This window comes from Hyperoodon ampullatus (genome assembly GCF_949752795.1).
Source record: "Hyperoodon ampullatus genome assembly, chromosome: 5".
NCBI classification, from domain to species: domain Eukaryota; kingdom Metazoa; phylum Chordata; class Mammalia; order Artiodactyla; family Ziphiidae; genus Hyperoodon; species Hyperoodon ampullatus.
Genome location: NC_136918.1, coordinates 145,033,181 through 145,103,292, shown reverse-complemented (window position 1 = coordinate 145,103,292; position 70,112 = coordinate 145,033,181). Strand labels below are relative to the sequence as shown.

The 70,112-nt window shown below is 56.6% G+C and overlaps 1 protein-coding gene across 2 annotated transcripts; it reads right to left on the bottom strand.

The window, feature by feature from the left end:
• Nucleotides 1–18,089: 18,089 nt before the first annotated feature.
• Nucleotides 18,090–46,163, bottom strand: SLX9 (SLX9 ribosome biogenesis factor). Of its 2 annotated transcripts, none has more exons than XM_079705394.1 (6): nucleotides 45,987–46,163; nucleotides 40,804–40,912; nucleotides 31,231–31,299; nucleotides 24,337–24,472; nucleotides 19,527–19,595; nucleotides 18,090–18,512 (listed from the first exon to the last, which is right to left on the bottom strand). In XM_079705394.1, the coding sequence occupies exons 1-6, from the start codon at nucleotides 46,122–46,124 to the stop codon at nucleotides 18,389–18,391; spliced, it is 645 nt and encodes a 214-aa protein (XP_079561520.1). In that variant the 5' UTR covers nucleotides 46,125–46,163; the 3' UTR covers nucleotides 18,090–18,388. The 2 variants fall into 2 exon arrangements, with proteins under 2 accessions (XP_079561520.1, XP_079561521.1); XM_079705395.1 differs by having other exon boundaries at nucleotides 19,527–19,592.
• Between the last annotated feature and the right edge of the window lie 23,949 nt (nucleotides 46,164–70,112).

Here is a 70,112-nt window from a genome sequence, read left to right as displayed (position 1 = left end):
AGGTGGGGTCTCAGGGAGCGCGCACCTCCCCCCCCCCCCCCCCCCCGCCGGTGGTCGCTTCCCACGCGAAGGATGCTTCTGACCGCTGAGCGGCAGGGGCCTGGTTGACTCAGGAGGAGCCCACGTGGCCAGGGCCAGCCCAGAACTGGAACCCGGCCCCCGGGGCTGCGCTCCCAACCCAATCCACCCTCCTTCATGAAAGTCCTCCATGATGACCTTCTGTGGGTGTCACGTGTGGGGAGTACATGCAACCAACACGCAGCTCTGCAGGTACCCGCCAATCACAGGGCCCGCTGCCAGCTGCAAAGTGTAACCGTGAATGAAAAAGAGAGAGAGAGTTGCCGAAATTCCAACAAGTCCATGGGAAGTTAATTTATCAACGTGCAATTTAGCTGCAGCTTTGCAGAAACACAGCTCAGAACTCACTGGACTGTTACTTCCTGGTTACGTTTCTTCAGTCACCCGAAAACTCCTCACGGCACCTCCCGGCCAGCACAGCGCCAGGCGCAGACCCCCCACCTCCAGGCTCCTGATGGGCACAAGGGCCACAGGCCAGGAGACAGGGCGTTGCCATTCGCCCCGGGGTCCCCCTCCTCCGACCACTGTCCTGGCCTCACCCCGCCCCCTGCACGGTGGGGCATCTTGAGGTCAGCCTGGACCGGAGCAACGGGGCTGCCCTCTCTGCCCGTCCTTTACCTCTCACTGTCCCCAGCTTCAAGGGCAAATGGAGACAAGCCCCCCACCGGGGGGGCAAGCACAGTGGCGCCTGTCAGAGGGCTTCCCCTGGGGCTGAGGTCAGCATCGCCTCTCATCAGCTGCCTCGGCACGGCCGAGCCTTGAAGCTGGCACTGGCCGGCAACCCAGAGACCCTCCCGGTCCACCAGCCTGCAGGGGCCCCCACAGTGAGTCCGTCAGTGGGTGTCGGGAAGCCCCAGGATGTGAAGACAGAATCAGAAAGCCACGCACAGTGAGGGTCGAGGGGACGGGGTCTCTGCCGTGCAGCTGGGGACGCGCACGAGCTCCCATCACCCGCCTGGATCACGCAGGAGAAAGTGGCTGGATGCTGCAGCATCCTCACACCCACATTCCAACATGTAAGGAAACTGGTTAAAATCCAACAATCCTGTACTTGTAACAATTTAAAAGAAAAGAGCATTTGGGGTGCTTGAAGTCAAGGGAACAACGAGGGTGTCCTCAGGGACTAAGTAACCCAGTCTGATGAGAATCCAGCTGAAGCGAGGAGGCAACTAACCCGGGACCTGTGCGCCAGGGAGCCGTCTCCTCCTGGGCGGGAGGGGGCCCTGCCCAGAGGCCAGGTGAGAGCCAGGTGAGGCGGGAGGATGGACTGAGAAGGTCCTTCTCAGATGTTAAACAATAAGAAGAAAGTGAGGAAGAGTTAAGGTTTCGTTTTTTAAAAATCTCTGCCCTATATTTTCTGTTGTTGGCTGTTCTGAAGCAGCATTCTCAAAATATGTTCCTCAGACACTGACCCTGTGAGAATTTCCATGAAAATGAAAACACCAATTAGTTTGAGAATCCTGCTGCCCCCCACCCCATCCCCAGAGGGTTAGGGTTCACATTAGCCCGTTAAAGGCACTGGTAAGTCCTGCTGTAGGGCCTGTGTTCAAACTTGCCTGGCTCTGCGTCCCCCAAACAATTTTGGCCAAAGAACCCCTTTTTCATGTAGTAGCTGATACCAACCCAGAACTCCTAAACCTGACCTTGGGTAAAGTTGCATCAGAGTAACAGCAAGGAGGGTGAGTCAGGCAGGATCTGGCCTCCCGATGACAGCTCCCTTCTGAGCGGAAGGACTTTGAAACCGGGTGATGCCTCTCGGCTCCTCTAGGCTCCAGGCTGGACGGCACCCTTTCTCCCAGTGGACAGCAGCGAACACCGAGCCTGGAAACAGAAGCAGGAGGGACAGAGGTGGGGAGTCACCCAAACAGCATGAAGTGCAGCTGCAGAAGGGCAGGGCCGGCGGTGGACGGACGGGCGGAGGGGACAGGACGCATGGCCCTGCCCCAGGCTGAGGGGGCCTGGAACACCACAGCATGGGGACCACGGGGACAGGCCAGCCTCCGCTGGGCTCCGTCCTGGGCTGGTAAACTCAGCCCGCCCCCCTGTGTGTGAACCCTCCCTTGCCTGGGCTGGGCTCACTGAGCTGCCCGACAGTGGGCATGGCTCTCCTGACAGAGGGGAGGGCTGCGGGCACCGACAGGGGTGGGCCGTGTGGACCCAGCCCGGGACAGGCCCACAGTCAGGACTCCCCCTCTCCACAGCCCGGCCCCTCCTCTGATCAGATGCTCGGCCTCTGCGACCCCCAAACACCCCTGCAGCCCAGAGATGCCAGCGGCCAGATGGGTGGGTGAGCAGCCAGTGCACCCCAAACCCAAGACTGCCAGTGCCCCTATTATGGGTTGAGCTGTGTCCCTAAAAGCATATGTTGAAGCCATGACCCCCAAGGCCTCAGAATGGGACTGCATTTGGAAACAGAGCCTTAAAGAGGTAATTAGGTTAAAGTGAGGTCGCTAGGGTGGCACCTACTCGGATAGGGACTGGTGTCCTTGGAAGAAGCGGAGACGACACACAGACACACATAGAGGGATGACCACCTGGGGACATGGGGAGGGGACGGCGTCCACGCGCCCAGGAGAGAGACCTCGGGAGGGACAGCCCTGCGACCCCTGGGCCTCAGACCTCCAGCCTCCAGGATTGGGAGAAAATAATTTCAGTCGTTTAAGCTGCCTGAGCTGACTAATCCACACAGCCTTGAACCCTAACTGGCAAGAGATAAAAAGAGCCAAGGGACCTGATCTTCATCAGAATAAACACGAAGGACCCCCTGAGTTGCTGTTTCTTGCACGACTTAGCCATTTGGGGTTTCTGCGGGGCGGGGAGGGGTGGGGGCCGTGGACCCTGCGCCCGCTATGCGGCCCCCGCACCCTCAGCTGCTCCCCCAGCCACGTGCTAGTCGCTCCCCCGTTCTGTCTTGGGCAAAGCAAACGCTTTCTCCGAGATGCACCTGGCTCGGTACAAAACGGCTCACCAGCCACTCGCCCTGTTGCAGGGGTGTCCCTACCCGGCAGGAGGAGAGGAGGTGGCTGTCACCTCACCAGGCTCCTCACCGTGGTGTCAGTGACGGTGTGGAGACCACAAGGCCCCTGGGAACATCGTAGCCGGGGGTTGGGGGGGGAGGGTGCTGGGGAGGCTTCAGGGCTGTGTGGTCCAGCCCTGGCAGATCAGGGAAACTGAGGCCGAGGGGGGACATCGCCTTTGGGGTGAGCTCACCCCTCCTGAACCCCATCCGCCCCTACAGCCCCCACCCCAGGGAAGCTGAGCAGCACTTAGCGGGGCAGCAGTGGGGCTGGCAGCCCCACATCCCAGAGCCTCAGCACCAGGTCAGGACCAGCCCTGGGCCAGCGAGTCCCTGCACCACCACCAGCCTGCAGGCCTGTGCAGGGCAGCTCCGCCCGGGGGACAGGGGAAGGTGTGCATGAGGGTGGTCAGGTGTCTCCCACAGCTGCCACCACTGCCCAGAGGGACACCTCTCATGCACTGGCCACGCCCACAGGGGGCTGTAGTAGGGGAGAGCCAGGTGCTAGACCGGCCAGGTCTCTGGAGCTCACAGCCCTGGCTTCGGGAAAGCAGGGCCGTCGACCTCAGAGCAGCTGTGTGGGAACTGCCCAGGGGCCTGGCCTCCGTTCAAGGTGTTGGGACACAGGTGGCGGACCCATCGGGCAGACACGGACTCTGCCAGGCCAGCCGACCCTCGGGCACACGTGGGCCTGAGAGCTGGGTTCAGCCTCCACGGCTGGGCAGCCCCACGGCCGACCCAAGAACAAGGCAGGGTAGCCCTCCGGGTGAAGGGTCCTGTCTGCAGACCCTCGGGGGAGTGGGTCCGGGGCAGCTGCCTCTTCTGAAATCCTCCGGAACAGACCTGGGTGAAGATGCACTGACAGCTAAGCCAGCTAAGGGAGCCACTCAACCGTTCTTTCTGGAAACGTCCAGATTCACAGGCAAACTCCTGCCCACGGGGTGTGTGCAGGGGAAGAGTGGGGTGACCCTAGAACGTGGGCCCGGGAGCCGGGGGAGCTGCCCCAAGAGCATGGGACCGTGGGGTGGGGGGCACCGCAGAGAGGTCCTGCTTGGAGTCCAGACAGCGTTACCCGCTGCCCAGGACTCACGTGGGTGGTCAGGGCTGGGCACCGCCCGGGGTGGGCAGGAGGCAGACACAGCCTCACCTGCGGGGGCTGCAGGGCCTATATCGGCACATGGAGCCGCGCTTCCTTCTGGTGCGCCGGCAGCACCCAGAGCGCCCGATGCTGGGGGCTTCCAGCAGCCAGGCGAGGCCAGGGCCCTGCTGCCCACCCAGAGCCGTGGCTTCTGTTGCCTTGGTCTGCCCCTCCTCCCCAGCTTCCAGGGCTTGGCTGGCCTCAGCCCCTCCCCTGCAGGCCCCAGGGGGACCATGGGTTCGGGGCACCGGGAGGGATGTGCCCAAGGCTGGCAGAGGCCGGCAGACCCACTGCTGCAATTCCCTGGTGTCCCCGCCCCAGGCAGGGAATGAGGGGCTCTGGTGTGTCCTGGGGAATCTCCCCACGCGCTCCAGACACAGCTGCTGAGCCAGGGGCCGCAGGACCAGGCCCGCAGGGGTTTTGTCTGTTTGTGGTCACACTGCTCACCCAGGGCTCACGGCACGTCCCTCGAGCAGATGATTCCGGGCGGGGAGGCAGGTGCAAGGGAGGACGCCCCAGCTTCCCGCTCGGAGGCAAGACGCACAGTTACAGCAGCACCTCGTCCAGAATCAAAGGTGTTTCTCCTGCAGGTGCCAGTGCTGAGCCTGTGAGGATGCCCTCACCGCAGCGAGCTCCCGAGCTCCTTCCCGGGTCTCAGAGGGGCCGACGGAGAGAACTCACCGCCAGCCCCTCTGCACTGGAGGCTGTGAACCTCGGCCTCCGACAGCCCAGCAGCTCCTGGCCTCACCCCACACCCCTGGAGCCCACAGTCCAGCCTCTCCGGGAGCACCACTGGGTGGGGGGCTTTCCCTCCCCTGCATCCCAGCCAAGGGGTCTCACACCCACATGCATGTGAGAATCACCCGGGAAGAGTGGCTGGGATCTGGATTTCTGTCCCCACCGCAGCCCTGAGGAATCTAGACCTCAGGGCTGGGGCAGCCCGCACGCACGCAGCTGGGAGCCTGAAATCCCCTCCTTCCCCGTGAGTGTGGACTCAGCAGACAGCGAGGGACCGACGCCCAGTGATCACCCGCCCCCAGGCACGGCAGCCCGTCGCTCACGCCCTCCCCTGCCCGGAGACCCTCTCAGAGACCTGGCCCTGGGAGTTCAGTGTGTGCAAAGCACCTCCGGGTTTGCAGGCCTGCCTGGCCCCTCGCTCACCCCGCCCCATCTCTGTGTGGAGGGCGGAGCCGACGGTGCCACCTGAGTCCCCTCTCGGGCGCTGTCCCCTGGCTGCTTCAACCTGCCGAGGGCTGCGGCCTCAGCAGATGGCCTGGAGCTGACGGGGGGGCGGTCTGTCAGACCAGTGGCTCACATGCAAAATGCGAAAAGATGCAATTCCAATAAGCAGAGAGTGCTGCGTGGGCACGGGCCTCCTCTTGGCTCTCCAGCAGGACTGAGGTTTAGAAGGAAAACTGTGGTTTTCTGAAGAATGTCCTATGTGAGTCCTACAGGGCTGAGGTCAGGACCCCCTGCCGCCTGCAGGACATCGTCTTCCTCCGAGCGCCCACCCGCCCTCCTCCCTGCAGGGCGGGGTCCAGGGAGGAGGCCACAGACCCACCTCTGAGGGCAAGGCCCCTCAGCCCGCATCAGGGCCTGGAGGGATGATGGAGATGGAGGCACCTCTAATGAGCTGGTCTGGGGAGCAGGTAGGTACCTGAGGCAGAGGCCGTGGCCTCTGGGCAGGGGGGGCTCCGTCCCCACCAGAGCCTCCAGGCCCCCGTGCTTCAGCAGCCCCGGCCCCGCCCAGAAGGCCCCAGGACACAGAAGCAGCGCCCCGTGAAGCCCTCTCTTCCCAACTGGCAGAGCCCCCATCCCTGCTGCTCTGGGCCTGGCTGTGGGGTTGCGCCCCCAGCGCCCAGACAGCAGCCCCAAGTCTGCAGGCTGCCATGTGCAGGCTCTGGCCGCCGTCCCGGGTGTGGCCACCAGCAGGTTCTTGTTTTCCTTCCTCTCCTGGGAGATGGGCTATTCCTGCTGCTTCCAGAAAGTGTGTTTGTTATCCGGTTCCTGGAAACACCGTCTGATTAAACAGGCTCCGTCCAGGCCTGCCAGTCAGAGGCTGTGTTGCCCATGGCCCACCATGAGGCTGAGGGAGGTCTGCCCTCCAGGCTGGGACCAGGCTCTAAATGGGGGGATCCCCCCTCAGAGCAGATAACGGCGTGGCTCCTCGGGCATCAGCTGGCTGCAGAATCTTCCTCTGCAGGCCATCACCTCCCAAGCACATGGACGCCTGGGCCCAGGAGTTCAAGTTCAAGAACAAGCACGTGCACAGGCACACGGGCATGCACACATGCAAGGTGCACACACGTGAGCCCACACACACGTGAACACACCATGCACCCATGTTTGGACACACACACATACAAATAAACATATGCACGGGTGCACACAGACACACACATGGAGGCCCCAGTCTCAGCACCAGGGTGCTGTTGTAGGGATACTGGCTTAACACCTAATAAATAATTGAGCAGAAATGTAAATCATTAATAAAGTCTCATAAACAAAAGTCAAGTGGGAATTCTGTTTACAACATGCAGGAATGCAGAATTACTGACAAAACGCCTCCTCCAGCACCCAGCGCCCCCGGGACGGACAGCTGTCCCCGATCAAGCCCTTCCTCTCCCCAGATGCCGAGCCTTCACACCCCAAAGCCCGCAGCCTTGGGGACACACGCCAAGACCAGGCCCCTGCACTCGGGCAGACAGGGACACTTAGGGAGGGGCCGGGTTTCCCCTGGGTCAGTCACTGGCCGGCCAAGGCTCCCGCCAGATGGTGCCTCAGGACCCCCAAGACTCTTCATCTAAGGCTGGGAAACCGCGTCCCAGCCCCGAGGTACTCTGGAGGCAGGGCGGTGGGGAGAGTCCAGTGCTCGGGCCTCATGACAACACGCCGCCTCACACCTCTTCAAAGGACATGGCCAACAGGGGCTGCACGCTTCACTCAATGCGCTTGGGTCCTGTTGCCCGTTGGCGTCCAGTGGAGGCTGATGATTGGGTTTTGTAACCTAAGTAGTAGCTGCCAGGGGTGGGGATTTGACACACTCACAGGGGCTGAGACAGGTGTGATGGATGGGACACATGTGGGGGACAGGACAGGTGTGAGGGAGGGGACACGTGTGAGGGACAAGACAGGTGTGGGGGATGGAACAGGTGTGAGGGATGGAAAAGGTGTGAGGGATGGAACAGGTGTGAGGGATGGAACAGGTGGGGGGACGGGACAGGTGTGGGTGGGACAATTGGGGGGACGGGACAGGAGGGGGTGGGACAGGTGCAGGATGACACAGGTGGGGGTGGGACAGGTGTGGTGGGACAGGTGTCCCTCCTGTCCTCTGGCCCCTGGCCAGCTCCCTCCCATCTCCTCCTTCCTGCCACAAGCCCACTGAGGGGCCCAGCCTGTTCAGGGCGTCATCCTCACGTGCGACCCCAGGCCCCTGTGCTTGCTGATGTCCCCTGGGGCTTCATCCTGGCCTCAAGCATCATGCTCCCCCCACCTTCCCCTGCCCTTTCCAGCACCTCTCCTGGGACCCAAGGAAGTTTTCCTGGAGCCCAGCCCTGCCCGGAGGGTCCAGAATCCAGGCAGGCTCTGCACCCCCTCCCCTCCTGCCCTCCCGACCCCCAAACCTGTCCCATCCCTCACCTGTCCCGTCCCCTCACCTGTCCCGTCCCCCACCTGTCCCGTCCCCACACCTGTCCCGTCCCCCACCTGTCCCGTCCCCACACCTGTCCCGTCCCCACACCTGTCCCGTCCCCCGCCTGTCCCGTCCCCCACCTGTCCCGTCCCCCACCTGTCCCATCCCCCACGTCCCGTCCCCCACCTGTCCCGTCCCCCACCTGTCCCGTCCCCACACCTGTCCCGTCCCACACCTGTCCCCCCCACACAGGTGGGACAGGTTTGGGGGTCGGGAGGGCAGGAGGGGAGGGGGTGCAGAGCCTGCCTGGATTCTGGACCCTCCGGGCAGGGCTGGGCTCCAGGAAAACTTCCTTGGGTCCCAGGAGAGGTGCTGGAAAGGGCAGGGGAAGGTGGGGGGAGCATGATGCTTGAGGCCAGGATGACGTCCCAGGGGACATCAGCAAGCACAGGGGCCTGGGGTCACGCGTGAGGGTGACACCCTCAACAGGCTGGGCCCCTCAGTGGGCTTGTGGCAGGAAGGAGATGGGAAGGGGCTAGCCAGGGGCCAGAGGGCTTGGGGCCGACAGGAGCAGGGTCCTGTGCGAACCGTCGGACGGGGCCTGGCAGGGCTGGGGCGTGCGGAGCCTGCAGGGCAGCAGGCTCGGGGGAGGGGCAGGTCGGCCTCCGCTGCCTGGGGTGGAGCGTCGGCTGTGGTGGGACGGGGTGGGAGATCTGATCGCCCAAGCAGAACCCCGGTGTATAAGTTACCTGTCACTGCCTCACAAATTACCCCAAACGCAGCGGCTTCACTCGGCCAGCTCGCCGGGTCTCCGCGGTTTCTGGCTGCACCCTCGGGCTGCACCGCCCGAAGGTTGGAAGCCGGAGGGTCCATTTCCAGGAGAGACATTGGCTGCAGCCTCATGGTGCGCCTGCCCGGGGCTGCCCATCTCCTCCCGTCGTGCGGGGGCCGCGCGGCCTACCAGACCCCGGGCGTGGACAGGGCTGCGTGGCTGTCAGTCCTGAGGACTTCCGTGCTGCGGGGCCACGCCAGCAGGCTCTGGTGAGCTGGTACCCGGGCCTCAGCCTCCACTCGGTGCACGAGGGGCCCCAGCCTCCCTGAGCCTCGGCACCCTCCCCCGTCACACAGGACAGCAGTGGCACCTACATCGTGGGGTTGGCAGGACTCCAGGAGACAACGTGTGGACGACACTCAGCCCAGAGCTGGCCGCCACTGAGGGTGGAGAATGCCCTGATGCCACTGAGGGTGGAGAATGCCCTGATGCCTCTTGTATTAACACCCATCGGCCGCGGCTCCAGGGACTGGCTGTGGAAAACGCTCGACGGTAGTTCGTCCCCTTTCAGCCACGGTGAGCGGGGGCGCCGCGGTGGCCTTTGGGCTTGGGGGCTGCGGAGTCTAACGGCAGCCGAAGTGCTCGCGAGGGCTCAAGTGTGACACCCCCAGGCTGAGGTCTCATTTTTCAGGATGCGCAAAGGGCCAACCAAACCAAAATATTATTACAAGGCTAAGTCCTGTTTTACAGCTGCCTTTAATATATGACCGTCTTGTTTTAGTTTCGTCCAAACAACTTTCCCTTCGCCCCGAGCAGCTGCGTGTCTTTCTGCTCGCAGCTCCGGAGCCAGGCGGAAGCAAAGGGCAGCGCTGTGACAGGAGCCACAGCAGGGACACGGGGTCCCTCGGCCGAGGTGTCGCACCACGACGCTCCAGGGCTCCAGAGAGACCCCTGCTTTCTCTGGAAGGGGGGTGGGGGGGATCAGCCAAGCGAGTTCGGTTCTGGGGGTCGGGGGGGAGGAGAGTGGTGCCTGGTTTCCTTCAGGACTGGGGGCCCTCTGTTTGGGGGCTGCTGTGTTGCCATGGACACCTGACGTCTGTGGTCGGCTGTCCTGGGCAGGATGGGGAAGCGGGGCCCGGGACTCGCCCTGGCGTGGCTATGGCGGGACCTCTTGGGCACCAGCCCTGGGCTCAGGGCCCCGGCCCAGCGGGCCCTGGACAAGGTGCAAGTGGCCCTTCCCGGCCCTCAGGCCCCGCTGTGGCTCCTCAGGCCTCCAGACACCCGGACACTGGGGTCTCTGGCTCTCTTCCCAAAGCGCTGGGGGATCACTTGGCCGTGGGAAACGACCGACCCCTTTGGGGCCGCCAGGGCCCGTGACCCCTGCTCCATCCTGGGAGCCCGGCTCCCTGCGCCTTGGTCGAATATTTCTCCTTCATAGAAAGGGCAGGACAAGCCAAGAACCCGCACCCCACTGTCTACCCCCCGACCCCAGCATCTGGGAGAGCTCCCCGCCGACGCAGCGGTCCCAGGGGAAGTGAGGGGGGAGCCACTTTCCTGACAGCCGCCCCGAGGGGGACCCCCAGGTCATCCAGACGCCTCCACAAGCAACTCCCAGGGGACATTTAAGGCTTATTGATTCTATTGTTTCTCTGTTTGCCAAACCAGCCACTTCTTTTCTCTTTTTTCACGTATTCCTGCAGCTTTCTTGGGCTTCGGGCTTTGTCTTATTTTTCTTCTCCACAGTCTGGAATTGAATGCTTAGTTCATGTATTTTTTATTCTCTCTTGTGTATAATGAAAACACAGTGGAAAGTTCTCCACCGAGTGCATTTCTGGCCGCCTTCTAGAAGCTGCACTGGGGAGCGTCTTCTGTGCTAGGCTTTTCCAGACCTCCCGTCGGGCCACATGGCTTCCTCTGAGGCCCGAGTCACTCTGGAGAACATGTGCTTCTTTTCCAGGTTGTTACACTCACCTCACTGTGACTTAGAGATTAATTTCAGCTCCACTGAGTGTGTCAGAGAACTCGTCACGTGTCCAGCAGAGTTTATTGAGTGTCCCACGTCCCAGGCAGCTCCAGAGGGGAAATGAAAAGGAACAGCTGGCACCATGTCAGTGTGCAAACCACCACGGGAGACCCTTCTTTTGTTGTTATTCCCTGGAAGCACATCTGATTTGCTGTTTCTTTCCTGCAGAAAATTCTTATTTCTCAGTATTTCTGGCCGACTTGCTGATGGCAGCCTGCCCTGACCTCAGCACAGGCAGGGCGACTTGTTTCTACTCCTCGGTCTCCCGGGGGTGGGGGTGGGGGGACGGGAAGAAGACGTATCAGTCACAAGGCGCCGGTTCTGCTGCTGTGACACACACTCTCAGAAGTCAGCGGCTCCACGATCACGGTTCATCTCTCGCTGGCACAGCAAGTCCACCTGAGTCAGCGGTCTCTGCTCCATGTCGTCCTCACGCAGGACCGGGCTGGGGGACAGGCCACCGTCCGCAGCACTGCTGGTCACCACGCAGCCCGGCGCATGGGGCGCACGGGGCCCTGACTCTGGAAGCTGCCCCCAAAGTGGTGCGTGTTACGTGCACTCACTGTTGTGTCCAGATCAGGCTGGGGGCTGTGCCCGACCCCCGAGAAGCGGAGGGCGCAGGCCCATGGCAAGCCAGGGGAGGACCAGGCTCTGTGCTCGGCCTTGGGACTGGCCACAGGGGTCTCCACCACAGAGACAAGGACAGGAAGGGGGCGGGGCGCCTTACCTGCACCCCGGTCACTAGGAGCTGCTTCTGGACGGTCCGCAGAGGCAGGGTTTGAGGCCCCATCGTGCTGGGAGGAGGTGGTGATTGATTAGTAATGTCTGTCCCAGTGGGGGCGGGGCACGGGTGCCCGCTTTGCACTGGACGTGGAAACATTCCTTGCGAAGCAGGTTTTGTCACATGATGACAAGGAGACACCAGCAGGCTCCAGAGGCCAGGCAGGAGGGGTGGGCCCATCTGGTCAGGGACCTCAGGGGACCCCAGAGCAGGTGGAGGTCCCAGCCCAGCTATCTGCTCCTTCTGGGGTGTTGGGACCAGGACGCCAGCCGGACAACAGGACATCCGAGGGGCAGGCCAGGGTGCAGTCCTGCTGGAGCCAATGTGTCCTGTGCAGGATCCCACCCCAGGAGGAGTCCAGGGTGTGGGCTGGACGGGACGAGGACCAGGACAAAGCCTCGCCTGGGATTCCAAGGGGTCCTGCAGCGGAAGGGGCCTGGGGCCCGGCCTCCTCCCTCTGGGGGGCATGGGAGCAGGGTGGGGTCCAGCCTTGGGGTTGGAAATACCCCCTCCCCCCTCCAGCAGGAGGAAGCTCATGGACACCGTGGACCTTCCTGGGGACCTGAAGGAAAGTCTCCAGGAAAAGCTGCAGGCCCCTCATTTGTGAGCAGAGTGGACACAGCACGGCCAGGGACCCCTGAGCCAGGCTGTGACCCCAGGAATGCAAAGCCGTGCAGCACGTGGAAAACTAATCGCACCATCTGCCCCCGCAGCAGGAAAAGTAATAACAAAACACATGACTCTGAAAGGAGCCAAGAAGGAATTCAAGAAAACTCAGCATCTCCCCTCAGTAGAGGCGCTCAAGGGTCAGGAACCATAGGTGTCCTTCCTACTCTGAGAGGGCCGTGCTGGAGAGCAAACACCTGCCTTGTACCTGCAGACTTCGTTCCTAAAAGCACACTCGCATGCACATACATGTACGTATGCGTGCACACACGCAGGCATGAGCACACGTGTACACACAGGCGTGCATGCACACACGCTCACACTCACACATTCACCCCACGGCCGGCAGGTCGGCATCACAGGGCCTGACGCCCCACCCCGTCGGAGCCGGTGGTCTCTGGGTGCAGGAGTCGGGGTGGGGGCTGCCAGCCTAGCCCCACGGGAGCTGCCCTTTCCAGGGTGCTGCCTTTCTTCCTCGCTCTCCTTCGTTTAATCCCAGTCGTAATAATAACCCCAATCATTCTTGTTCGGGATTCGGGCTGCACGGCCCAGGGCTCCAGGACTCCCACTGGGCTGGTATAAGGGGATGAGGTTGTCCTGTCCTGAACGTGGGGCCCCCAGGCACCGGGAGGGTGGGGACATGGCGCTGGACGTGGCAGGGTGTCCAGACGGCATCACTCACCCAAGTCTCGCATCCACTTGTGGGCTTATTTTTTCCCATCTACACAGACCGAGGACCCAGGGCCTGAGTGACAGCCGGGACGCCCAGCCCCTGGCCCCAGCCGTCCTGTCCAGTGTGCGTGTGGCCCCCAGTCTTTACGGACAAACTCAATCATCTGCTGTAGATGCAACACAGGTGCCTGCTTTTAAACACGTTCTCCGCCAGAATAGGAGCAAACCCACCCCCCCAATTGTCAAGCACTGTTAGAGAAAAGAGGATTAAATTTTACATTGCACACTTACAATGTAGCTTACGTTCACATATTATCAAACAAAATTAAATATTTAAGAAGCAGCCCCTAAAAACCAAAGGAAGCAGGTGAAGCTGGCTGTGTATCCAGCTGACAGCAGTCAGACCGAGGAGGTGTCCCAAGTGACTTCAGAACCCAGTGAAGCGACTCCAGCAAACCACGGAGGAAACGGGACATTCGGGGGACCCGGGAGGCGGGACCCCCGAGGGATGACGGCTAATGACACTCAGACATGCGGCCCCAGAGCAGGGAGAGCTGAGGGGTGGGCAGGGATCCGCTGGGTCAAGTCTCTAAGCTTCTCCGGGAAGAGCCCGGAAACAGGGGCAGGTGGGCCCCGAAAGGACCTCTGACCTGGCTCTGGAAAAGGGGCCCCAGAGCCCACCCAGGGGACAGGAGGAGGCAGGTCCGCCCGGGGGGCAGCGGGCGGTCTCCACAGAAGGGGTGGCCTTGCAGGGGCTCGGGAGGCCAGCCCAGCAGGCAGACGTTCCTGTAGCCGGGCAGGAAAGCCCAATGGCACCGTCGCAGTGACCAGTGCCCAGAGGGCCTGTGGGTGAGCAGAGGCCTGGGCCACGGGCTGGGGTTGGGACAGGGCCTTTGGGAAGACAGCCGGGCTGCCGAGTGGGGCTGGGCAAGGACAGGGCAGTGCCCGGCTCTTCCCCAGGACATGGCCCCGGCCAGCAGCAGCAGGGGTGTCTGCAGGCCCCCATCAGAATGTCCCAGACCTGCCCCGTGTCCAAACCTGAACTCACCTCTCAGCGCAAAACTGAGCAGGGAGTTTGGGGCACGTGGCCCTGGAGCAGGAACAGCCAAGGGTCACAGCAGTTATTGCCCCACACTCCCCGCCAACATCACCCACCAGTCGGGACCTTGTCCAAGCAGGGCTGGGGGCCCGCGGGGCCCAGCTGCCCACCTGGCCTGCAGCGTCCTCCGGCTGCCTGTGGCCGAGCAGCACACGACGTCTAAACTCAGGAGCCCTGTGGCAGAGCAGCCCCCTAAGTGGGGCCCCCTGAGCAGCCCCCTGAGAGCCTCCATCACCCCCCAAGGGCCCCCCGTCACCCCCCCGCTCTTTTCCGGAAAATGGGGACCCCGCCTACTCCCAGGGCTGGGTCCGCCCACGACAAGGGGCTCTTGCCCAGCCCCGGCGCCTGGGGTCTCCCCACTGCTGCCCGGCATCCCGCACCCTCGCCGCACACCCTCCGCCGCCTGCTCATCCCCGAGCATCTCGTCCTTGGACATCTGACCTTCACCTGGTCCAGGGGTCAGGCTATCCTAGCGGGAAGCCCTCCTGCCCGCCCAGCTGACAGCCGCCGCCCTGCTGACCACTTCCCCCAGCCGCTTCCACGCGCTCAGCACAGGTATAAAGCAAGCACCTGCTGCCCCTGCTGGGCCTGCGGGCAGCTCGCAGACACCCTGGCAACAAGGGCCTGGCGAGGGGACACAGGCTGCTCCCTGATGTCCAGAGAGAGGCACCAGCCACCTGCCCAACGCACCCCGACAGGAAGACGTGCCCGAACGGCGTGGAGGACTCCGATGTGGACGGCCCTGCTTCCCCGAGGCCTCCGGGCGGGTGTGGGACGTGCAGGGGCTGGCCTGGCCCCCAACCCGCCATGTGCCCCCAGAGCAGACTGGGCCACAGCCCTGGGACGGCCCCCTCCTGAGAGCTGCTTCTTGGTGGGACGCCACCTCCGCTCTGAGGACCCCTCCCGGGCCTGGAGGGGACACCATGGGCACCCTGCCTTGTCCAGCCTGGGCTGTGGAACGGGCACTTCCACACAAGTGCTCCCGTGCAGTCCCGTGCCTGGCCATCACCGCCCCTAGGATGGGCAACTTCCCTCCCGGACGCTGGTGACAAATCCCCCAGAGAGACTGCAGGGTTTGGCGCTGAGGCCAAAGGCAGGGGCACGTGGGCAGGGACTGGCGGCCTCCCCAAGGGCCAGAGGGCAGGAGGCCCGCTCTCCACAGCAGAGGCTGTCCCTGCCTGCCCAGCCTCCCTGGAACCTGGGGAGGGGACGTAACCCAGCCCTGGCCAATGAGATGGGACCGGACATCCCCGGGTGGGCCTCTGAGGAGGACTTAAAACGGGAGCAGGGAAGGTTTCCCGTCCCTCTTGCTGTTTGCCCTCTGCCCCTCCCCCTTTCCCTGGCTGGAATGTGATGGTTGGGGCGCTGGCAGTTGTTTTAGCACAAAGATGAGGAGACATAGTGGAGCCTGGGCTGCTGACGGCACCCTGAAGACCTGGACTGCCTGTTCCCAGATCCTCGCCATGCAAGGGACAACTCTTCCCCCATTTTAAGCACAATCGGCCACGATGACTTGGGCTTCCTGTTACGAGCAGCCTGTGGTAGAGACTAGCAGATGACCACGGCACCCCTCTCCTCCTCCCAGGCCTCAGCTAGACAGCATCCCCAGCCTGCTCTGCAGTCATCCGGGGGCCAGTGCAAACCGCCCTTGCGGGCTGCCGCCCAGCCTGACGCCTCCAGGACCCCATCCATGCAGATGCAGAGCCAGGAGGGGCCCGCCTGCCCTTGGGGTGTGAGTTCAGCTGGCACGGAGCTGATGCCCCGTCGCTCACACCTGCCACCGTGCCCCTGCCTCCTCCTCCGGTGGGCCCCAGGCAAGCCCGGACTGGGCTTACGGGACAGTTGTTCCTGCCCTACTGGACACAGCTCCCCGTGTGGAGGGGTCTCCTCTCCCTCTGGTGGGGTGACTCGGGCCGGCCACAGATTAGGCCAGAAAGGGTTGGCTGAATGAGACGGAGCTGGAGGTGGGCCCTGCCAGGGGACGGGGACGAGGATGAGGGCACATCAGGGAGGCAGAGGGAGGGCTGGCCCGCTCGTCCCCGCAGGAGCCCTGTAGCCAGAGGGCCGAGCTGCGCCTGGTTCTCTAATTAAACATCGCCAGTGATTAGACTGCTCCCAACCCAGGAGAGACGCTGACGTGGGAATAACTACCGCTGTGCTAAAAACCAGATGCCGAGGCAGGAGGAGGACGCTGGCGGGGGGCAGCGTCCTGGGGCCCGTTCCTCCCGGGGCACCCGAGCCCTGTGCTGTGGCTCGCCTGGTGCTGACCTGAATTGAGGGCAAGGTCAAGGTGTAAGTGGGGGTCACAGGGCAACCAGAAGCTCTGGGTTCCCGAGAGCCCAGCGCCGGCTGTGGGGAGGCTCCCCATCTCCAGGCCTCAGTTTCCCTCTGGAGAGAAGGTCCCAGGACCTCCTCTTCAGGGGGCGGGACCAGGGGGACAGGAGGGACAGGGCTCCAGGCCCAGCAGGAGGCCCTACAACCCAGCAGCCTCTGTGGCACCAGAAGAAACATTTGGATTCAGAAACATCAATACAAGTAATCACAGACTTTCTCCCCAGAATCTTAAAATTAAGATTTCTTAACCTTAAGGAGGACTCAAGAAGCACAAGCCAACGTCAGGAATATGCCTGTCATCACCATTCAACCTACGTTATTTGAACAGCTTTAGAAGAGGCAGCACAGGGCGTGGACGCCGCTGCCATGCAGCCCCGCCTGCCCCCACTCTCCCTGGAACCCTGGGAACACTGAAGGCCTCTCAGCACCACGACCTCGGCCAGGATGCGTCACCAGTGTTATCGCTGCACGAGGAACATGCCAGAAGCAGCACGTCTGGAGTCTGGGCAAACCTGGCTGCGAGCGCCACAGGACCTGACTCCCCAGGAGCCGCGTCTGTGCCTTGTCCCCCTCCCTGCCCCACCCAGCGGATGCCCACTCAAGACAGATCTGGTGACACCCAACGCCAGGCACAAACAGGGTCGGGCCCGCCGACGACTCGGTGCGGGTGGGTGGCCACGGGGAACCCCACGCGGGACCCTCTGGACAAAGCCAGGAGCAGACGCGCAGGGTCCTCCGTCAATAACCCCGAGGTCCGAGGGCGTGGCCCCCACGCAGGCCACCCTCCAGTCCCCCGGGCTCCCAGGCCGTCCACCTCCCACCCGCTGGGCCCTTCCTCCCTCGCCCGCCCTGAACCCCGCCCAGCACGGCGGCAGAGGAGGGATTTGCTGGGGCCCCAGAGCGACCCTGACCCTCTACCCAGCACACCACCACCCGCCTCCTCCCCCCCCAGGGCTCTGCTGTCCCCAGCCTCAAGTCCCCTCTCCCAGCCGCTCCCATCCTACCCCCCAGCCTCCAGGCAAGCAGCAGGCACCCCCTGCTGCGTGTGGACCGATGTCACCTCTTCCCTGGGGACCGCGCCCCACCCGCTTCCCCAGAGGGCGGTGCTCGACCCTCCCCTGCCATCTCGACCCCCCCGCGCGCAGCCCCTGGCTTCCTGAGACTGGCACCTGCTGCTCCGGCCGCCCGGTGACACCCCTGCCCCGGACACTCTGCCTTCCCCACGGCCCCTCAGAGGGCTCCTCCTCCAGCCCCCCACTCCCTCCCGCAGGCCCAGCCCAGAGCCCCTCAAAGGCCCTGCCGGGCAGGCACCACAGCCCAGGCCCGCGAGCCCTGCGAGCCTTCTCCTGCTGTTTGCATTTAAAATGCACACAAAACCCATGGAACCGTTTGTCACTTAATTTTATTACCAGATAATCCAAGTTCATTCTGCAAAGATTAAAACCAGACAGGGCTGTGAACGTGGAAGTCCCTACGGCTCCGAGACCACAGCCAGCAGGCGCCCAGGCCGGCGGGGTCTCTCCCACCCGCCCTCCTGCTTTCACCACCCCACCTGCGCCGGCCTGATGTCAGGGCTCTCTGTTGAGGGGAGGGCGGCGTCTTCTCAGGCCACTTTCCGGGGCGAGGCCCGAGTCCGCCGCGGTGGACGGCGGCGCCAGGCTGGCACCGCGCCCCCGTCCTCCCTCCCCCCACCACCCCAGCGCAGCGGAGGGGAAAGCTCCTGGCGTCCGGGCAGAGGTCGGGGGCCCTGACCGAGGGCATCTGGAGAAGGGGGCAGAGCCATGCCCAGCCATGGTCAGCCTGGAGCCACTGGAGCACCAGGAAGCTAGAAGGTTTTTCTCTTAAAATAATACACAACGTGCAGTCACTGTTGACAAACTCAGACAAAAGAGAAAAGCGTGAAGAATGCCAGCCGAGTGGCCGCACCACCTCCTGGGTGGCCGGCACCGAGCTCCATGGACATCCTGGATTCTTCCAGCACCTTTTTTATTGCAAAAATAAATGGGTAGTCACAACACTACCATGTCAACTGCCTGTCTCACTTCGGTAGACCCGCCTGTGCCGAGGACAGCAGCCCCGTCGCTTAGGGGCTGGTGGTGCAGGGCGACAATGGCAGAGTTGGCCCCCTGGGCACCTCCTCGTGGGCATCCCCGGAGCCCAGGCACGCCCCGCGCCGTGTCAGGACTGCCCACCGCCCTCCAGCCGCATCTGCTGGGCCAGCTGCCGCCCGATGGCCTGCAGGGGGCTGGCTCTGTAGGCCGGGCTGGCCAGCAGCTCCCGAAACCGCGTCCTTTCCTCCTCGCTGAAAGAATGGAGAGCAGAGGTCAGCAAACCCCATGCCCTCGGTGGGGGGCTGGGGATGAGCCGTCAGCACCCCCAGGACCAGCCTCGGCTCGGCCAGCCTGCAGGGTCACCAGCAAAGGGTGGTCCAGAACCAGGATGAGGGGTGGGGAGTGAGGAAGGCTGTGCGCTGTGAAGTTCTGGAGCGTCTGGGGGGGGGGGGCAGGCCGAGGGGGGTCTGAGGCCCGACAGGGGCTTTGGGCAGGACAGGAGTGGCTGCCCAGGGGCCTCCTCGTGGTCACAAAGGCCTCTCATACCGGACTGTGACAGGGAGCGGCTATCAAAGGCAGCAGGTGGCAGGCGCCCTGCACACACGAGGCCTCACATAGGCGGCACCTCCAGCAGGAACCGGGCACAGGAGCTCCGGGCCCCACGGTGGCCATGGCGATGGGGATGCTACAGTGGGCCCGCCCCTCCGCAGCAGAGTCCACTGCGGGGCTGCCACTCTGTGCCTGTCCCTACAGCCAGCCGGCCCCCGTCTGGAGCCACACGGGCCCACAGCCCAGCATGGCCACGGGCGGCCTGGCCAGAACCTCAGGGCAGCAGCTCCAGCACAAGCCCACACGAGTCCATCATGGCACCATGGTGGGGACGGCCCTGGCCTTGGGCAGGAAAGATGCGGTGGAGGGCCCGGCCGTGCTCTGCCCCCACAGCTATGTGACCGAGGGCAAGGCCAAGCCACACTGGGCCCCAGCTGTCTTTGCTGCTAACGGGGAGGCTCTGGACCCCACTGGATGACTGACTGCTCAGCCACATGTCCACACACGCAAGACGCCTAGGATCTGGGCCCCGAGAGCCAGCAGCTGCTCCCCTCACTGCCCTGGGGGAAGGGGCTTCCTGGCCCCTGGAGACAGGCTGGGCCCAGAGCTGGCCCTGGCTGAGCTGTCCCCGGCACCCGAGGGACTGGGGTCGGGGGATGCGGCCCGACGCCTGACAGTCCCGGGGGTGGGCCGTGCAGAGGCGGGGCCGTACTCACAGGAGCTGGAACCTCTGCGCCGCGCTCATCCGGCTCAGCTGGGCTGCCCGGGGCCCGATGGCCGCCCTGCTGGGGACACGGAGAAGACAGTCAGGAGAGCACGTGCCCACCTGGACCTCCGCCAGAGCACCCGACTCAGGCCAGGGTCCACAGTGCACACAGGGCTCGCCTCCCGCGCGAGCCTGGGGGCACGTGCGGCCTCAAGGCGCCACACGGCGGGAGGGCCCCAGCAGGAGCGGGAGGGCCCAGAAAACCCGGAAATCCTGGGCCGACACCTAAATTTAGCCTCCAGACCGGGAGCCCTCACCATGTACTCAAGTTTCTTCGTAAGTTATGAATGAAAGGCGTTTCTCGTCTCCGCTCCCCGGGTCCCGGCCGCGCTGGGGGTGCTCCGTCCCACTCCAGGCCAGCCTCGGTCCCAGAACACTGCGGCCCTGTTCCTCCGACCACTGACACTGTGTCCACCCGGGAGCAGGTCCCCTGCCGACCACCCAGAGCTCCCGGGAGGCCCCACCCTTGCCGAACCGGTGGGCCCGGGCTCCCTTCCCCCAGCCAGCACCCCCAGGAGGCGGCCAGGCGCTGGGGGATCAGGAGGCCTTGGGCCTCCACCCCCGTCTAGCACAAGGTAAGAAGGCTTCCCACGGCCAAGGGCACCAAGGTGTGAACACATACCCAGGAGTCCCCTCGGGGCCCAGGGTCCAGGTGCGGCCAAGCACAGTGCAGTGGGGGCACGGTGGGGGGGGCGAGGAAGGGCAGGACGCTCGCCTGAGCCTCAGGGCACGTCCAGGGCCTGTCAGGCAACTCACAGGGGGAGGCAGGACCCTCCCCAGTGGTGTTTTCCACTGTGGACAGACGCAGGCGGGGTGGATTCCCCGAGGCCGCGGGCTTGAAGGGAACTGACTCCCAGCACTCACCCCAGCGGCCCGGGGCAGGGGCTTTCATACCCGACACCAGCCCAAGTCCTGCCCGCCCGCTCTGAAGTCCCGCCGGGGAGGGCCCCAGCTCACTTACGGCGGCCAGGCCTGGCTCTGGCCACACGGCCGAGTCGGGTGGACAGTGGGCAGAGACCTTCCTGCCAGGACCAACTGCAGCTCAGAGCACACTGCCCGCTGCCCAAGTGTCCGCAGAGGTGCCTGGGCTGGAAGAGGACCCCAGCCCTGGCTGCCCTGGGAGGAACCTCAGGGAAGCTGCTCCACCTCGAAGCCTGTTTCCCCAACTGTAAGACAGGCCAGTGAGTTCTTGACAGGCTCTCTTCAGCCGGCACTGAGCGCCCAGGTGCGCCCAGGTGCCTCCCAGTTTTGAGGCTCTTGTGCCACCCCCTGCCCCTCCCCCTCTGACGTGAATGAGCCCATGTATCACACCCAGCCCAAGGGGACGGGGGCCCAAAACCAAGCACCAGCGGGCGAACCCCGGAGGTCCCAGGGGCCGAGTGAGCCCTGCTGACGTCGGGTCCAGGCTCCATGCGTGAGGCCCTCCACCTTCGTCTGCTACAACCTTTGGGCCGCGGAGGATCGACTTCCTGGGGAGTCTAATCTTCCCTGATGAGCGCGGCCCATTGGCAGCGGCACTGCCCACTCACTGGCTCTGGCCTCAGGGGCCCCGCGGGCTCTCCAGGGGACCTTGGTGCCCGGTCAGTGCTGGGCGGCGCCCACCCGGAGTGTGAGGAACACCTGGACCCGCTGGGCCCACTCAGAGCCTCGGGCTCTCCCCGCACTGCCCTGCCAGGCCACCCAGGTTTGGGACAGGCTGGGAGCAGCCCAGGGCCTCAGTCAGGGTGTCCCAGATGGCGACTGGGGACGGAGGCTTTGCACTCGGGATCTGGGTTCCCAGGCACAAGGCTACCCCCCAACACATTCCACCCAACTCGGATGCCTGGGGGCATGTCCTGAAGTCACCTATCAGCTGGGCCATTCGTGCAACCTACTGCTTTTAACAGGCACCCCTGGCGTGAGGTGCCCTGAAGGGCACCGCCTTCTCCCAGCTCCAGGAAACCCTGCCCTTGTGAAGGCACAGAAGAGGCCAAACACCTTGTGTAGCAAACATCCCAGGGCTGGGTCTGCTCTAGGAGCTGAAAGACTGAGGGCTGATGACATGGGGACCCCAACCTTGTGAATGGGGCTGGGGGCTCCCAGCCAGGCGTCACTTGGCTAGAAGGCCACAGGAATCGAGTGAAGGGACCACAGGCAAAGCTTGCCGGCCTGCTCGCCCATGCCCCCCAGGGGTAGAGACTGGTAGGGGTCCCTGCACATCCTGGGCAAGACCTCTGTGCTGCCCCCACAGGGAGGGAAGACTGGAACACTCCCAGGCCCTCCCCATGGTCTCCTCCCCTGGCTGATTTTTTTTTTTTTTTTTTTGCAGTACGCGGGCCTCTCACTGTTGTGGCCTCTCCCGTTGCGGAGCACAGGCTCCGGATGCGCAGGCTCAGCGGCCATGGCCCACGGGCCCAGCCGCTCTGCGGCATGTGGGATCTTCCCGGACTGGGGCATGAACCCGTGTCCCCTGCATCGGAAGGCGGACTCTCAACCACTGCGCCACCAGGGAAGCCCTCCCCTGGCTGATTTTAATCTGTATTCTTCTCCGTAATGAACTGTAACTGAGTGTAATGGCCTTCTGTGCGAAGCATCAAACCTAAGAGTGGTCTTGGGGACCCCAGACTTGTCGGTCGGCATGAGAAGTGAGGATGGACTTGCAGACTGTTCCCCGAATTTCACAGGAACACACCTGGGTCAGGACACACACGTATGTCCCTGCTGTCAGCTGAGAGGACCTAGAAGCAACCACACCCCAGCCGCGGTCAGCACACCAGTGAGTGCCCAGATCTTGGTTTCTTACACCACTTCCAACGGAAGGGACCCGGGCTCCCTGGAGAAACGCCGACTCTCGGACAGGAGCAGGAAATGCCCGGGATGAGCCTGGAGCACCTTGTGCCAGAGAGGAAGGAAAGTGCTCGGAAACAAAACACAACAGCCTCCACAGATGGGTGCGTCGGGGGGACAGCGGAGCCAACTGAGGGAGCTGCCAGGGGCCAGAGCTGGAGCCGGTTCAGCAACAGAGCAAAGTCGTACTGGATCATGGTCCGAAGTATAAAATAAATACCCACGGGTCCAAATGGACGTAAATGAGTGATTGATACAGAAACGGGGGAAGAGGGAATCTGCTCTGCGGGAGAATCCACGTGGTTCTGCAGACACTCCGTCCTGGGGGAGCGTCCCCCCTCCTTGGGTGCGGGGTGTGCGCGGCGACCTCCTTCCAGAGGACGGTGGGGAAGGGGGGAGCAGCTGCACAGCGGAGAGACCTGACAGACACACCTGCGCCAGGTGACCAAGGTCAGCGTCCACGGTGCAGGTTACGTGACAGCACGCACCCCGGAGGGGACGTGATGAGAAGGGCCCTTCCCCTCTGTGGTCTTCACTGAGGGACGTCCTGAAAAACGCCCGACTGGTCCTCAGAACGGTCAAGGTCATTAAAGACAAGAGGTCTGAGAGACTGTCACAGCTCAAAGGAGCTCTGAGGGGACACAATGACTACGTGTCACGTGGGGTCCTGGATGCGGTCCTGGGACAGCAGAAGGACACCAAGGAAAACTGAGCAAGTCTGAATAAACTGTGAGCTTTTAGTCGATTATTATTTTAAGCTTATTACTTACAAATCAGTGTTGGTTCCTTAATTGTGACAAACGCACACGCTGACGTAAGACGTCACAAAGAGGAAGCCGCGTGTGAGTTACACTGGGACTGTTGGTATTATCTCCATCATTTTTCTATTTATATTCAAACACTGTTCTAAAATAATGTTTACTTAAACGAACAGCTCCCCAGTGCCAAGAGGCACTAGAGGGGGAATCGGTGACCCCGGTCGACCGGAGGCTGGGGCTGGGAGAGCAGCTGAGCCCCCGCAGCCCCACGCGGTCCTCCTCGGGCTGCTGGCTGCCGTGTTTACACGGCTCTCTCCCCTCGGGGAGCCCCGAGCACATTTTTCAGATGAGAAAACTAAAAGCAGGGAGAGGATGCTTGACCGGGTCACATTTTTGTTCAAGAACCAGGAATGGAATGTGCATTTGGGGTTCTGGTTCCGTCGCCAAATCTCAGCTCTGCTGGCCACTCCTCATCTGGACCTGATGTTCTGGGCGCTTCCATCCCAGAACCGGCCTGGACTAACCATCTGGCTCTGCAGCCAAGAGGCCCTGAGCGTGTCCCCTGCCAACCCTGGATCTTTCCTCCTCAGAGGGGAATTCAGTAGGAGAAAGAATTATTTCAAAAAGGCAAAATGAGAGACAACACAGTAAATGATGGCGGTCCGGCAACTGTGACAGAACAGAAAGGCCCTCCAATTGCTGCCCGTTCGTCCTAAAGCCGAGGTCGTGGTCACACCTGCGCTGGCGCCTCCCGGCCATGCCAGGCGGCCTCACCCTTGCTCGGAAACGGCGGCCCAGGCACAGCAGAGGGACGCGCTCTCCTAAAGCACACAGGACTCGGGGAGGCAGGAAGGGCCCCAGGAGGACGGCCAGTCCGGGGAGGGAGACGGCAAAGGCAGCAGCTGCGGCTCCCGGGAGACAAGCAGGAGAGCACGGAGCCCGGCGGCGGCCCGGCTGAGCCGCTCTGGCCACGCGGCGGGAGAGCAACAGTACTGCCCACGTGCCGCCGGGCACCCGCCCCCGAGGAGGCCCCAGGGCCCCTGGCTCACGGCTGGGCCTGGGACAAGGGTGTCCAAGTCAAGACGGGCCTCTGCGGGGTCAGTGCCCGGCCCGGCCACCCACCTGCTTGTCCTCCCGCCCTGGACAAGGCGGCGGCCTCGTGGCCAGGACACTCACCGCTGGCCACCTGTCTCCAGCTCCAGCAGCTCGGGCAGGGCGTCCCTCAGGGGCTGCAGGTCCCCTACCACCACCGTGGCCCTGCGCCTCCGCTCCGCCTTGCGATTCTGCTCCGCCAGCCTTGTGGCTTCGATCTCTGAGCAAGAGGGATAAGGGGTCAGCGAGAGGGGACCCAGGAGGACAAGCGCGCGGCCGCCACCCTCAGCGACAGAGGGTCCCGACTCCCAGTCCGCAGAGCCCGAGCTCGGCCGGGACCCCGGGGCCGGCTGACTCCCAGCGGTCTGCTCCCCTTAATCCCGGAGGTGGCTGTCGAATTACAGGCTGATGGGGAGACGGGCTGCAGACGGGGGAGCTGCCCCTGAGAAGGCCGGGCCGGCCGCGCGAGTGGGGTGGGAGGAGGGAGGGGCCGCACAGTCAGAGGAGCCGGCCCCTCCCGCTCTGCTTCCCTTGTGCCTCCTAGGGACACGCCCAGGAGGGAGAAAGAGGTCCCCACGGGATACGTCAGCAGGCGGGAGGGTCCCCAGCAAGGGAACAGGGTGAGAGTGGCCAGGTCCAAAGCGAGAGGAAACATGCACCGCAGGGTCTCGAGGGGGCTCCTGCACTGGTGGGGGGGCCTGGGAAGAGGGGTATGGGCACTGGGACGGACCCTGGGGAGGGGACGGTGGGGCCCGGGGGTCCAGGGTGCCAAGCAGAGGGCAGAGCACGGACGAGCCGCCGGGGTGAGGCTGTGCCGGCCGGCAGGGCTGTGGCCTCTACAGAGAAGGGGTTCGGCAGGGCCTAGACAGGGACGTGGCCTCAGGATCTGACTTTCATTTTAAAATACACGTATTTCAAAATTGCTAATAAAAAAACAAAAACAAAGCTTTCATTTGGGGCTTCCCTGGTGGCGCAGTGGTTGAGAGTCCGCCTGCCGATGCAGGAGACGCGGGTTCGTGCCCGGGTCCGGGAAGATCCCACATGCCGCGGAGCGGCTGGGCCCGTGAGCCATGGCCGCTGAGCCTGCGCGTCCGGAGCCTGTGCTCCGTGACGGGAGAGGCCACAGCAGTGAGAGGTCCGCGCACCACAAAAAAAAAAAAAAAAATGCTAATAAAACACGTACTCAAATGCATTATTTCCACAGTGTGGCTCGTGGAAAACGCCAGCTCACTAGCTCGTGTGCAGACCTTGCTCCAGGGAAACTGCCTGAATCTGTGACAATTGATTTGTTGATTGTTCTGCATTAGATTCCTTAAAAAAAAAAAAAGGCTCTGCTACTAAAGAGCTTGGAAATGAGGCTCTGATGTGATAGATTTGGGACAATCAGACTGGAGCCTGAGAGGCTCTCCTGCCTCCCAACTGCACGAGGTTTCTTGGGCTATAAATAACCAGGCTGCAGACTCTGAATCACATCTAAAAAGGGAACTGAGAGCACCTTCCTGACAAGCAGCCGACAGACTCACAGCCCAGCCGACAGAGGCCTGGAGATGCCAGCAGAGAAGCGTGAGCCAGCGGCCCAGGCGGGCCTGACGCGGGGCGTCTCCCTCCTGAGGGGCTGTGAGTCTGCAACCGGCCCTTCAGGCACTGTGGCCGCCCGGCCACCCCTCGGGGCAGGTGCAGGAGGCGATGGCGGTGGGCACGGCACCCAGAAGGGCGGTGATGACACCAGGCATGGGGCAGGTCAGGAGGACAGGGACCTGGACGGGGGCCCACGAGTGAGGACCCTCAGGACGGCCCACCGATTATCAGTACAAAGAACGTGCGTGCACTCGGCTTGGCCCGGTCCACCCAAGCCCCAGGAGGTGTATGTGAGAAGTGAGGGAGGTGTGGTGACCCTTAACAGGCATTTCCAAAAGAGAACACTTTCTGGAAACAGAAGCTGCTTGGGAGGCCTGGCAGCAGCAGCTCGTCCCCAAGCTCGCAGTCCAGCCTCGAAGGCCCACGCTGCCCAGAGAAGCTCGGAAAGGCCCACCCGGACAAGCCAAGTCAGGGACACACCCACCCCAGTTGCATCCAGACTGGGAAAGTACAGGGGACCCTCAACTCACCCCAAAGAGCTGAGCTCTGGGGACGAAGACCGCCCGTCCTCCCGGGTCCTCCTGCCCTGGGCCCTGGGCCACCCCTCCATGCCAGGGATGTCAGGATGTATAGGGTGACAAGTCAGTACTCTCCATGCTGACAGGATAGACAATCTACTCAGTACCTCATCAAGCCGGGTGACCCTGCCCAGAGAGCCCTGGCTCCCAGGAGGGCTGAGGCAGAAGCAGGGGTTCGGGGGGGGTTCAAAGCAGGCCCAGCTCATAGGAGAATGGAGGTGAATGCCAGCAAATCAAAGCCAGAGCATTTTAGGTTAAAGACGCGTGGGGCCCACCTAGGACGCATCGAAGCATGCAAGGACAGCACAACACAGGGACACGTGCCAGGTGGTCACTGCAGTTGCTGCTTCAAAGGGAAATACTACAGTCACCACAAGAAGTGCCCAAAGACTCTGACAGAATTCACTGTCCGCTCAGGATAAAGATTACAATGAAACCAAGAACAGAAGGAACTTCCTTAATTTGAGAGAGATTATCTACCAGAAATTCCGCATCTTGTGTACATCAGACAGACTCTCTGATGAAGCAGGCCACGGAAGGGATGGCGGAGGCCCCCGCCAACCTGGCCAGGCGGCTCCGCGCGTGGCTCCCACACCGGCCTCAAGTCTGACGCAGCTCCAACTCCAACAGGGCCTGTAACTGAACCTGGGATCTAATTCCAAACCTTATTTTTTAAAAACACTAAATGTGTAAGAATAGCCAAAACATTTTTGAAAAAGAACAAGAAACAGGAGAGCTGGCCTACTGGATATTGGAGCAAATTATGAAAACGAGGGAAATTCCGACAAGGAGGCGTCAGGGGGGTGGGAACTCGAACAGCAGGCTTTGCGACCAGCCATCCTGGGTAAAGCGGGGGTGGTCCCTCCCTCCCGCTACTCCTAAAAATTACCTGTGCAAGAACTGAACACTACAAATAAGACAATTTCACTGGCGTGTGGGATGCTGAACGTGGGAAATTTTTATGGGCTGAAACCTGTGTTTCTATGTGGTGCCCAGGAGGGCAGAGGCACCAGATCCCTGCAGGCCCATCCATCCTGGTCATTCTCTCCTTGCTTCCTTGCCCACATTTGCTAACCTGTAAGCAACTGAAGGGAAGTTCCTTATAAACAGGGCCTGAAACAGAGCTCGCGTGAGGATCACTAGCTTTATGCACCATCACGGCCTGGGGTTACTGACCCTGAGCAAAGCAGGCTCATGGGACAGTGACCATGGCCCAGTCCTCAGCCCGTGGAGACTGGGACCAATTCTTACCCCTTCTAGTAACACCGCAAAGGTTCCAGCCACTGCAGTAGGATGAGAAGACGACATAAAACAGAGTTTGGAAAGAAAAGTGGTAAAACTGTCTCTATTTTAGTAGCATGATCATTTATGCAGAAAATTCTAAGGAATCCACAGGATAACTACCAGAACTAACACAATTTGAGCAAGACCAGAGGATACAAAATTAATAATGATTCATAAATAAATAATTAATAATAATATAATAAATAGCAGAAAACTGGAAAATGAAGCTTTTGTGAATTTTATTTATAACAGCTTGTAAAACTGTAAAACAGCAATAAGCTTATGCAAAAAAAAAAAATCTAAGACTTCTACTCTGAAAACCACATAACACTGATGACAGAAATTAAGGAAAATGTAAATAAAAGGGGAGAGATACCACGTTCATGGATGAAGACCCAATATTGTTAAAACGGCAAAATTCTCCTGAACTGATCTACAGACTCAAAGCAGCCCCTGTCATTGCTGTAATAGGTTCTGTTGGTGGTGGTGACGTTCAAGAAATTGACAAGCCTGTGATAAAATTCATATGGAAATGCTATGAACCTGGACCATCCCAAGCAGTCTTGAAACAGACGACCTGGGACACGGGACTTCCCTTATCTGACCCCAAGACCTGCTTCACAGCTGCAGCAATTGAGACAGCCTGGTACTGAGAGGCTATCTGACTTTTCACAAAGACACAAAGACAACTGATGAGGAAAGAAAAGTCTTTACAACAAATTGTGCTGGAACTGGAAAAAAAAAAAAAGAAGAAAAACCTGAACCAGGACTTCACACCATAGACAAACATTAATTCAAGATGGATTACAAACCTAAACGAAAAAGCCAAAACCGTAAAGTTTTTAGAAGAGTGGGATTTATCCGCCTGACTTGGGACTGGGCCATTTTTTTAAACAAGACACACACGCACACTAACCCCGTAAGGAAAAAAGACAAATCAGCCTCCTCAAAATTAAACTTCTGTTCATAAAAAATTAAAAAAAAAAAAAAAAAACCTGTTAAGAAATTAAATAGGCAAGTCACAGTCTGTGAGAAAATTATTTGCGAAACACACCTGACAAGACTGGTCTCCAGGACAGAGGAACTCCTTGAGCTCAATAATAAAGAGCCCAGCAAGAGCCTCATGAAACAGACCCTGGGCCTCAGAGGGCGCCCCAATGGGCAGCAGCACGTGAAAACGCCCATTCACCATGACAACGGGCACCTCACGCTCAGCAGCTAGGACTGCAGGGACAGACGTGCCGGCACAGCCGTGGAGCAACCACAACTCTCCCACGTTGCTGGGGGCGGGGCGTAAACGTACAACCACAGTAGAGAAACGTCTGGCAGTTGCTTATAAAACTAAACATACACCTGCCCTATGACCCAGCATTCCATTCCAAGTATTTACCCCAGAGAAATGAAAACATATGTCCACAAAAAGACTTGTAGAGAATGTGCATAGCAGCCTTATACACAGCCGCTAAAAAGAGAAAACAGACCAGGTGTCCATCCATAGGAAAGTGGACACCAAACGGTACGTCCACATAAAGAAACACTTCTCAGCAACAGAAGGGTGCAGACTACGGCTACACGAAGCACGGATGAGCCCAATGCCAAGCTGAGCAGAAGAACCCAGACACAAAAAGAGCACATCCTACATGACTCCTTTAATACGATATCTAGAGCAGTAAAACCTAAACTCTGACCTGAAAAAGACCAGATGGTGGCTACCTCTGGGGGAGTCGGGACTGCGAAGGGGCACGGGGCACTTCTGGGTGATGGTGATGGTCTGCACCTTGAAAGGGATTCTGGTTGTACAGGTGTAGGCATTTGTCATAAATCACTGAACAGCACACTTAAGATTTGCATTTCACTGCATGTAAATTTTACCTCAAAATAAAAACTAAAAAGAACCATAAACAAATATTGAACTCCAGCGGAATTATTTGGGAGAAAGTGTGCTGAAGTCTGTAATTTACTTTGGAACACGTAGCTAAAACATGGGTTGGTGTTTGGACAGACAGATGGGATGGACAGATGAACAGGCATGTGATAAAGAAGTGAGGTGCTCACTGTAAAATGTGGATGGTGGGCATAAGGCCACCACTGTAAAATTCTTCCTACTTTTCCGTACAAAGCTTTTCATAATAAAATACTAAGTAAAATCAACTTCGGAGACGCAGCTAAAGCTATATTCAGAGGCTGACATACAGCCTTTCATTCCTAAACAAAACATACAAAAATAAATACGTCACTAAAACAAACCTAAAGAAACCAAGAATGGGGTACTAAAAAAACAGAAACTAACAATTTGGAAAAAAAAGAAGAGTAGAAGTGACAACTAAATACAAGAATTCTTGGCATGGAAGAGACAAAATTAACCAGAAATTAGAGAAGAGGATACAAATAAAGAATGATAACAGGATATTAAATAATGAGAAGCCAACAACTCTGCTAATAAATGTTGAAATCTGATTAGATTAGATGTTTTTATAGGAAAATGAGTGACCAAGATTAACTCAAGTAGTTAAAAAAAGACCAACCGTCATGGAAGAAAACTTAAACGTCATCAAAAAATTGTAGCCCAGGAACGTTCAGGGCCCCAGTGCTCCTGGCCTATTAACTTTTCCAAATCCATTTTACAAAGAATATTTTGCACAACTCCATGCTAGGGACTGTGAAAAAGAAGATGGATGAATGAATCATTTCCTTAAGAAACATCCACAAAGTGAAAGAAAACTTAAAATTAACAATTGTGGAAGAAACTGATAAATTTCTCTAAAAAATTAAAAGCATACAGTTTCTTTAAAACCTTCAAGGAAAAAATAACGCAGATCATGTTCTAACTGAGTGAGAACATAAAGAAAAAACCATTTCAAATAAATTTTAAAAGTCAGCAAAACACTAAAAAGACAACTGTAAGAAAAAAATTTCAAAACACTCTTCACAAGAAAATCTTTAGAAAAAAATCAGCAGATATTCAGCATCATGAAATGTAAGTATCTTTTCCAAGCAAAATTAATAAGAAGAAATCCACCCCACAGACAGGTGCTCAGAAAGGAGGGAGCCACCACCCCCCGCAGAGCGGAGGCCCGGGGTCCCCGACCCCACCAGGTGGGTGAAGAGCCGCCTATGCTAGGGACCCCGTACTGTCACACACCCGGAGGAGGGCCTGGAGGGACACACGCAGACCCAGAAAGTGGGAAATTTCGTAGGTATCATAAAACACCCAAGGGGGGTCAACCCACGCGCACTCCCTTTGCGATGCTTTCCACGGGAGAAGCAGCTTCCTGCGACGTTCCCGGTGGGGGAGGTCGGGGTTGAGGCAAGGCCTTGCGGACCCTTGCACGGGTGACAGGGCCAGCCCCTTCCCCGCGGGGCCGCCTGCTTGCCACATCGCAGGCCCCCTCCTCCAGGGCCCCAGACCACCCAAAGTGGGCTCCGAGCCAGCCCGGGACAAGGCCCCACCAGGGACAGGGCCCCACCAGGGACAAGGCTCCACCAGGGATAAAGCCCCACCAGGGACAAGGCCCCACCAGGGACAAGGGGAGCTTACTCTGCAGCCACCTCTCGCGCCTCAGCTTCAGCTTCTCCTTCTTGGGCAAAACAGCCTTGGCCTTGGCACCTGTGGACAGAGAACACGGGGTGAGCAGGACAAAGCCAGGAGCCCAAGGTGTGCACACAGGTGTAGCTATTCAGGGTGCCCGACCATCGCGCCTGGCCCCGGCTGCGGGACACCAGGCCCCCCAGGCAGGGCCGCAGCACACCAGGCAGAGCGACTCCAGACTGCCCCGCTCACTGGGCCTTAGCTGGTTTCTCCAGAGGTTAACGCGGCTTAAGCCCAGGCCACGTTCCACCCGGGGCGCATTCTGTTCAGGATCCGACTGTCCCGCAGGTTCCCGAGCTGGTACAACACACCCACGGCGTCTAAGGAGAAGCAGCGCAGAGACAGCTCCACCAGGGTGGCGCTCCTGGTCAGCTGGACTCGTCAGCTCAGGATCCCCTGTAAACGCCCGTACCCCGTGACTCCCACGGGGATCTAATAATCCCTTTCCCAAGGGTCAGATCCCACACGCTGCGGCCGTGCCTGGAGCTGGCCTGCTTTCCTCCCCACTCACCCCGACCTCCCAGCCCAGCAGGAAGGGGAGGCGCAGGGCCGCCAGTCACCCGGGGCCAGGTCGGCGGGCTGCTCGGGATGCCGGCGGGTGTGCAGGAGGGTGACGGGAGGGAGGGGCTGCATGGCAGGCACCCCGCAGGCATCAGCGCCGTGGGGCTGTGGGTGAGGGAGGGGATGTCCCCGGGCCGGCGCGGGGCCCAACCGCCATTGGGGTGAGGGCGGCACGTCTGGGGCGGGAGCCTGAGCAAGGGCAGCAGCGGCAGGAGACAGCAGAGGCGCCTCCCACGGGAGCCTCGGACCCACCCTCAAAGGTCCAGGGAGAAGCCTTCTCTGCCTTACTTCTGATGCTGAAATAATTTCAAAAGAAAAAAGAGTCTACGACCCGCAGAGACTGACAGAACCGTAAGCGCATGCGGCATGTGAACAAGGGGCAGGCTGGCACGCAGGCGGGACCCTCCCCGCGCCACCCAGGACCCCTGCCCAGCAGCCCAGGAAATGGGGCCCGGCACGCCGACCCTGTGAGGCCCAGGGGATTGGGGAAGCTTCAGTCCCGCAGAGGCTGCAAGCCCGAGGACGGGGGAGCCTCCGGCCCAGGGCGGCCAACAGACGCTGCCCCCAGGGGCACGGGAGGGAACAGGCACTGCGGGGCCAGGGCGCCTCAGGTCTGCTCACCTCAGCATCCCACCAGGGACCCCGAGGGCATCTGGAGGCTCCAAAAGCCCAACAAGCCCAACCCCCAAGGGCTGGCAAAGCCCTTCAATGGGACAGTGAGGGGCCAGCGGGCCAGGTGGGCCAGCCTTAAGAAGAAGGCGGTATCTGGGCAGGGCCGCCACGTCCCCAGAGCTGCAGTCGGGGCTGAGTGAGGGCGGCACGGCTGCCCGGGGCGGTGCTCTGTCGTGTCTCTGGACGTCTCCAGGGCTGTAGACGGACATGTATGTCCAGCCAAAGGAAGAGGGCCTGGCTCCATAGCGGCTTTAATGGAAGTTTTCAAACTCACAGGAGAGAGGGCCCTGCGAAGGACCCTTGAGTGTCCCTGACGGCATCCAGCCGACCCTGGTGCTTCAAGCCAATCCTAGACGGGCCAGCGCCCATCCTCCGACTCTGGGACAGCAGCCACATGTAGGTGCCCCAGGTGTCTGAGCCACAGCCCTGTGACAGGGTCCCGCCTGCGGACCTGCTGCCAAGCACCAAGTGCAAGTGCACGACACACAGCGAGGCCAAACAACGGAAACATCAGAGCCTGGAGCAGAGAAAAGTTTGTTGCAGGGCCAAGCAAGGAGACGGGGGGTTTGTGCTCAAAAAACCCCAAACTGCCCGAAAGCCTTCAGCAAAGCATTTTTAAAGGCCAGGGGACGGAGGCAGGTGGCAGGGAATGTGATCAGCTGGTGCACAGTTCTCTAACCGATTGATGGTGAGGTAACAGGGTGGTTAACATCAGGCACCAGAAGGGCTGGGGGCTACGCGCTCAGGATCATCAAGTGGTTAATTTCTTCCACTTAGTGGTGGTTTTTAGCACCTGAAAAACTCAGGAAATATGCTCAAGATACTATTATCTGGGCACTTCAGAAAGGAGCTACAGCAGAGGCTGTGCGCAAGGGGTCTGCCCCCCCCCACGAAGGCCCCAAGGGGTCCCGCTCAGTTACAGACACACCCCGTGAGAACGGGCCATCCACGCTGGATGGGGGACACTCAGGGGGACACCGGCCAGCACCAAGAAGGCAGCGGTACCACGTCGAGCCTGTCCCGTCTGCTCCCTCCTGAAGCCTGTGTACCACTTCTCTCCATCCCAGCACCAAGCCCCCTCGGACTCAGCCCTGGACAGGCCAAAGACCACAGTGTCCCCCCTCAGAGGAAGGTTCTGGAATGGCTGGAGAGGCGAGGACAGAGAAGGTGCTCAGGCCACCCCACCCGGTAACAGAGGAGGAGCACCTGCCGGTGACCAGGACTGGCTTCACTGACCTGAGAACACAATTCCAGAAATCGCCACCCCCATGCAGGTGGCTCGGAGGGGAGCACTTGTCCCTCCTTGTGGCCAGGAGGGTGTCCTGGTCAGTGTGTGGAGCACAGGACAGAGGCACTCCATGCACCTCGTGAGAGACAACCAGGGCTAATACCAGGCCAACATCCCCCCAGCGGGGCCCCAGCTTCACTGAGCTGCCCACATGAGGGTCCCCGTCTAGACAAAGAGCAGCCTGTGGCCCCTTCCCGGGTGGCATCAGCCCCACCCAGGTCAGGGAGCATCTGCGCGCCGGGATGGGTCACAGACACACAGTCCATGTGGGGACACAGGAACAGCTTTTACTTGTATTGTCACTTCTCTCTTTTCTACAATGTGCACATCCTGCCTTTTCAACTATGAAATGTTTTTTACAAAAGTAATTTTAGCAGGAGGCTGGTCCCTAATTTTCAAGTCTCTGCCAGGGGTGCGCTGCACTGCAAGGAGGGGCCCCGTGGCCATTCAGTGTGGACGACTCGGCATCCACCCAGGCGCTGGCTCAGCTGCCGTGGAGCCAGGAGCTCGGACAGGAGCCCAGAGCTATCGCGGAGCACAGGCCAGTAGAGCGCCTGCCCTGCCAGCGCCGCAAGCAAGCGCTCCCAGGGTCTGGACCCTGGCCCAGACCAAGATCTGGGGCCTCGGCCCACCTGAGGCCTCCTGCACCCATGACCCGAACGCCAGCAGCACAGCACAGCTGGGGCAGGGATACACAACACACCTATCATGTCACAGCTCCAAGGGTCAGTGTGAGCCACAGCAGGGTACAGGCCCCACCTGTCATGCTGTCACTGGCCAGTGCCCAGGGTAGACTCAGGTGCGTCAGTGTCCACCCGTGTCTGCCCTCAGAAGAATGAAGGGGGAACACCAGGGCGGGCCAGGCAGCTGCTCTGTGGGACTGAGGGCCCAAGGTCCCACCTGTCAGCGGGAGGAGGACCACACCCGACTCTACAGCCGGGCCACCGGGGTGCCACACAGAGGGGGGATGGTAACGCTGGGAGCAGAGGTCCAGGCTGAGGCTCTGAGAGGGAAGCACCGAGAGAGGTCCTGGGGCTGGGCAGGGAGACCCCTTGTCCGTAGGGATGCTCCAGCCACTGGCAGGGGACACAGGAGGCTGCTGGGCCACTCCCATTGCCCACCCTGAGCCCAATATCCCGGCGGGCATGGGCACTTAGCAAACGTTCACCCCACTACACGGACTTCGCTTTTGCCCGCAAAGACACCTCCTAAGCCCACCTGGCCTCCCCCGACGCAGGAGTTCAGCCACCCCTGCACCGGCACTGGTGGGACGGGCACGGGGCTGTCACTGCTCAGCCCAGCGCAGGGCAGTGGGGCAGCGGGCGGAGGGCGAGTGTTATCATGCGATTTCTTCTGTGCTATAATTCCTACTCATCCCACACGTGAGCTGTGAAGACACGTTAGGTGGTTCAAAATGGAGCCATGGTGGCCAACAAGAACCTCCGCGGCAGCTGTTTTGAAACGTCTGCTGCAGGACCGCAAGCGTGTTAGTGATGAGCTGAGAGCGTTAGCCTAGATGAGGAGCTTGACGGGGTGCGGAAGTCACTGAGACAGAAGAAACAACCGATAAAGCCCAGGCCCCCTTCCCGGGACAAACGCTGTTCCTTAGAGAGACCCCCGAGCCCAGCGACTGGAACCGACTCCACGCTGCCGAGAGCTGCTCCAGAGACGCTGCCTGAGGCCCTCCCGCTCAGCCGCCGGGGACCTGCTGCCGGCCAAGACGCCACCTCCTGCCCGAAGACTCCGGCAGTGGTCCGGCACCTCTCCTCTCTGACTACCTGTGTCCGGTGCTGTGTGCCATAAGCCGAGTGTCCGTCCACCTCTACCCCCGCGATTCTGACCTGCCCTTCCTGCTGGGCCCTGCAACAAAACAGCACAAGGACTGGGGTGCAGGGTGCGCTGCGGGACACTGGGGTCCCTGTGCACCCAGCTCCTCGGCACCTTGGGCCCATCTACTCACGCCTCCTCACAAGGCCACGCTGCGGCCAAATCCCCTGCACTTCCCACCAGCCGAGAGCCCGTCCAGAGCTGGGAAGAAGGCGCTGAGAAACACCCCGTCCTGCAAGGAGGAGGAGCCGGCTCGAGGGCCCCAACCCTTCCCTCTCCAAACCCTGCAGGCAGGCTCCTCCGTGCCCTTCCCTGCTTCCGTGTGTCCAAAAGAACGGGCGCAACGCAGGCAGAGCGAGGTGAGAAGAGCCCAGCAGCAGGGCCCCTCCTGTCCCCCAGCTGCCAGCAGGCCCAGACCAGGGGCCCATGCCTGCCATCCTCTGGTCGAGCACACAGAGCTCAGGCCCCGCTAGTCAAGGTAGCCCTGGAGACAGTGGGCACCCCTCCCAGGGCCTCCCCCCACGGCCAGGAGGCAAGCGCCCGGGCAGCACACGGGGTGCTCAGAGCCTGAGGCCACAGAGGACGGCGGGCACCACGCACCACGGCCAAGACCAGGAAGGCACCCTCCAGCTCCCAGACCCGCAAATGCCGCTGCCCACCGGAGACCTCCAGGAATCTCCTCAGTGGCCTCAAGAGGCCAGGGAGGCCAAGGGGAGAGTGAACCACCGCTGGCCAAAGTGGGTCTCCACGGAGCAGCAGTTCCCTCCAGACTCTGACCCTTCCTGTTCCTGTTACACTCGGGCCGGGTGGAGATGAGTAAAGCTTAGTAAAGCTCTAAGTGGATTATTCTGTCAAAGCCCTGGCATCACAGCCCTGGCATCACAGCCCTGGCATCACAGCCCTGGGGTCACAGACCTGACTTGAAAGGCGGGGCAAGTCCCTCAATGGGGAGCTGCATCAGAAGTCCCTAAAGACAGCCTCCGGGAAGCGCTCGGGTCCGTCTGCGCCCCAAGGTCAGCCCTCCCAAGCCTCCTCTCCTCCTCCAGGCAGGACCCGCTCCAGGTCTGGGCTCAGCCTGAAGACGAGACGCAGCTCTGCTGCCCTCTGCTGAGCACCTGCCTTGGAGGAAACCGAGTTCCGGAGGAAACCGCAGCGGTCTGCCAGCGGCGGGGAGCTCAGGCCGCAGGGAAAGGGAAGGTCAGGGCAGAGCTCTCTGCCTGGGTGGGGGAAGGGGGCGTCTCAGCAGCACAGCCCACGGGACATGAAGGCAGGTGACCCCAAGGCCAAGTCCCTCCACTGGGGCCTCGAGGCCTGCTCGTCCACTCACCACGGTCACTTCCCCAACCTCTTCCACCCAGAGCCCCTGCAGACGTGCTGCCACCGCCACCTCCTCCCTCCTGTCCTTCTGCTCCCGTGTCCCTAACCAAGCCCGTCCTCCAACCACTCACGTCCCCGTCTGAGTTCAGGGGCCAGGACTGCCCAGCCCAGGGTACAGGCAGAGGACTGGCAACAGCGCAGGTGCTTTACCTGAGCACGGAGTGGGCTTGTTTCCCGCAGCACCACAGCACAAAGAACATAGAACTGGAGGGTGGTGCCCTGTGCGGGGGCAGGATGCTGGAGCCCGGGGGCGGCCCCAACCTCCACCCGCCCTCCAGTCCGGATGCGGAGGAGCTGAGGCCGCTCCCGTGCAGGTGCAGATCCGTGGGCCGCGGGCCTGACCCTCAGGGCGAAGCTGAGTTCTGCTGCTGGTCGGGGGCGGGGAGGCCCATCACTGCAGAGCCCAGTGGTCCCCCCACAGGAAGCTCAGAGCCCCTGCCTGGAATCAGAAGGAAAACTGGGGGGCAGACCTGGCTCCTAGGCCAGCAGGCCTCCCAGAGGCTCCCCATGGAAGCTAAAGAGATGCCGCCAGCAAGCCCTGCCCCCACCAGGGTTGACCAGGCCCCACTGCGTCCAGGCTGCAGGGGAGGGTGTGAGTGCAGGTCTGCACTGGGAGGGGAGTCCAGCAGACATGTGTCCACCCCGGGGCGGGGAGCGGGGGGGACCCACAACCGGGCTCCTCTGGGACCACATGGACCACACGGGCACAGTGGCCAGGGACGCGGGGAGCAGTGCTATTTGCGCCTCAGCCCAGGGCAAGGACGTGCTCATCCAGGCAGACACGCGCCCTCGCCGCCACAGCCCAGCAGGTCACTGAGCAGAGCTGAGTCACCGGATGCCACTTTCCACATGACCTGCCTCTGGCCACCGGTCCCAGCTCAAACCCAGGGGAGCCACGAGGCCCATAGCCCAAGAGATCCAGGGCACTGCCCAGGAGGCAGGTCTGAGGAACCCCAAAACACAAGAGCAGCTGGAGAGGGAGGCGTGGGTATTGGTGAAAGACACCTGCCACCGGGAGCCAGGGCACCTCAGCCAGCAGAGGGCCTCGCTCAACGGGACCCGTGGCCGATTGCTCCTCCAGCATCACCGGGCACTTACGGAAGCCAGGCCCAGGTGCCGTTCCCCACTTTCCACGTTTCCTGACTCATCTGAGCCCCAGAGCAGGCGGCACCGAAGACGCAAGGACCAGCATCGCCGGGTTACAGGGGAGCAGCCGAGGGCCAGCGAGGCAGGGGCCGCGCCTGAGCCCCCAGCTGCGAGGCTCCGGAGCGCATGCCCCACAGCCGCCACCAGCGCTGGGCCGCACCCACTCCCTCCAGCCCCCCGGGACCTGAGGCTCTCACAGCTCTGCCAGCCGCAAGGCCGCAGAGCTCCCAGCAGCCAGCGCTCTGCGCTCCAGAGCCCGGGCCCTCTCCTTCTGTAAATTCTCTTTAATTTTCTGTATATTATGACACTCCGACATCCTTAATAAAAACAAAACAAAACACCTTTCTGGCTGGAGAGGAGAGAGACTGCTTCCTGGGGGCTGGCCAGTCCCCATCTTCTCTCTCCTGGCCACCCTGCTGCTTTCCCGCGGGGCCCTGAGCGCCGCGCCCTGGCCTCTAGGGCCTGTGAGCGGGACGAGCCTTTTTCTCAGCTGCTCTTTCTCCTGCACGGTCACAGCCCACAGGCCGCCTCAGAAAAGAAAATAAACCCTTCTTCCTTCCTCCTCTCCCTGTCCCCCCTCCACACCCTGTGGTTTTCAGGCCACACCACCCAGATTTTCAGTGCCCCCTCTGCTGGGAAGTGACATCTGCTCGTTCTGGTTGGCCGTGCTCTCCGGGCAGCCAATGCTGTCGGAGGCAGCCTGGAATTTTGTAAAACCCCTCAGATTGAGTACGAAGGCTCAGGGGTAACTGAGTTCTGCCTGCCGCCCGCTGAGACAGTCCCGCAAATCAGGACCGCAAGGGCTGATCAGGAGATCTGGATGACAGCCCATCACAGCTCGGGACCGAGAGGAGATGGGGGTTCCTATGCTCCTACAGCCACGAGGCAGGACCCACTAGGCCCTGGGCCAGTGTCCTGAACCTGGCAGCATCGGAGACCCCTGGAGGGGGTGTGGAAACAAGGTTCCGCAGGTCTGGGATGGGACCCCAGGGATGCTGGTGCTGGCCAGAAAAGCCATCAAAACTGCCCGGTACACAAACCGTAAGAGGACCAATGAACACACAGAAAGTTGTTTGATCATGTGGGTCACCAAAGGGACCTGAGTGGCCATGGCTCCGGCACCCCCAGGCACACCCTGCCCGCCCAAACGAAGGCAAGTCCCTGCGGCACCCACCACGGGAAAGCACTCAGGCAGGTCACGCAGCCAGAGCTGCGACGTGCTCTGCGGAATCCATCCCAAGAAACACCAGGAGAGTCTGAGGGCCGAGAATACGGTGCCCGCAAACACAGCACTTTGGATGTCAGGATTACTTTGGGCTGGAGGCAAACAGAATCAGCAGGTGCAGAAAGAAGCCATTCAGAACTTCCCTATCTCACTAAAAACAGAAAATTCTGAATTGAGGACTGCCATGCATCCCCTCTTCCGAGGAAGTCTCATGGCCATGAGGACACCAGAGCCGGCACCACATGCACCTGCATGAACCTTCCTCCATGTAGTCACCCCCCGCCCCCCGATTTGCCCTCGGAAGCCCACAGCATCACTGCTCTTCGCTAAGATGCTACAGAGGCCCAAGTTCTCACCACCACGTTGAGCTACTCATCACTGAGGTTTCTCCCATGTGATGTGACCTGCACACAGTAGTAATTTGTTTTTCTCTTGTTAATCTCTTTGTTAGTCTAACTTGCAGGGTCCTAGCCAAGAACCTAGGAGGGGAGAGGGGAGAAGGCTTCCCTCCCTACGGCTTCAACATACAAGGAAGGGCAAGGAGATTCCGATAAGCTCCCCAGTGAAATAAAAAAAAATCCAAAGCAACGATGCAAACAACATGACCTCCTGGGAGATGCTTGATGGAAGCCATACCTGTGAAATAACTACAGCTTACCACTGCAACAGCTGATAACAAACTGTAGATGGAAACCCAGAAAAATTATGCCAGAAACCTAGAAGCCCTGCCCCGGAGGCCAGAGTGCTCCCCACAGGGCTACAGACGCTTTTATTCTCAATGGCTCATCCGTAAACGTGCAGCTCACATATGCAGCATGAAGCTTCTCTCCAGAAAGTGGTGGCAGTGTGGCCACCCAGGGCAGGAGAGCCGCTCCTCACCTCCAGGAGCAGCCCAGACGGGACGCTGGAGCTGGGAACACCACAAAGCCCCACGTGGGGGAGGTGCAGTAGGAAAAAGACCCCCCCCCCACATGACAAGCACGTGAAGGAAAAGGGGAGCGGGGGCTGCAACGCACCCTCGTTCCCACCTGGTTTTCACTGAGGCTATCACGAAGATGGGAGATTCTTTTACTTCGTTTATCTGAAATAAGGATTTACCACTGATCTGTTTAGGTGTGATAATGGCCTTGTAGGCGCGTTTATGTCTCTTTTTCTAAGAGCTCTTAAAAATACTTACTAAAGAATTCTTGAGGGAAATGCTGTTTGTTTCAAAATAACCCAGTACTGTGTGTGCTGAAAACAGAGGATGGGCACACGGACTGTCTTTATACCATCTTCTGCTTAGTACATCCTTAAAACTTTCCACTAATAAAACAAATCTCTTCGAAGTGTACAGGCGCACCTGCAATCTGCTCTGGCCCGTGCCTGCGAGCACGGGGAAGCGGGCCTGGCGCCCGCCCCTAAGGTCCATCCTGCTGGCTCTCACCTCTCCTGACGGAGGCGCTGCTCCTTGCGTCCACGTCCAGCTTCTGCACCAAGGCGCTGGGGTCTATCGTGGTCCCGGCAAACACATTGGCATTCATGAAAGCCCACTCCTGAAATGGAAACAGAGGAGACCTAAGACCTGCTCTGTGGCTTCAGAGACCCCTCAGTGAGGGCCGGACCCCAGCTTTTCCAGAGCGGGAGCTGGAGAGGAGCCCGAGGCCACCCCAGCTCAGACCCCAGAGCTCTCAAGCCACATCCTTTCTGCAGCCTCAGTTCACCACCCAGGCCTGGATCCTGGTTGCGGGACCCTCTGAGACCAGATGCAGGATCAGTAATGATTATGAATTACACCCTCAACACTCAGGAGCCCTTGTGAGAGGAACCAGGTTTCCCCCCAAGCCTCCCACCTTCCTACTGTCCCTCCCGTTTCACAGCCACTGTTCCATCTCAGCAATCTCACTGTTTCCCACCCCCACTCATCCCACATCAAGATTTCAAAATCCTCCAGGTCACACTGCCCATTACACTGTGCTAATAACCCAGACCCCGCCTCCCAGGCCTGGCCAGCTCATTCAGGTCCAAGCTCCAAGACAGGGGCCTTGGAAGGGGCGTCAATAACACGGGGGCTTAGGCACAACCTCTGAGCAGACGCTGGCTGGGCAGCAAGCCGCCCTGGCCCGGGGGCAGCTTCCAGGAAGCGGCGCCATGGCAGGCTGGAGGTGGTGTGAGCTCAAGGCTGCACTGGCTCAGGAGTGGCCAGAGAGAATGGCAAAGCCACTAGTCCCTGTGAAGGCGGGTCAAAACCTCAGCTCCCTGAACTATGACAGCAGTCTCCCAGCCACACACATGTATCCAGCGGTAAAGGGCAAAGATCTCTGTGGCCACGGGGGCTTAAGCAGTCTGACCAGTAAGAGGCTTGTGCTGACCCAGGCTGCCAGGTTGAAAGATAAAGACAAGAAAAAACAGGAGCAGGGAGATGGGAGGTCGCGCACTGGCAGAGAGTGGACCCTGAGTCACACAGCAGCCCGGAGCCAGGCCAGTGAGCAAGTAAACGACCAGGTAAACAGCATCAAGCCCCCACAGTGCCACCAGGCACTGCCTAAGACATCCGGTTTTCAACAACAACAGAGCAGGACCTGTGCAAAGAAACTGGGAAGCAAGACCTAGGCAACAGAAGCTGCTTCTGAGGGGCCCACGTGTTGGACTTGGCAACAGCCTCATAGCGGCCACTGTAAATATGCTCAGGACTAAAAGAGACGCTGTCTAAAGAACTACAGGGAAGTATGACGACAACATCTCATCAAACAGAGAACATCAGTAAAGAGACAAAAGTCATTCAAAGATAGAATTCTTAAATATGCTACAAGGATATGCTGCACAACACAGGGAATATAGCCCATGTTTTATAGTAACTATAAATGGAATATAACCTTCAAAAATTGTGAATCACTACGTTGTACCCCTGTAACTTATATAACATTGTACATCGACTATATCTCAATTTTTTAAAAACAGAAAAAAATAAATTAAATTACAGCAATCAATTCAGTGTGGCATTGGCATAAGGATATACAAACAGATCAACAGAACATATTAGAGTCCATAAATAGACCCACACATATATGGTCAATTGATTTTTGACAAAAGTTCCAAGATAATTTAATGGAGAACTCCAATGAATTATGTGGAAACAAAATATTTATATGGGGAAAAAAATGATTTTCAACCCCTACTGCATAACATAACAAAATATATATATGTTTTTTATAATATATATTTTTATAATATATATAAGTAAACAAAATTCTGGAGTAAAAAAGTACATTAATCAAAATGAAGAATTTGGGGCTTCCCTGGTGGTGCAGTGGTTGAGAGTCTGACTGCTAATGCAGGGGACACGGGTTCGAGCCCTGGTCTGGGAGGATCCCACATGCCGTGGAGCAACCCGGCCCGTGAGCGACAACTGCTGAGCCTGCGCGTCTGGAGCCTGTGCTCCGCAACAAGAGAGGCCACGATAGTGAGAGGCCCGCGCACCGCGATGAAGAGTGGCCCCCGCTTGCCGCAACTAGAGAAAGCCCTCACACAGAAACGAAGACCCAACGCAGCAAAAATATATTAATTAATTAATTAATAAACTCCTACCCAACATCTTCTCTTTAAAAAAAAAAAAAACGAAGAATTTCACTACAGAGATTCAAAAGTAAATCTAAGCTGGCAGAGGAAAAAAAAACAGTGAATATGAAAAAAGATCAACAGAAATTGTACCATATGAAGAAAAGACGGAAAAAGAACGGAGTTTCACAGAAAAAAATGAATAGAAATAACCTTACACAACAGGCTTGGAGAAAAACAAACAGAGCCTCGGAGCACCATTCAGCATGCCAACCTACGTACATGTAACGGAAGTACCAGAAGAAGAGAGACAGAACAGGGCAGAAAAAGTATTCCAAGAAATTATGTCTGAACACTTGCCAAAGTTGATGGAAAACCCTAACCTATACATCCAAACTCAATGAACTTCAAGTAGGATAAACAAACTCCAAACAGAACAAGCACAGAGATCTACACCAAGACACATCATAGTCAAAATGTTTAAAGGCAAAGAGAAAATCTTGAAAGCAGCAAAAAATGATTCATCACATACAAGGGAACCCCAATAAGATTAACAGCTGACTTCTCATGAGAAACAATGGAGGCCAGAAGGCAGTGGGATAACATAAAAGTGGTGAAAGATTATAGTCAACCAAGAATCTTATATCCAGCAAAACTATCCTTCAAAGATGATGGTAAAATAAAGACAGTCCCAGATAAACCAAAGCTGAGAGAATCTGTTGCTAGTAGACCTGCCTTATAAGAAATACTAATAAAGTTTTTTAGGTTGAAAGCAAATGATACCAGCTTGTATACATAACAATAACAGCACAACAAGGGGATAAGAGGGAATGGAGTTAAACAGTAGTGAAGATTCCGTCTTTCACTTGAATTAAGATGTAAATACTGATGTACATCATGAGCCCTATGTCAACCAGCAAAGGATATCCACTGACAAAAAGTCTCTCCATGACCAAACTCTGCTCAGGCTCCCCTAAGCTTTTCAACTAAACCTTGACTTTTCACAACACCAAAAGCACAAACAACAAGAGAAAACAAGATAAACTGGACCTCATCAAAATTAAAAACTTTGTGCTTCCAAGGACAATATCAAGAAAGTAAAAAGACAACCCATAGAAGTGAAAAAAAACATTTGCAAACCATATATATCTGATAAGGGTTTACTATCCAGAATATATAAAGAACTCTGACAATTCAACAAAAAGACAATCAACATAATTTTTAAATGGGCAAAGGACTTGAATAGACATTTCTCCAAAGATATACAGTCAACAAGCCCATGAAAAAAATCCTCAACATTATTCATTAGCCCTTAGGGAAATGCAAATCAAAACAATGAAATACCACCTCACATCCAGCAGGATGGCTATAATCAAAAAGACAGACGATAACAAGTGTTGGTGAGGATGTGGAGAAATTGGAACCCTCATTTATTGCTGGTGGGACTCTAAAATGGCACAGCGATTTTGGAAAGTAATCTGGCAATTCCTCAAAAAGTTCAACAGAGTTCCATACATCCTAGCAATTCCACTCCATGCATCCGCAGAAAAATTTGTACACAACAGTATTATCACGATAGCCAAAAATCTGAAACAACCTAACTATCCAACTTATGAATGGATAAATAAAATGTGACATGGTCTGGTATACCCATACAATGTAGTATTTTTCTGCCATAAAAAGAATAAAGACAACAAAGAAACGAATGCTACAAAAACAGTACTATAAGGATGAACTGCAAAAGCATGCCCAGTGAAAGAACCCTGACACAAAAGGCCACATATCATATAATTCCATTTGCATGAAACATCCAGAAGAAGCATATATATACAGAAAGCAGATTCACAGTTGCCAGAATGACTGAATGGCTGATAATAAGTATGGGGTTTCCTTTTAGGGTGATGAAAATGTTCTGAAATCTGTAGTGATGATTGTGCAAATCTGTGAATATACTAAAAACAAAATCCCATTAAATTGTACACTTTAAATGGGTGAATTTTATGACATGAATTCTACCCCAATACAGTTTTTATGAAAACCAGGGCACTGATGCCAGATCCTGGGTTCAAACATCAGCTCCTCCATCAGCAGCTGAATGTCCTTGGTAATTTATTTAAACTCTCAGTTTTTTCCTCACTTCAGCAAAATGAGGGTTGGGGCTGTTATGAAGAAGTAAAGTGCCTGGCACACAGCAAGTGCTTAACAACAAACATGGCTGTTCTCTTTAGCATTACCGATCCAAAGCCACAGTCCCCACAAGCCAGCAAGATTTTGTCCACTGTCCAGGTGCCAGACCCTGGGTTACAAACACCAGTAAATGCTTCCAGGAAGCTCCAGGGTCAGCACCTGGATAAACAAAACATGGTCTAACCAAACAGTGGAACACTGTCCCACCACAAAAAGGAATGAAGCATTGATACACATCATACAACCTGCATGAGCGCTGAAAACGCTATGCTAAGTCCAAGAAGCCAAACGCAAAGGCCACGACTCCATCCACAGGAAACGTACCGAACAGAGGCAGAAAGACCAGTGGTTGCTTAGGGCTAGGTAAGATGGGGGGACGGGGGGTGCTGCTACAGGGTACAGGGTCTCTTCAGTTTGCGCTTCGTTTTTTTCGTTAATCTTGGGAATTCCCTTTCCTTTCCTTTCCTCGGAGCACAGCTACGATGCACAGGAATTTTTGCCATTTTCGCGCAGCATTTCTACACGTGGGGGATGGGAGGTTTCTGGTCCTCCCTCGCAGAACTCCAAACGCGGAGCAAGTCAACGCCTCCCAGGCCGTCGCGCACTTGAGCAGCCGAGCCTCGGGGTCCACGGAGGCCACGACACTTCGCGGACCAGGAAGGCCCGCAGGCCGCGCAGTAAACTCCGCCGAGTCCCAGGGCGGTCCCGGGGTCGCGGGGACCCTTCGGGGACGACGGGGGGGGGGCGCCCACAAAGCACGCGGGGCTGGAGCCGGCCCGGAATCCCCGAGGCCGCAAAGTGTGGAGCCCCGACCCCGGCCCGCGGCCCCCTTCCCCCACCCGCAGCCCTTCCCCACTCCCACGGCCCGCGGTGTCCCCAGCTTACCTTCCCCCCGACTCCGCCAGCCGAGGCCTGCAGAGAGGCCGCCTCCCGGGCGGGGGGCGCGGGGCCGGGCGCGGCCTCCCCCGTGGGCCTCACGGCAGCCTTGTGCACCCGGGACCGCAGGCCCCTCACTTTCCCCATGTCAGCGGCGGAGACCCACAACCGGCCGGAAGCCGAAGAGCACACGCGGCACAGGCTGCCGGAAGCTGGTTCTTCGCTCTGGCGGCCCGGCGGAAACAAGAGCCGCTGTGGCTGGGGTCCGCGATCCTGCCTGCGCCGGCCGCGAGGCGCCAGAGAGGAATGGGGCGGGGCCGAAGAGGGGCCGGGCTGCTGTGTGGGGGCGGGGTCGTGCTCCTCGTCCCGCCTTTGGCTCCGCCCCGCCTCCCGGGGCAGGTGTGGCTAATTGCTGGAATAACGCAATTCTCCCTGTGATTTGGAGAATGAGGGTTACAGCGCTGGAGGGGATCAAGTTTGTTGAAATACACGAGTGTGTTTGCTTGTGTCTGTCAAGAACGCCCTGCGGGGAGGAAGAGAATCGGAGGACTGGGGAACCCCTAAAGGAAACCCCATACTTATTAAAACACCTCAGAGGCATCAGGCCAGGATTTATAGGGGAGATTTCACAGAACGGATCTGGGCTGGGGCCAGAGAGAAATGTCCCTGGAAGAAACCCCAGAAGCCAGCTCTCAGGCTCGGCACCCCGACTCTGTCAGTGGCCCTGCTATCACCACCGCCTGCCCAGGGCCAGGTTGGGTGTCTGACCAGCGCCTGCCAGACCAGCTTCCTTTGGTTAGAACCTGTTTCCTGGCTGTGACCCAGACTACTGGAACTTCTGGGGAGGCTTTCTGGAGCATGGAGAAGGCCAAGCCCACCACCCACTCGTGTCCCCACTCATCTGGTGGCACCTACAACTTCTTTAAGGGGTGTCACGAGTCATTCTCTGGTTCCACCAGACCTAAGGAGAACACAGAGGTAATGACTGCTGGGTACATGTGCTGCCAGGGTGCATGCAGACACAGCACTAACTCAGCTGGCATCCAGGAATGACCTCCTGGAAGCAGGCGCAGAGGCACTCGGCAGCATTCCAGAAGCAGCTCTCTTCTGTCGGCCCCAGCATCACTGGGCCTGATCTTCCACACACTTGGATACTCTGCATTCAGCTAGCCTCACTTCCTGAGCCGTCTGTGGTAGGTAGACCTGGGCTTGCCTCCTGCCCTGGGGGCCTGCTCCCTTGCCTGACCCCCAGTGAGCTGGGCCCCTGGCCAGCTCCAAAGGCCTGCAGGGCAGCCTCCATTTCAGGGTTTGCTTTTTGCATTTTCTGTACAGCCCATGCTATCTCAATAGAAGGAAAAGAACCTCCAACTGCTGCAAAATGGATCTGTTATGAGTTTTTTAAATCCTGGGGCCCGTTCCCTCTCTTTCCCTTCATCCCTCTGCGTGACCAGGCCACACCCTGCTACGCTGACACTTTCATCTGCAGCCCCGACCTCTCTCTGGGTCTCCACCTGAAATTGAGAGAACCTTAAAGTGGAATTCTTGGTTCCCATCCCAACCTGCCCCAACTACCCGGGCAGTATATTCCCCTTCAGAAGAAATGGCATGGGCACTCACACAGCCGCCCAAGCCCCAAACCGAGGTGCCACCTTGGCTAGCGTCCCCTCTCCCTGTCACATCCAACCCAAGAGCCACCTTATCACTCCCTCCAAATTCCACCCCCACCTGGGCTCCTGCACTGGCCTCCTCACTGGAGGCCCTTACCTCCCCAGAGGGGCCACGGCCATGATCGCCCTGGAAAGGCTACCCCTGGCTTTGGCCTCCAGGGGAGGAGTCCTCCCTCAGCGGGTCTGTCCTTCCCAGCGCTCAGCCGTGTCTGCTCAGCCGTGTCTCCTCTGTCCCATGTGCCGTCCGCCTCCCTGCGGGACCTCGCGGCCTTCGTGGTCTCTGGACAGGCCACGCCCCCCACGCTGGAGGCGCGAGTTAATTCTTCCGTCGCGCGAGGGCGCCCGCGGCCCGCGTGAGTTTCTCTGGGGGAGCTGAGGCGCAGGCGCGGGCGTGCTGGGGAATCCCAGCGCGGGCCCTTCCCCGGACCCCGAGCGCCTTCAGCCTCCGCAGGGCGCGGACCTCCTCGCGGGTCCAGGGCCCCCAGGAAGTCGTGGAAGGATGGCTTCCGGGAGAGCCTCGGGGCAAACACCCCGCCGCCCATCCCAGTCCACCCGGTCCCTCGGGGCCCTTCGCAAGGACTTCCGGAGGACGCCCCCGCTCTCTGCTCTCCCAAACCCCACAAGGCTGCGCGTTAGAGCGGACGGCAACCTGCGAACAGCGGGGCTGCAGACCCCCGGCTCTGAGCCGCTGCTGCTCCCAGCGCCCGCGGCTCCTTGCGGCGTGGGCGCCGCCCTGGCCAGTGACCGGGCTGGGACGTGGAGCCCCAGGGCCCACTGCATCCCAGCCCTGACTAACCCTGGGCCAAGCCCTGACCCCACGCTCTCCATGTGCCCACTGTCAGGATTTCCTTCCTGGGGTGGTCCTGGGGCTGCACCAGCCTCCCACGTACAGCGCCCGGCCCGGTGAACCCGGCCCCGGATAAGCCTTCCTTAGCCCTCCTCAGCCCCAGGAAGGCGTCCTATCAGCCCCCTCCCTGGCCACACTCCTCTCCCCTCGGCCCCTGCCGGGCCTGAGTCTAGGTCTCGGGAGCCCCCGGGCCTCTCCCCGGAGAGGAGGCCCGGTTCACGCGCCCCCGGCGAGGTGGCCAGGCTTGGAGGTGACTTGGGCAAGGTAGGAGCCTCAGTTTCCCCATCTCTACACTGGGCTGCCGCAGGGGTTCTTTGAGGACTGACAGGTAAGCACCAGGAAGCCCCTGCGGGCAGCCGGTGCTCAGATTCCAGTGGCAGCAAGTCGGTAGGGAAGCAAAGCCGGCAGTCTGGCGGCTCAGGGGCGGGCCGTCGGGGTGTCAGCGTCAGCACCAGGCAGGGTGCCCCCTGGCAGGCGGAGGTTCGGCGCGCGGGCCTTGGGGCGTCTGAGCCGGGCAGGGGCAAAGAAAAGTCCTCAATGTGAGGACCTTCCTGCCCCGCCCTGCTGCCCCGGGGCGATGGGTGGGGAGGCGGCTCCCCTCCCTCTGCGATTCTGCGGGCGCGCCCCGAGGACCCCTAAGGAAGCGGCTCCGGGAAGGACGCCCTCGCCAGACTCCAGGGCGTGCGGCTGGGACCTGCCCCAGCCTCGCGATCGAGTGGACTCCGTCCACCGGCTACGGATTGGGAGGCTGAGGCCGGCGTTGGGGTTAAAAATGATCGGTTTGGGTCTCTGCGGGGCCGTTTGTCGTCTGAGCATCCCCCAAACAGGGGGAATTTCTGGGAATCGGGCACACGTGCCTCCCGCTTGGCTCTGGGACGGCGCGGCCCGGGCCCAACCTGGGCGCCTCTGCGCGCAGCGACCACGGGGTTAGCGGGTCCCGCCCGTCTGCGCCCAGCAATGCGACAGGAAGGTCTGGTGCAAACTATTTGGGGTTGTGCAGTTGCTGCACTGGGAAACTCTTGGGGTAAAATAATGCGTCCTCAGTGTGGTCGCGGGGGAGGGGGGGTTGATGGGGAGGAAGTGGTGAGGGAGGGGCGGGAGGATGAGGCCGGGCAGGCGGTTACCCGGGTCGCGATTTCCACTTGACTCCGCGGGCGGAGACGCGCGGTGGCCCTGGCCCGTGGCACTCCGGGGAGCCGCGCAGCCTGGCGCCCTCCTTCCAGCTCCGCTCCTTTTCCTCCTTTTAGCCCTCCCCCATCTAGAGAGAGAGCCCGCTGATGGGGGTGGGTCCCTAGGTTTTTGGTTTGTGGTCTCATTAACTTGATTTATAGTAACACCCTTTTCTGATTACAAAATTAATACGTGGCTATCATAGACAATTTGGAAAACACAGAAATCTAGTTCTGAAGTTAAAATCCCTTTAATCCCGTTGCCCAGAGACGTCCCCACAGTGCACAGTGTCCACACCCCTCCAGCCTCTCTTTTTTCCCTCCCTGGGTGGTGCAGCCTTTGTAACTAGGAAGTTTGACCGTTGCTAAAGTGTGGAAAGGATTAGGTCTCCCTGACACCCACCCAGCACACAGTCCAGGGTCAGCCAGCCCGGCCCCACCTCCTACCCGTGTGACCTTCAGTGGGTCTCTCCCTGCTGGACGGTGCCACACCCAGATTAGGGCACATGTTCCTCCCCAGCTCCACCTCGGCTTCACCTCAAGCTTAGCCAGCCTCTGGGTGCCCTGCCCTCGGCTCCTAACCCCCTGCCCTGTCCACTTCGGCAGCCTTGCTGGGCCAGCCTGGCACTTGGCCCTGACCCCTGCTCCACCTCCATGTTCCCAGGTTTTGCCGAGAGCTTCCTGTACTTCATCTCAGCATCCTGAGAGGCGGACCCCCACCCTCATTTTACAGGTAGAAAAAGGCGCCTTCCAGGAACCGGCCTAAGGCTTTGCAGCCACCTGCCCGGCTTGTGCCTGGCCTGCACCCCAGCTCTCCCGAGCTCAGCCACTGCCCACCCGCCCTCCTCCTTTGTGTGCCAGCAGCAAGGCCGACCCGTGGGGCCCGCGCGGAGACGAGCTGCTAGTTCTTGGAGAAAAACAACACAACCTAAGTGGGAGAAGGAGGACAGAAGACCGTCCCCCCAACCACAGGGGCTTCCCCAGTGAAGGAGGGCGAGACCTTTCTGGAGAGGCCCCTCCGGGCTGAGAGGCTGCCTCTGGGCTGGGACCCAGAACCAGACAGGAGGGAGCAAGAAGGGGGAGGAGAGCAGGTGTGCAGAGGGGGCCCTGGCCCCAGCCGGGATGCCTGCAAGAGTGCCGGGGGCCCAGGTGGGTCAGGCACTGCAACACCCACCTTCGGGGGTTCAGTGGGGACTGGGGAGCCAGTGAGGTGCTTCAGCGGAGGAGGAGGAGTCTTGAAATGACAGGAAAAGGGTCCCATCTGGGCTTGTCCCCCACTGATGACCTGCCACCGGAGTGTGTTAAACAGACACCAGGACCCACCCCCGAGCTCCGATCCAGTGGGTTGGACGTGGACCAGTGGATCTGCGTTCCCAAGAAGCGCCCAGGTGCTCCCTCCTCCCGCCCCCATCGCCACTGTCCTCACTCCCGGATCCCGGAGAACCCCAATCCACAGGCTGGCCCTCAGTCTGTGTTTAAATGCAATTGCTTATTGAAGGCAGGATGGGCTGTGGCTGTCCCAGCACAGGTCACACAGCCAGCCAAGCTGAAGACAGGTGCTATCTGCTCTTCCCAGGAAAGCTTGCCTCTCCCCGTCCCCAGCAGACCCGGCGCACTTCCTCTGTGCCAGGCACTGTTCTGTGTCCGTGTGGCTCATAACCCCACACCTGGTGACAGAGCGCCGTGGTCTTCATTCTCGTTGGTAGGCGAGGGGACTGGCTGCAAGCCTGAGGCCACACACCCAGGCCTGTGCCCTGCACCTCTGCACGGCCGATGTGCCACGTTGCGTGTAAAGTGCCACCCTGGGGCCAGAGGAAGGGACAGCTCCTTACCAGTTAGGGGCACAGCAGGGATGAGGGGTCCACGGCCAACAGTGTTTAGGTGGGACCCTTCAGGGTGGGGAATGTGTGGGTGGGCAAGGAGGGCTTCAGGGCCAAGCATGCGGGTAGGACAACACAGGCGAACTCGGGGATGAGGCCGGTAATTAGGTTTAGCTAAAGCCTGGGGTCCCCGGTGGGGGAGGATCACAAAAGCACGGGGGCTTTTGTGGACCTTCCCAGGGATCCTGTCAGGGGGGCGGGTGAGAAGGAGTTTCTCAGACATTGCTCTGAAATCTCACCCTGCCTAAAACCCACCATCTCCTGGGGGTGGGCAGGGGCTAGTGCTCCCACCCCCCACCCCCTAGGAAGGGCTCAGATGCCACGCTTTCCTCTGCATCCTTCTTACTGCATCCTCTCAACCTGCGGAAGCCAGGCTCGAATTTGCACCTCATTGCTGGGAGGGAACGGGGAGAGAATCCAATTCCTGTTACATGGAAAGAGACCAATGCAGAAAAGATAGATTGTTCCCCCAGGTTCAAAAGTTAGAAGGTAGAAGCAGAAAACTTAAAGGGAAGAAATCTCTCTGTAAATCCAGATATAGACCCTTCCCTAAAAAAAAAAAAAAAAAAAAAAAAAGTCTGTAATTTTATCCAAAGCTCCATGAGCGCTGGGACCGCATCTCATTTTCCTTTGTATGATTTACATCTTTGCACATATTGGCACCTGCTGTGTGCCAGGCCCGTTGCAGGATCCTTTCACGTGTCCTCATTTATCCTCCCAACTGGGCAGGGGAGCAGATTGTGGGAAACTAAGGCCCAGAGGAAAATCAAGGCCAAGGGCCCTGAGTTGCCACCATTACTAGTGGGCCCAGCTGTTAGACCCCAAGTGCAAGTGCCGTCTCTAGCCTCAGACTCCACTCCCCCCAGCCAGGCCCCTGGGGCAAGAGGAGCTTAGACAGAGCCTCTGGGAACTGGGCCACTCAATCCGGGGTTGGAAGGTGCCAACTTGCTTTGACAAAGGCAGCCCAGACTTCCTGTGGACGTGCATCCTCAAGTGGCATTGGTGGAAAACACATATTGAACAGGAAATGGCAATATGACAAGTACCAGGAAGGAGAGGAATGACCCTGGGGACTGTGTTAGAATTAGATGTCCACCCCCCCTGCCCCCAACCCCTCCACCCCACCCTGCCACGGGTGCCCCACAGATCAGCCTGGACTTTGTGGCGAAGGGAGGGGTCTGGGAAGGCGTTAGATCTTCCTGTTCCAGTAGAGGGAGGTGTTAGCTTCTCACACCCCCGCCCCGTCCCTCACCTCTCCGTAGAGCTGTTATCACAGTTTTATTTTGAATCACGGCTCAGTGCTTTCCTTATTCTAACTGTGTAAATGTGTTCTGCTGAGCCAAGTGGACACACTGTAATTACATTTTCTTCTTGGTACAACTTTCTGGCTTTCCTCCAGAGTTGGTAATTGCTTAACATTTTTGCTGGCTCAGTCTCCTTTAAACTTAGAGCCCAGTCTTCCTCCCTCTGACAGGGACTGTGCTCAGTGTGACCGTCCACACTCTCAAGCCTATCAGTTCATCTCTCTGCTTTGATGAGAGTCGGGCAACCCCTGCTCAGGTCCCAGCCCCCACCCCAGCCTCCCTGGTGTGGAAAGACACCTTCTTTCCAGGTATGTCAGGGAAATAGGAATGCCACCTCTTCAGCTTCCCCCCACAAACAGCGAAAGCCACAAGGAGGAAGGCTAGGCAGTAAAGGCCCTCCGCTTGACAATGAGAAGTGGGGCTGGGTGTGCTGTGGCCAGTGTTCAGGACAGCAGGTAGCTAGAAACAGCCCCCAGCCTCTCAAATCTCTTCTCTCCTTTCCATGCTCACTTGGCTACCCTCCTGCACGTACCGTGGCCTGGATTAGAGCAAGGCTCTCCACTGCCCTGGCTGGGTGGCTTTCTGCCTGTTGGTGTGGGTTTGTGGGGGGCCCAATGAGCCAGAGCTGCCTAGAGCCCTTGCCATGGCGAGCACTACTTCCTGCTCGGCTCCCCCAGCCCCCCTGGACTGTGCTTGCCACCCCCTCTGCAGCTGCCTCTGCCAGCACCTCCCCCTTCCCCCGTCACCCCCCCACCCCCCACCCCCCATCCCCACAAAAGAGCAACAGCTGAATCAACATTGCAGAAGGAAGCTACTGGCAGGAAGAAATTTAAAAGAGAAAAGCAAAGATGGGGGAAGGGTCTGGAGAAGATAAGGGCTGGGTTGGAGGGGGAATTTGCCGGCCAGGTGGGAGGGCGGTTGGCAGAGGGAGGTGAGATGGTGGAGGCGTGCCGGCCAGGAGCTGGGGGCTGGGAAGGAGCTGCCGGCAGCCTTGCTGCTCCCATGAACGCCCGCACGTCACGTGGGGCGTGTCCTCAAGGGACTGCGTCTGCCTTTTGGGTGCTGGGTGCTGGGTTGGTCTTTCTCCGGCTCTCGTGCCTCATCTGTCCCACAGACACAGCATCGTGGGCTTCAGTGTCTGATTGCAGCCTCCCCCCAGTGTCAGCAACAAAACTGCACCCACCCGGGAACCTCTGTATGGTGAGCCTGGAACCCCTTCGCATGTTCTCCATCATTAAATATTTCTTAATCTTCACACTGTTGCAAAGGAGCCCCCTTCTTGTGCTCTCGGGGCTGTGGGTTGTGTGGGGACATGGCTGGGCGGGAAGGGGACTGGCGGAGCCCAGGTCAATGTCCACGACGGCAAGGGGATAGCATCTCTTCCTCTTTTCTACACTCACCTGGCTGCCTCCTGCCCACCCCAGCCCCCAGGCCTGGCACACTTTGGGGTATCCCTCCCCACCCTGGTTTATATCACCGTGACATGCTTGCCTCCCGAGCCAGGCCATGATGTTCCGGAGGGCATGGCCGTGCACCCTCTGGGAGTCCAGCTCAGTGTCCCGCCCAGGCACTGGAGCCCTCAGTGAACACCTGGTGAAATAGAGTCAATTTTCTGGAAGGTGGAGGTGAAAGTGACTGGAAGTGGAATTTCTCGGCTGACTTAGGGGAGAAGATTATTCCCAGAATCCTGCTCCAAAAGCTCACTCATCCCTGGCTTCAGTTTTCTTCGAGATGCAAAGCCCTGTCCCTCTCGGTCACTCCCCACAAAGGCCTGTGATGTCCTGTGTTTCACGTTTTCATTCCCAGAAGTCCCTGTCTGCCTTCTTGCCGCCAGCGTTTCAACTACTTAGTGAATTCCCAGGAATGGATGCACCAGGGTTTGCCGAGGCCATTTCCCTGGTACTAGATGAGATTTAATGACATTTCATACAAATACTGCCCCATAAAGACACAGACACTTCAGAAGCCCTGGTGGGTATCGTTCCTGGTGGGTGCTGCTGAGCCGAATGGGGTGCACACTGTGCACCTAAATACAGGATGCCACCCGCCCCATTTCCCCCCACTCTTTAATTCGCCTTGTAGATTTTGTCCCTGTGATGGCTGGGAGAAGGATTCTCACGGCAGTTCTGATGGTAATCTCCCCATAGGCTGGAGTCTCTGTTTTGCTGGTCTTCTCAGCACAGTGCCTGAGAATCATTCATGTTGTTGGGTCTCTAATGTTTGCATTTAATGCTATAAATTTCCCTCTATACCTTGCTTTAGCTACATCCTACAAATACGGTATGTTGTGTTTTATTTCATTCCATCCAAAATATTTTCTAATTTCCCTTGAGGCTCTGTTTGATCCATGGATTATTTACAAGTACGTTGTTTCTTAGGAGATTTCTTCTGTCTTTCTGTTGCTTATTTTCTGGTTTAATTCCATTTAATAATTCCATTATGGCTACAGAACATATCGTGCATGATTTCAATTCTCTTAAATGTGTTCTGGTTTATTTTATGGCCCAGGACACAGTCTTCCTTAGTGACCGTGTTGTGGGCACCTTCTGCTGCTGCTGGGTGGAATGTCTTTCAGGTCCAGTTGGTCAGGGGTACTTTTTAGGTCTTCTGTGTACTTGCTGATCTTGTGTCTAATTTTTTAAAAAGTGATCACTGGGAAAGGAGTATTGAAGGCTCCAGCTGTCATTGTCTATTTCTCCTATTAGTTCTTTCAGATTTTGCTTCATGTATTTTGATGTTCTGTCGTTAGATGTATGCACATTTACAATTGTTGTATTGTCTTGTTGAATAGACCTTTTCATCATTAAGTCAAGCCCCACCATACACCTGGTAATTTGCATTGTTGGGGAGTCTACTTTGCTTGATACTAGCCCAGTCATTCTATTTTTCTTTTTATTAGTGCTTGTATGGTATATCTTTCCCATCCGTCTTCTTTTTACCTACCTATATTATCATATTTAAAGTATGTTTCTTATAGGCAGCATATAGTTGAGTCATATTTTTAGAAATTCCACCTGCTAGTATCTGTCTTACAGTTGGTGTATTTAGATCATTTACACAATGTAATTATTGAAATTGTTGGATTTAGGTCTGTTGTTCAAATTTTTGTTTTCTGTTTGCTCCCTTTGGTTTTCACTTTTCTATTTCCATTTTCTGCTTTCTTTTGGATTGTATCAGTGTTTTTAGTATTACATTTTAATTTATCAGTTGGTTTTTAAACTATATCGTTTTATATAGGCTTTTCAATGGTTGCTGGAGGAATTGCAATATATATACTAAACACCTCATTGTCTACTTAAAATGAACATTTTACCACTTCAAGTGAAATGAAGCGGAACTTTAAAACTGTGTATATTCCTTCACTGTTCTCCTTTTATGTTGGAGCCGCCACGTATTTTATATCTACATACATTGAAAACTCCACCAGACAATGTTGTCTTTTTCTTTTTTTTTTTTTTTTTTTTGCGGTATGTGGGCCTCTCACTGTTGTGGCCTCTCCCGTTGCGGAGCACAGGCTCCGGACGCGCAGGCTCAGCATCCATGGCTCACGGGCCCAGCCGCTCCACGGCATGTGGGATCTTCCCAGACCGGGGCACAAACCCGTGTCCCCTGCATCGGCAGGCGGACTCTCAACCACTGCGCCACCAGGGAAGCCCCAATGTTGTCATTTTTACCATCAACATATTGCAAAGACCTTAAGAGGGACAATAGCGTCGTTACCCGCTATTTTCCATTTCTGTTGTTTTTTCTTCCTTTCTGAGTTTCCCACGTTTCCTCTGGTAGCATTGCCCTCCTGAACTCTTACGATTTCTCTTAGAGTTTGTCTGCTGGGGACTCGTTTTCTTACTGTCCCGTCATCTGCGGGTGTCTTTTTTTTTTTTTTTTTTTTTTTTGACCACACTGCATGGCATGCGGGATCTTAGTTCCCCAACCAGGGGTTGAAGCCTCGCCTCCTGCAGTGGAAGCTCAGAGTCTTAACCACTGGACTGTAAGGGAAGTCCCGAGAATGTTTTTATTTCCCCTTCATTGGTGGAAATAATTTTGTGGGAACAGAATTGAGAGCTGGCAGTTCTTTCCTTTGAGCACTTTATACAGGTTGTTCCATTGTCTTCTGACCTCTGTGGATTCTGACGGGAAATTAGATGTTTTTCAGATGGTTCTTCCTGTATATGTGATGTGTCATTTTTATCTGGATGCCTTCAGGACATTTTTCTTTATCTTTGGTTTTCAGCAGTCTAAGTATGGTGTGTATAGGCTTGATTTTCTTCAAGTTTATCCTACTTGAGATTCACTGAGATTCTTTAATCTGTAAATTTATATTTTTCCTCAAATTTGGGAAGTTTTCAGCCATTATTTTTTCAAATACTTTTTCTGGGTCAACCCGTTATGCCTCTTATCCTGGGGCTCCAACAGCAACAAATGTTAGATCTCTTGATGTTATTCCACAGGTCCCCAGGCTCTGTTCATTTTTTGTCAATCTTTTTTTCTTTGTCTTTAATATTGGATAATTTCTATCAGTCCTCAAGTTCACTCGCTCTTTCTTCTGTCTTCACCACTCTCCTATTAAGCCCACTCAGTGAATTTTTTATTTCTGTAATCATATTTTTAATTTTAATACCCATTTGGTTCTTTTTTATAGCTTTTATATCTCTGCTGAAAATTTTTACCTTTGCATTTGTTTCAAGGGTGTTTTCCTCACTTAATAGAGCACATTTTAAATAATTGATTTAAATGCTTTATGTGATAATTTCAACATTTGGATCATCTCAGAGTTGGCATCTATTAATTGTTTTTTTCTCTTACAAATTCTTGAGATTTGTTGTTATTGTTGTTTGAGTACTTTTCGATTGTGTCTTGGACGTTTTAGATATTATTTAATGAGGCTCTGGATCCTATCAAAATCTTCTCCAATGTTCTCCAACATTTCTCTCTCTCTCTCTCTCTCTCTCTCTCTCGCTCTCGCTCTCGCTCTCGCTCTCGCTCTCGCTCTCTCTTTTTCTGGCCATCAGCCTGGTTGGGTCAGACCACAAGTTCAGACCTGCCTCCTGTGGGCTGTGGTTCCAATGTGAGTTTAGTTTTCAGACCTGCCTCCTGTGGGCTGTGGTTCCAATGTGAGTTTAGTTTTCAAAGTATCTGCTGTGCTACTTGGATCCATCTTGCACTTGCATCCCCCTGGTCCAGTTTTCAACTTTGGCAGTGGTCTACACCACGATTCAATTCTCAAAGCCTTTGACATGGTATTTGGGTCATTTCCACATATGTCCAGCTCAGGGGTGAGTTTGGAACTTCATATAAAGCTTTATAGGGGACTTCCCTGGTGGCTCAGTGGTTAAGAATCCGCCTTCCAATGCAGGGGATGCAGGTTCGATCCCTGGTCAGGGAACTAGATCCCAAATGCATGCCCCAACTAAGATTTTGCATGCCGCAACTAACGAGCCCGAGAGCCGCATCTAAGGAGCAGGCCTGCCACAACTAAGAGCTGGAGCAACCAAAATAAATAAATAAATATTTTTAAAAAGGCTCTATAGGGTCTCTTTCTTAATCTCCTTCTTATTAATTTCTGTGATGCTCTCTGGCTTCCCGAGTCTTCCTTTCCGGGTCCTCTGGCTATAAAGCAGGAATTTTAGCCTCCTGCACTGTCACATGCTTCCTGTGCCTAGATCCACCTCTGGGTCAAAGTGACGATTACAATAGCTTCTGCCGCTATAGCTGCTGCTACCACCATCTTGGGAGTGTGGCTTTGGGACAGAAATTTGTCTCTGGGGCAAGACCAGGAAAAAGAAAATGAAATAGGGCATTTCTCTCACTCTCTCTGTCTTTCAGGGCATTGCTCCTCCCAGCCCACTGACCAGAAAGGAGGGGTTCTCTTGGCTGTGCTCACTGTGCTGTCCTGGGGTGCAGGCTACCTTGAATCTAACGCAGGGGAGGTAGGGGGACAAGACATTTGCTACCATATCAGCCTTTCATCAGGTTTTGATTTCTCACCCCAGTCTGTCTAGAAAGTTGCTTTATTTTATTCTGTGTGATATTTTTAGCTCTGCTCAGTGTAAAGGTGGAGTGCAGTGTGCTTACTCTGTCTTAGCTGGGACTGGAAGATGTTGGTGCTTTTTTCTCTTATTCTTAATTTCAATTCATGTTTTACAGCTTCATTAAGATAAAATTTGAATGCCAATATCCACTCATATTAAGTGTACAATTTAATGATAATGATTTTTAGCTGAATTTAAAGAGTTGTGCAGTCATCACCACAATCTATTTTTAGAGCATTTCCATTACCCCCAAAAGATCCTCATGCTCATTTGCAGTCACTCCCCATTAGTTCCTTTTTTTTTTTTGAATTTTCTTTTCTATACAGCAGGTTCTTATTAGTTACCCATTTTATACATATTAGTGTATATATGTCAATTCCCAATCTCCCAACCCATTAGTTCCTTTTCAAAAAAGAAAATAGATGAATCTCAAGACTACAGGAAAGGGTGGAGATCAGCATCACCAATACCCTTGTACCCACCATCCAACTTCATCAAATCTTAATATTTTGCTTTACTTTGCCAAGAATTGTTTCTTCTTTCTTCCTCATAAAACTTAAAAACATAAAATTGAAGCCCTCTACATACCTCTGCCAGGACCACTACTTTCTCCATCTTCAGAGGTAGCCACTACCCTGAACGCGGGTTGGTGAGTACAGGGGTGTTTCTCCTGTAATCACGGGTGGTATAATAGGAAGCCCCCTGTTGCAACTTGCCTTTAAAAATAACCTCAGTGTTAACGGTTTTGGGTGTGTCGTGTGGGCACATAGAGCTCCAGATCCATATTTTAATTGCTGCTCCTTGTGCATGAAGGCCACAAGGTATCTATTTATGCCATGTTGGGTTTGTTTCCAGTTTCTTGGGGTGCTGGGTTTTTCTTTAATGCTATTATTTGGTCAGCACCTACTGTTATTACATTGTGTCTGTGAATTTGGCCTCCTTATGATTTCTGTGCTTTAGAAGATGTTGAGATTTCCTTTGTGGCTTAATAAATGATCTGTTGTCATTGTCCCTCATGTTTTAACTTTACTGCGTACAAGGTAAAGAGAAAGCGTTATATTCCTCAAATTCTCCATAGGCCTGGTTTTCTATTTGATCTGTTCATTTCTGAGAGAAGTATATTAAAGATGTTTGCTACATTTGTGGCTGTGTCCGTTTGCTTATGTATTCGTCAGTTTTTGGTTTTTATATATTGTGGTGATTTTGTTCAGTATATAAAAATTCATGACTGCTAAGCTTTCTTTGTGGATTGAAGCTTTCATTACGTACATCTTTCTTTATTCGTTTAATGCTTTTTGCCTTGAATTATATCTTTTAATATTATCTCTATATTATATTATTAGTATTTTCTAGCATGTGATATGTAAGTTTTCCAATACTTTATTTTCAGCCTTCAGTGTCACTTTTAACAGTTTTTCTGATAGGCGGCATTTTTTTCTTTTTAACTGTGGTAAAATACATATAACATAAATTTAACCATTTAAACATCTTTACCATTTTTAAGTGTAAAGTTCAGTATCATTAAGTATATTCACACTGTTGTGCAACTAACCTCTGGAACTTTTTCATCTTGCAAAACTGAAACTTTATCCCCATTAAACAAATTTACACTTCTGTTTAAAGTTAGAAAAAAAATTTTTTTACTACAGAAAATCTCACACCTATGCAAAGTAGACGGAACAGTTTAATGAACCCATGTGTCCTTGACATCTGCTTCAACAATTATCAATTTGTGGCCAATCTTGTTTTATTTATATCCCTACCAGTCTCCCCTACCCACCCCACCCCTGATTATTTGGAAGCAAATCTGAAACATCCTGTCATGTCCTGTGCAAATATCTTAACATGAGACTCTAAAAGGTGACGATTCTTTAACATAATCACGAAACCTTTAACACGTCCAAAAGTCTAATAGTAATTTGTTAGTGTCCTATAGTCCGTGCACTGTGACTGGTTGATATTCTCTCCCATCTCTTATCTCGGGTTCCCACACCTCCTCTCCTCTCTTGCAACCTGCTCTTCATCTTGGGGGCTTCTGTCCAGCCTGGATTTTGCTCAGTGCATCCCTGCCAGACCATTAACCCAGTCCTCCGTCCCCATTGCTCCCATGTACCGGGAGGTGAAGGGTTGACCTGATTCGGGTTCAAGAGTAAAAGTTGTGATTTTTATGTGATTTACTTTATGATTAACTTACTTTCTATTGCTGTTTTCTCCAAGGCCTAGGACAGCAAGCAACTTGTGTCTGTGAGTGGAGTGTGTCCTTGTGGTGTCACAGCCAGCGACAGTCAGTGCTCCATCTGGTCAGTCACCAGGGGGCGTGATTCGGGGACATTCTCAATCTCTCCTTTCTTTTTTATTGTATTTTCCGGAATAGTTCCATAAAGAGGAAGTTCCCTTGATAGAGAACATATAATTGGAGTTTGTTCTATTTTTAAAACTCATCAAGACTGTATTTGAGGAAGATGACCCCTTCACAGGTGCTGTGACCCTGGAACTCTGGATTCTCCGGAACTTCTGAGATCATCCCTGATACCTTACTGTGTGTTCTTAATTCACAATCCTTTCTTGTTTGTTCTGTTTCCCTTGCATTAAAAAAAGGATTTGTCATATTTTCTTCTTTTTCAGATGTATACTTCCTATTTCTATTCTTTTTTTTTTTTTTTTTTTTGCGGTACGCAGGCCTCTCACTGTTGTGGCCTCTCCCGTTGCGGAGCACAGGCTCCGGATGCGCACGCTCAGCGGCCATGGCTCACGGGCCCAGCCGCTCCGCGGCACGTGGGATCTTCCCGGACCGGGGCACGAACCCGTGTCCCCTGCATCGGCAGGCGGACTCTCAACCACTGCGCCACCAGGGAAGCCCCCTATTTCTATTCTTTAGGAGAGTTTTAATTGTTGTCACATATAAAATTAAATATTTCCTAGCAAAGCGTCCATTGATGAGTATCAGAAACTGCAGCATGCCCCCCTACTCATCTGTTCTGCTCCTCTAGGAGTTTTGTTTCAAATTGTTAATATTTTTACCTCTATTTTAAAATCAACAATTACTTAGGCTTAACAATTTTTCCTTATTTCTTTGGTCACCCTTCCCTCAGGGACCCTTGGATTCCTCTTGGATTCCTTCATCTGTCTGTCTTTATTTCGGGAGGGCATCTTCCAAATAGATTTTAGGGTGGTTATGTATCCGAGCCCTGGTTCATCTGAAGACTCCGCTTTGTTTCTTTGTGGAAGTGTCTCCTCTTCTGCTTCCCCTCCTCCCATCCTAACCCTCCCCTTCCCTCTTCTCTCTCTCTGTCTGTCTCTGTCTCTCTCTGAATCTGTCCTGTTTTCTTTCTATCATCACTAACGTTCTGTGATAGCGTCACAGTTTAACCAGTTTCGGGACCTTTGTTCTTCCTCCCAAGCCACGCAGCAGCCTCTTCCTCTGGGTCCCCTCTCTCGGAGCTTCTCTTCTGTTGTCTGAGTCTCTCCCCTCTGTGTTTACTGCTCTCTCCTGGAATTCCTGTGGGCAGGGCCGGGCACATGGACTGGCCTCTTCCCCGTCCCATTGTCCTCCCAAGCCGACGCCCTCATCCTGCTCTCCAACTGATTTGCTGTCCAGCTTCTTATTCTGCCCTTTGGTCCGTGTGATGCCTTTTTATTTCCGTGACCCAAGTTTGAATCCCCGGTGCCTGTCTGCTTCTTCTTTGGTGGGTGCATGCTCCCCTCCCGTGTGCACAGTCTGCAGGCCGGGTCCCTTCCTGGGGTGAAAATTCCTGGGCGCTGCCCTCCAGGGTTTTCTGTCCCCTGCGGGGCACGGCCACCCCCTCGGCCCGTGGGGGCATCGCCTGGTGCCGCCAGAGGCCCTGCTCCCACCCCATCCTCCCCACACGCTGTTCTACTTCCAGCTGTGAACGTGTGTGATGGATGGTGTGTTCCCATTGTGTGTTGCTCCTCTGACAGCCCTCTGTCAGGGGCCCTGTAGGCAGAGGGGCTGAGGTTGGAAGGGACACATGTAGTGCAATCAGCCACATGTAACTACTTCCTCCAGTTCCTGACTTAGAACAGGAAGCATCGTGCCTTCACCAGTCTCGGGCGGGCCGGTGTCTTCCCACACCCGCTGCAGCACCAGCCTGGTGAAGAGCGGAGCCGAAGCCCCTGCCAGCCCAGCCAGGACCACCCCTGCTGAGACCTCCAGGGCATCGAGCAGGTCAGTGGACAGAGGCCCCTCTGTGTCCGGACTGGTTTCTCTGAAGGGGAACAGCTCAGCCCTGAGGCTCTTCCCCTGGCCGTGGCTGCTGCCTTTCCCAAGACAAGCAGCTCCAAGGGGCCCAGCCTGCAGAGGCCCTGGTGGCCCTGGTCCGTGTCACACACCCCGGGATCGTCCACTCTAGGCCCCCTGAGCTGAGATCCGGCAAGGGGAAGTGCTGAGCCCACCGTGGGCAGAGCTAGTGGCGGGGTGATGGGAGGATGTGACCAAGGCGATGTGACCGGCCTGGTGGGACGATGCACTCGGACCCCAGCCTCGGCTCCCCTGGTGAGGGTCCCTCAACAAGCCCCAGGCACTTGCTGAGCCCCCGACGCGGGGGCTGCGAGGCCGGGCAGAGCCAGGAGGAGGCTGGGGGACAGGCAAAACCCCCGCCTGGTGGGTACGGGGCCGGCATGGCCAGGCTGTGCAGGAGGGTCCCTGGGCCTCCCCAGCTGTGCCTTCCACTTCCTGCTTGAGCAGGTCCCGTTGTGTCTTCACAGCTCTGTGGTTGCCGGGGTGGTTCTGTCCTCCAGCAGTGTGTGTGTGTGTGTGTCTGTGTGTGTGTATGTGTGCATGTATGTGTGTGTCTGTGTCTTTGTGTGTCTGTGTGTGTCTCTGTGTGTATGTGTGTGTGTATGTGTGTACGTGTGTCTGTGTGTGTCTGTGTGTGTGTGTCTGTGTGTTTGTATGTGTATATGTCTGTGTCTGTGTGTGTATGTGTGTGTCTCTGTGTATGTATGTGTGTGTGTCTGTGTGTGTATGTCTGTGTGTATGTATTTGTGTGTGTCTGTGTGTGTGTGTGTTCTCTGTGTGTCTGTGTGTATGTTTGTGTGTGTGTGTCTGTGTGTGTATGTGTGTGTGTGTGTGTGCACGGTACATTGTCTCGGGGGTGGGTCTGCTGCTTCTCTCGGACTCCCGAAGGTTCACCAGCTCTGGCCTAACGATGTGAACACGCTGGGTGACAGTTAAGCTTTAGGGGGTGGGGCATTGGGTGTGTGACCTAAACCTCCCACAACCAGGCCCCTGGAGGCCTGTCCCCTTAGGAGTGGGGGGGCTGGGGCCCGAGGACCCGGACAAGCGCCAGGAGAGGGGACTCATGGCTGCCCCAGGGCTTTGTCCCGACGGGAGTGAATCGAGACGTTTCTTGAGGGGCTCGGCCCAGCAGCCAGACACCGCTCCACTGGCCTCGGGTTTCTCAGCTGAAATCGCATGGATTTGTCTGCCTGCGGCTGTCAGCTTGCACTGTGCTGGAGCAAAGACCCTGGGCGGGTCACGGTCACTTACTGGAGTTTTCACAAGGGAAGCCACCCCAGACAGCCAGGGTCCCTGAAGAAGCTCAGCAGAGGGAGCACCACTGTCCAGGGGATGGGAGAGGTCTGCCCTGCCTGGTCCAAGGTCCCCCCTACCAAAAGCCAGGGGTGTCCGGGTGGCTCACCCTCCCAGCAGTCGAGCAGCAGGGCCAGGGGTGGGGTGCCACCTCCGCAGGGCTCTGGTGGGGGTGGAGAGAAACAGGAGCCTGGTACCCTCACTGCCTCTGAAACCCACGGAGCAGGAAAGCACAGTTCTGCCCGCTCACCTCGAAGTGGTGCTGAAAAACCCCTCCAGCAGCTTCCCCTGAACCTGGGGTGCTCATGTCGGGGTCTGTAGTAGTGCGGGCTCCCCAGAGAGACAGAACCAATAGGATGTGTGCACGTGTGCGTGTGTGTGTGTGTGTGTGTGTGTACAGAGGCAGAGATTTATTTCGGGGCTTGTACAATTGTGGAGGCTTGCAAACCCCAAATCTGCAGGGCAGGCTAGAGACCCAGAGGAGAGGTGACATTGCAGCTCGAGCCCAAAGGCCGCCTGGAGGCAGAGGTCTCCCCTTCTTGGGGGACATCAGTCTTTTCTTTAAGGCCTTCGACTGGTTGGATGAGGCCCGCCCGCATCATGGAGGGCCATGTGCTTTACTCAGAGTCCACTTCTGTAACGTTGAGCTCATCTAAGAAACACCTTTTCAGCAAACATCCAGACCGGGGTTTGAGCAAACCTCTGGGTACCACGGCCCAGCAGAGTTGGCATGTGAAATTCACCATCACAGCACCCTTGGCTCTCTGTGACAAAGGAGGAAACTGAGGTCCAGAAGGGGAAGTCACTTGTCCACACTCACTGGCAGCTGGGCGTAGACTTGAGCATGTCAGCCCTGGGGTCAGGCTGACATGGGCCCCCGTCCTGGCATCTGTCCTGGCTGTGTGGCTGAGGGGCTGACCCTCTCAGAGCCCTCCCTAGGAACAGGGAGCAGGTTTGGTCCACCCCCAGGGCAGCTGCAGGCGAATTGAGGCTGTGAGTGCAGAGTGTAGCCAGGCCAGCAGGGTGGCTGCCATGGACAGGGATCCCTCTGGTATCTGGGGTCCTGAGTGGCTGTCCAGGCAGGGACCGCCGCCCACTAGCTGAGGCTCCCTTGAGGACTGACCATGTCTGCCGTGGTCCCCAGTGCTGTGGCCCAGCCTTGCACAGCCACTGCCCCCTGCCCAGGAGTCATCACAGAGCACGTCACAGCCCCTTTCCCATTGGCAGATGTGGGGTCAGGCCCCTCGGATGCTCAGATCTGGCCAGTCTGAGATGCAGAGGCCTCTCCACACCCATGTGGCCTGATTCCGCTGCTCTGGAAGCTTCTGGAGGGAAGGTCATCTGGGTGTGTCACACCCTGGGCTGCAGCCAGAAGTAGTTGGAAGGGTTCCCTGCTGGCTGAGGAGCTAAGGTCAGGGGCTGAGGTCAGCCTCCTTGACGGACGAGACCTCCACGAGCCAGGGCTCCTGCCTGACGGAACTCCGTGGGCCCCGGGGGCACGCGTTCTCTCACAGTGCTCCAGGGGCTGGGGGCACACAGAAAGGCAGCCCCTCGGGAGCCGTGCTGCCACCAATTTATTTTTTTTGTAAACATATTTTTATTTGTATATGGTTACAAAAGACAAAACAAATGCTTTATAATTTGTTGCAAGTTGGAAGCATCCAACGGTGGTCTGGAGGCCCTTGCTGAACACCTAGTGATGAAAACCCACCAGTTCATTTTTAAATAGTATAGGTGTGGCCATGCGTTGGTGTCTGCAGCAGTGGGGCTTTCGGGTGTGATGCGAATCCGGGGGAGGTGTGGGGTGTGGAGATGCCCTAAGGTCTTGGCAGAGGTCAGAATCCTAGAATCCGGGAGAGCAGTGCCCAGGGGCCAGACAGGCAGCACTTGTTCAGTGAATGAATGAGTGAGCAAACGAGCTATGAGCAGATGTCCCAGCAGGGAGTCACTGTCCTCAGAAGTGTCAGCAGTGGGAACAGAGAAACTGACCACTTTAGGAGTCTATAGACATTTCCAAGCAATTCCTCAACCACCACGATATTCAGATTTTCTTAAATGTATGAATTAAAAAAAAAATCATTATATATGTTTATTGTAGAAGGTTTGGAAAATACAAACCAGAATAATGAAGACAATTGAAAATACTTATAATGCCACCACACAGAAGAAACATGGCCTATTTTGGTTATTTACATTTATTGTTTTCCCACTCAGCGACTTTTGACTGTAGAAATTGAGCTGCGAGCAGCCATTCACAGATTTTCATGCCATGTCGGTTCCACTGGGTGGGCCTCATGGATGTTAAAAACAGTGTCCAGTTTGACAGCTAGACCAGGAATCTAGATATTTTGATTACAATACCCAATTATCAGCCAGAGCAACCTTTCCAAATGTTTGGTAACAAGCTGCATTTCTTCTTTTGTGAATTATCTGTTCACAAGATCCTTTTCTATGGGGTATTTGCCTTTTTGTTATTATTTCTAAAATCTCCTTGGACACAAAGATTATCATTCACCTTCTGCATGAGACAGATACTAAATATTTTCATCTATTCAATTTTTTATGTACAAAATTTGTTTTTAGAGCCTGTCTTCTTTTTATTTATTTAATTTATTCAAGTGTGGTTGATTTACCATGTTTCAGGTGTACAGCAAAATGATTCCGTTTCATATGTATATATTCTTTTTCAGTTTCTTTTCCATTATAGGTTATTACAGATATCGAATATAGTTCCCTGTGCTATACAGTAGGTCCTTGTTGTTTATCTATTTTATACAGAATAGTGTGTATCTGTTAATCCCAAACTCCTAATTTATCCCTCCCCCTTTTCCCCTTTTAAACCATAAATTTGTTTTTTATGTCTGTGAGTCTGTTTCTGTTTTGTAAATTAGTTCATTTGTATCAATTTTTAGATTCCACATATAAGTGATATCATATGCTATTTGTCTTTCTTTGTCTGACTTACTTCACTTCGTATAATAATTTCTAGGTCCATCCATGTTGCTGCAGATGGCATTATTTCATTCTTTTTTTATGGCTGAGTAGTGTTCCATTGTATATATGTACCACGTCTTACTTATGCATTCCTCTGTTGATGGACACTTAGGTTGCTTCCATGTCTTGGCTATTGTGAATACTGCTGCTATGAACACTGGGGTGCATGTATCTTTTCGAATTAGAATTTTCATCTTAGAGTCTATCTTCTTTTTTTTGATATTTATTTATTTGGCTGCACTGGGTCTTAGTTGCGGCATGCATGCAGGATCTAGTTCCCTGACCAGGGATCGAACCCAGTCCCCCTATATTGGGAGCACAGAGTCTTAACCACTGGACCACCAGGGAAGTCTGAGTCTATCTTCTTGGTATTTTCTCCCTTAGTTTTTTTTTTTTTTTTTCTCTCCCTTAGTTTTTACGTTCAATGTCCTTACTCTGAGATACACATTCTTCTATTCCTTTTATCATTTTATTTCCTAAACCTGGGTTCACGGGTCCCATGGTGTGAGGGGGCACTGCACGGCACGTGCCTTCCCGGGAACGTGCTCTGCCTGGTGCCTTTGAGGCCGGAGTGCCGCTGCTCACTTCCCTCCCCCCGGCCACCGGCCCGAGGGCCAGGGTCACACCGACTCTGTCCCCAAAGCTTCTGGATGCATTTTACAGGCCAGTGCACAGCTCACTGCTGCCTTGCCTCTTCCTTTCCTAAGCTCCCTGGCGACTGCCATACATGCTCTCTTCCAGATGACCCATTTTATTGCTTTTTCCAAAGAAACGATTTTTGATGTATTTATCAATTTTAGCTTTTTTGTTTGTTTTCGGATTCATCGACTTTTTCTGTTGTCTGTGTATTTCCCACCTCCCTTCTCTTATTTCCTGAGCTTTGTGGCTCTTTCTCTCACGTCTGAACTTTCCGTCCTGCACGTTTATCATCATTCCCTTCCGTCAGGCAGAAAAACATTTAGGGCCTCGGGCTTCTCTCTCCATCGGGGACCCGTTGAACAGAGAAAGTTGTGCTGTCTCTTTTCTGAAGTGTCTGTACGTATAAATTTGATTTCTTCTTGGACTTAAGGGATATTGAGCAGAGTGTTTTAAAGGTTCTAATTAATATGTGTATGTTGGGGGGGCATCTCATTTTATTCCATTTGGTCAGAAACTGTGGCCCTTAAAATTTCCACCATCAGCCTTCACGGGTGGTGAACGGAGCAGCAATGAACACGTGCAGTGGATTCTCCTGGGGCCGAGAATGTGTGGGTTCAGAGAATACATGGGTGGCCTCCTCCTCAATCCCTTCTGCCCTTGTCTTCTGATCTGTCTGGAAACTCCGTGACCTGGGGCGGGGCGGGGAGGGGTTCCAGCCCCCACTGGAATCCACTTCTATCCAATTCTTTTTCGTCTTTACATAAAGCAGAAACGACCACATCCTAACTTTGTCTTTTGGTTTAAAAAGGTTGATGCCTATTTTAGATCCATTGTCAGCACTGGCGTTTTTCTACATGAAACAACCTTGCACCCTCAGCTCCTGGGATGAATACCGCACCCCTGCCTTCCCCTCTTGTAACCTTTTCCTGACAGCATCTCTGTTCCTTGTCACATGCTGGCCGTGCCTCTTGGAAACCAGCACCAGGTGGTTTATGGTCTGACCTTGAACAGTCAAGGGCAGGCTCTGACGCGAAGTCCTGACGGCGGGTGAGTCCTGGGGCCCCGCAGGGCCTTGTCTGAGGGTCTGCACTTTGGCAAAGCTTTCGTGTTTTTGACAGCAAGCCTGATCCGACAGCAGCGTACCCCGCCTCGGACCCTCCTCTGCCTCTTAAACTTTTCTTTTTTGATGTTTCCTCTTTCTCTTCTGTCTTTTACGAAATAGGGACTATGGGCTTTTGTGGAGTGCGTGGGATTTGGAAGGAATAGATCCTAGTTTTCTTCTGGTGTTCCCTGACGGACCCCGACACTCAGAGTTTTATTCATCGTGAAGGGTGATCTTCAGGGTGCCCGGGGCCCGCGGGGATGCGCCACTTCCTGCAGTTGCGCTCGGTCACGCCAGGAACCCTCTGCCGGGCAGGGTCAAGCTCAGGGGTAGCTCTGACGCAAAGTCCTCACAGGCCCGTGGGGCCTTGGGTTTCTCAAGCCACCTCGACTTGGGGTTTTGCACCTTGAGTCCTGGGGCGGGGCTGCCCTTAGATCTGGGGAGAGTGCAGCCTCGGGGCCGTCGGAGTGGCAGGGAGGGTGCCACCGGTCTGGGCTCGGGTGGCCCAGCTGGAGCCCACGCCCTCCTCCCTGCTCTCGGACCAGCTGTCCCAGCCGAGTCTGAGTCAGGGCCTCACATTCACGAGGGCGGTCCGAGCCTGCCCTCCCCCAGAGCGGGACCGGGCCCGCAAGCCCTTCCAGGCACGCAGAGGGAGCCGAGGCAGAGTATGCCGCTGGGGCAGCCAGGGACCCGGGCACGGGCACTGCCCTGTGCCATCCAGGGGGCCGGGCCCCAGGACGACACCCAGAGGAGGCCTTGGTCTGTGAGGCCCCGCCATGCTGGTTGCGGCATCGGGGCCTCTGATGGCCAGTCCTGGCTGCCGGGCATGTCCGCTGGCACCCCTGCCCGGGGCCGAGAGGAGGGCTGGCTGCAGGCTCTTTGCTCCGAGCTCCCAGAGCCACTGCGTGTGCGGGCGCCCTGCCCCCGAGGGGCCGTGGGCACTGGGGCTGGGG

What these genes read in the sequence shown, in the direction of transcription:
- SLX9 (XM_079705394.1), bottom strand. Translation starts at nt 46,124, where the DNA reads ATGGGGAAAGTGAGGGGCCTGCGGTCCCGGGTGCACAAGGCTGCCGTG. An exon ending in CTGGCGGAGTCGGGGGGAAG is followed by an intron (nt 40,913 to 45,986) that starts GTAAGCTGGGGA and finishes TTTCCATTTCAG; the next exon opens with GAGTGGGCTTTCATGAATGC. An exon ending in CAGCGCCTCCGTCAGGAGAG is followed by an intron (nt 31,300 to 40,803) that starts GTGAGAGCCAGC and finishes CTCTGTCCACAG; the next exon opens with GTGCCAAGGCCAAGGCTGTT.